Source organism: Zingiber officinale, chromosome 6A (assembly GCF_018446385.1).
Source record: "Zingiber officinale cultivar Zhangliang chromosome 6A, Zo_v1.1, whole genome shotgun sequence".
Taxonomy (NCBI): domain Eukaryota; kingdom Viridiplantae; phylum Streptophyta; class Magnoliopsida; order Zingiberales; family Zingiberaceae; genus Zingiber; species Zingiber officinale.
Window position 1 is genome coordinate 75,238,997 of NC_055997.1, and position 71,623 is coordinate 75,310,619.

Sequence of the window (71,623 nt, forward strand, 5' to 3'; positions counted from 1 at the left end):
CAACTATGCAGTTTATATTTGAAAACCACCTACTCCACTACATCGATGGAAAACTTAAAACCACAAGAGAAAAAAAAACGCAGCAGAAAATAAATACAGTAGACCAACTCGATAAACATCCTCGAGTACAATCCTACATCACAAGTATATAAAAAATATATATATAACAAGGAACCAAGAAAGCCAAAATAAGTGAACCCGTCGCGATGCAAAGTGGGGACTAGCGACTGGAACCTCCTGACAGCATCAACCTGAAATGGTAATATCAACGGGGTGAGTCAAATCCTCAACGGATACTAGGGTGACATGCATAGTAAGTAATACCCAACAGTAATAAATATGTGCACAGTCTCCTGAAGTAATGAAAAGTGTAAGGCTGAAAGGAAAGGAAAAGCTGTACTAACATGGACCCCTATCAGGATAATAAGGTCATCAAACCGAAAAGTATTATCATATCTCCTGTATGCATGTCAATCATATGCATCCATCCAATATGCAACAAACAAAGTGCAGCAAACACAAGCAATAAATGCAAGTATGCATATGATGCAAATGACATGTCCTGGTCACGTCTGACGTCAGTCAGCCATCTCACACACGATGGTGAGAACGAGTGGGTAGGACTGTGACAACTGTGCACTCTGCCATCACTACTCCTGATGAGTGACCGAGTAGACAGGATGTTGTCAGAGTACACTTATCCTCCTACCCTAAATCATAAGTGGGGGAGCTCAATGCTCTCATCTCCCTAAGCCAGTCCAAAGGAGGGATCTCTAACGTGCTACCACATTGTAGTCACACTACCCATGAGCGGACCAGCAGAGCACTGACAGAGCAACTTACTGCAACACACCCTGTCTGAATAAAAATCACTAACCCATGAGTGGTTGTGTGTGTAGATCCATGTAACTAGCAATGTATCAAAAGAGATAAGTCAAGGTACTCACCTCCAATATAGCGCATGCCAAAGGTATCCACGTAAGGCAGCTCGTCGTAAATCAGAGTCATGTATCAACACCTTTAATTTAGCTATAACACAAATATCAAATGGCTAAATTAAATTCTTGTTTACTAGGAACCCTAATTCATTTATTAAATCTCTAAATAAATGTTATTGATCATGTATGCACTCATCTCGGTTCACCTTAAGCTACTGATCTGACAAATTTTATGATCATGAACTGAATTAACCCATGCCAATTAAGCTACTAGCATCAATACAAATTTTTAAGATAAAACAAGAATCGTATTTTCATCATCTTACCCTATCACCAAATCTCCCTTGCTGCCCCACAACCAATAGGGGTGGTTGTCAGAATAATGCCAGAGATCCGAGGCTGAAACTACAACGAAACACTGTCATAATCATTTATCTCAGTTAGCAACATCCATAAGCCCAAAGCTCTACGAATCTAGATCTCAAGCCCGAAATAACTTACCCAATCTTAGTACCAGCCAATTTCTTCTCCGATAGAGACACCGTCAACTACTGTTGATATCAACAAGGAAGGAAATCAATAGTTGTAGTTCGGTATCAAGGTATAGGAGCAAGAAGTAACCGTCTGTTAGGCTAACCTCAACCAAACACAACAGAACTAGTGCGCTGCAAAGAAGAACCGTCGGTGTTTTGCAAGATCGGGACTGCGCGCAAGTGCCGGCGCTGGAGAAACTCGATGCTAGGGCTAGAACAGTCGTTGTCGATGCTCAGTGTCTGCTAATCGGCGTGATGGGAGGGGGCTGAGAGCAAAGGTGGTCGGCGCTGCTCCGTTCGACGGCGGCGGACTACAAAGAGGCTAGGGCACGGCGTCACTGAAGTAGCCCGGTCCGGTGGTCGGATGCGATGACGCCGATTACGTCTAGGGCAGAGGTAAGGCGGCCGGTGCTAGGGCAGAGGGAAGGCGTGAGGAAGAGGAAAGGGTTCGGAACTTTGGGGGAGATGAAGAGGAGGAGAGGGATCGACACGAGAAGAGGAGAAGAGAAGAGAAGAGTCGGGCACGGGTTCGGCAAGTAAGGAAGAAAAGAGAAATAGCCACGCGGGGGGAAAAGAAAATAAAGAAAATCAAAAACAAATGAAAAATCAAACTTTCCTCACTTAAATAGGGTAGCTTAAACAGATTTTCCCGGGGTCCAATATTTAATCTCCTTAAACTCGTCATATGAGCTCCGAAAAATCCCTAGAAAATTTCTAAAAATTTCCTTATGGTTATTCGCCCTTTTTCGATATTTTACACTGGGTCACACTCACTTTAGGCTTATTTCAAGAATGAATCAAAATGAGTTAGTTAAAGGTTTGCCAAAATTAAAATACTTGGAAAATATAATTTATAATGCTGGTCAATAAGGAAAATAAATCAAATCAACTCACAAGCTAACTAACTTAAATCGAACCAACTCTATAGTCGAACTCCTTCGCTTAGACCTGCTTAATTCACATGGGGCTAAGTCACTAGGCAGAAACCAGTATTACTTAGTAATAATTGATGACCACTTAAGATATACCTAAGTAAAATTCTTAGACACTAAAGATGAAAGATTTGAAAAGTTTAATATTTTTTGTAAATTAATAGAAAATAAAAAAGATATTAAAATTAAAAGAATAAGAAGTGACCATGGTGGAGAATTTGAAAATGATAAATTTATTGAATTTTGTCAAATAAATGGGTATCATCATGATTCTTTATGCTCCAAAATTCCTCAACAAAATGGCTTAATTGAAATAAAAAATATGACCTTACAAGAAGCAGCTAGATCAATGTTAAATGAATACAACCTACTTAACCAATTTTGGACTAAAGCCATAAATACTGCATATTACATTCAAAATAGAATTTTAATCAATAAATTTTATAATAAAACTTTCTATGAAATTTATTATAATAAAATCTCAAATTTAAATTACCTAAAAGTATTCGGATGTAAAGTTCATATATTAAATAATAAAGACTGTTAAGGAAAATTTACATCTAAATCAATAATTAGAATTTTCCCAAGCTATTTCTCATCTAGTAGAGCTTATAGAGTCTATAATAACAACGCTCAAAAAGTCAAAGAAACAACTAATATTATCTTTGACGAAGAAAATAATCAACCTAACAATATTAACCATGAACAAATTGTTATAAATTTGGAAGATGATGAACCTAGACCTTAATCTAACATAAGTGAAACAAAAGAACCAATTATTAATCCTGAAGTAAGAACAACTAGATTAAAATCTAATCACCTAGTTGATCAAATTTTGGATGATCCAACTCTAGGAATCAGAAATCAATCATCATATAGAAATCTAAGTCAAATAGCTCTAATATCCAAAATTGAACCTAAATATATAGAAGAAGTCTTACCTAACCTCAATTGGATTATAGCAATGCAGGAAGAACTATCCCAATTTGACAAAAATTAAGTGTGGAACTTAGTACCTAAACTAGATAATAAATCAATTATTGACATAAAATGGGTCTTTAGGAACAAATTAGATGATAAAGGAGAAATTATTAGAAATAAAGCCCGATTGGTAGCTAGAGGATTTAGTCAAGTTGAAGAACTTAATTATGATGAAATATATACCTCAGTAGCTTGACTTGAATACATTAGGATGTTGCTAGGCTATGCAGCACATAAGGGTTTTAAATTATATCAAATGGATGTAAAATCTATATTTCTTAATGGATTCATAAAAGAAGAAGTCTATGTAGATCAACCTCCTAGGTTTGAGGATCTAGATCACCCAAACCATATTTTTAAACTAAAAAAGGTCTTGTGTGATTTAAAATATGGTGGCAGAAAGGAGAATACACTCGCCCCCAGCGCCCCCGCCAACCCGTCCCAGGGCCAATACGGAGGAGGTAAATCATGGACGGCTACTAGCCTTTGGAATAGTGACTAGCACATAAGGGAGGCATTTACCTCGGCTTTGTCGAGATTCGAACCCCAAACCTCATGGTTGTATGATTTAAAACATGCACCTAGAGTCTGGTATGAGTGACTATCAACCTATATAATTTCTAAAGGATTCAACTAAGGACAAATTGACTCTACCTTATTTGTTAAATCCTTAGAAAAAAAACAACTTCATAACTCAAGTGTACGTAGATGATATAATTTTTGGTTCAACTAATATAAGTTTTTTAAAAGAATTTATCAAGTTAATGGAAAATGAGTTTGAAATAAGCCTAGTAGGTGAACTGAACTTCTTTTTAGGATTACAAATAAAACAAACCAAAGATGGAAATTATATTTTTCAAAGTAAATATACTAAGGAATTAATTAGGAAATTTAGAATGAAAAACTCTAAGGAGATTAATACCCCAATAGCAACAAATGTAAAAATAAACACTGACCCAGAAGGTAAACCAGTTGACTTAAAACACTTTAAAAGTGCAATAGGAAGTCTACTCTACCTAACTGTAAGTCGATTTGATATTTTATTTGCAGTATGTATGTGTGCTAGGTATCAAGTATGTGCAAAAGAATCACATTTAAGTATTGTAAAGAGGATACTTAGATATATTAAAGGCACACTAAATATAGGAATTTGGTATCCTAGAACTTCTAATTTTGAACTAACATGATATTCTGACTCAGACTATACTGGATTTAAGTTAGACAAGAAAAGTATAAGTGATAGTTGTCAATTATTAGGTCAAAGTCTAGTCAACTGGTATAGTAGAAAGCAATAATAAATTTTATTATCCACTACTAAAGCTAAATATATAGTTATGGGAAAGTGTGTAGCTCAACTACTATAGATGATGCATACACTTAAGGACTTTCAACTAAATTATACCAACACAAAAGTACTATTTGATAATGTTAGTTCTATTAACTTAAAAAAAAAATCTAATACAAAAATCTAGAATTAAACATATTGAAATAAAATATCATTTTGTAAGAGATCATGTAGCTAGGGGCAATATTGTAATAAACTATGTTGAATCCAAGTCTAACCTAGCAGACATTTTTGTTGGGGCAATCTTACTCCAAACATTATTTACTTTTGATGTTTGGTTAAATAAATTTAAGTTAAGCAATGTTGGTGATCTAGCATAAATGTTGAGTAAGCAGGTACAAAGGAAAGCTCAAGTGTGAAGACTTGGCAAGGAAAGTCCAAGAAGATAGTCTTGGCGGATGAAGTCCCAGAGCATGACTCTTGGCGGTGAAGTCTTGGAGGTGCGACCTCTTGGCAAAAGAAGACTTAGCATGATGTAGCTAAAGGAAGCACTTGAAAGCAAATGCAAGGATGAGGAGCCGTGGGCTCGGAAGCATCCTAAGGGCGTGAGACTGGCGGAAGATGCTTGAAAGTATAAGTCTATGCTAAGGGTATGGTTCGAGTATGAAAGGATCATGCTTAATTTGTTGAACTCTCATATTAAGAAGTATCAGTTGTCAAGTGCTTGTACCAGTCGACCAATACTCGATCCTAAAAAGAACAGAGAGTTAAGGCTGACTGTCAGTCGACTGGTACTGAGCATCAATCAATTGGTAAGTGACTGTTACATGCTGACGGCAGAAAATCTCCCAAAATCTAAGTGTCATTGAATCCCATCAGTCAACTAATGTGGACATCAGTCGACTCATGTCAAGAAAAATATAAAAGCTATTTTTGGAGCTTAAAAGGAAATATACTTTCTATTCTAACCTTTAATGCTCTCCAAGTGATCTCCAAGTCTACAATTTCTCAATCTCTTCCTCTCAAATTCATTCTTTCACCTTGAAAGTGGAAGAGATCACTTTTTTAAGGGTTTCTTCACCTTCGTGCTTGATTCAAAAAGGATAAGAGCACAGTGAAGCTTGATCGTGTGTGTGTGTATGTGTGTGAACGCTTGGATTAATCCTCTCTTCTCAAATTTATTCTTGAAATATGTCAAACGGGGAGAGAAATATTAAACATTAAGTTAGTGTGAAATGTTAAAAGTTAAGTTAATATTTTTTTCAAAGTTAAATGCTATCTTTCAAAATCTCGGGGGGAAGAATGTCAAATTAAGGGGAGCAAAATTTTAGAAAATTATTACTTTAAAATTTTAAAAGCTTCTCTAAAATCACTTTCTTTTGTGTTAAATTTCTTTAAGTATTATGTTTTTACTTAACTTTGAACCAGATTTTGCCATAAATCAAAAAAGGGAAAATTGTTGATGCTGAAAGTGTTAGATTTTGAGGGATGTCCTAAAGGCAATCGTCTTATGATTTTTACTATTTATTTGATAAATATAGATTCACTATTTGAGTGCATATTATATGTTTGAATAGTCTTAAACTTATTTACTGAATGTCCACAATATAATTTATAGCATGAAAAAATTTGTTATTCGATCACAACTTGTGATTATCTTTACATGTACAATTATAAACATATTAGAATTTCCCTAGTTGTCGAATTGGTGTATTCAGACATCATCAATTCTATAAGACTAGCATGGGTTATACTCCTTAATTTGGCCAAGCAACTATTTCTCACTAGCTAAAGACATTGGGATGTCAAGAATTAAACATGGATACTTGTTATGGTTACTAGTTTATTAAAGTGATCTGCTGTAAGACTTCATATGGTTCTCTATGTATATGGATATGTCTGTGAAGTCTCTATTACAACTCGAGTGCAAGTTTTCTTAGACTTGAGGTATACAAGTCACCTTGGTCATGGAGGCTTGACATCTTAAGGAAGCATCTTCTTGGAGGTGTGGATCCAAGATACTTGGGTATAAGTTGAAGTACCCGAATGTGTTTGGATAGCCTACAAAAAATTCACTGCTCCTTACGAGGAGACGTATACCATATGACCACTCACTAGGATTATTACTCAAAGTCTTTGACCAAAACATCACATGTTAAGAGTATGAGAATCTTGTACACATGTACGAGTAATTTGAATCCATAGAACAAGGAAATTTTACTTGGGATAAGTGTGACGTGGTCAGCCTAGTGGGGGCAAACATATAGACCATATCCTGAACTAAGTGGATATAAAACAATTGAAAGGAATGAGGCACGACTCACTGTAACTGCTGAAGGGTTCAGAATTAGCTCTGAGATCAACTTGATTTTCCTATTAATTGGAGATCATGATGCACTACTAGGTGTCACTCATGATTATTACATAATTAAGTAGTTAATTTTGGATGACTAAGATAAATCGGAACCTATTAGGTCACACGCACTACGAGTATCTAAAAGACATAAAACAAGTTAAAGAATAAATTAAATTCTCATATCAAGAAATAAATGTGTGGTTGGAGCATACATGAGACATATATGGAAATATTTATCAGAACGGAAGCATGAATGAACCACATCTCCTATGAAAGAATTGGACCTTATTGGTTTAGTCATGAACCAATTTAGTTTAGCTATGAACCAATTTGATTTAATTGTGAACCAAACCAAGGGTCAATGAACTAATTTTTGATTAAGGCATAATGGATTGGATTTGGTCTTTCTAATCCAACTCATTAAAGAGGACAATATATTGATATGGTTAAGAGATAATTAATATACAATTTATTATTAACTTGATTAGGTTTTTGGAAAACCTAATCCCAATACTCCTTTCCTCCTCTCCCTCTCTCTTGTCGCCGACCACAACAAGAGGTCCTCCTCTCTTGTTGCCATGAGCCATCAAAGAAGGAAAAGTTCTTCTTTGTGTTTCTTCTTCTTAATCCTTCTCCTTCACTCGTGGCTAGTACCTTCAGAAGATGAAGCTTGTTCTCTTGGAGTTGTCTTGAAGAGTTCGGTATGGATTCGAATAGAGGCGAGGTTCGATAAAGTCGCAAAAGATTGATGTCCTTCTCGTTACAGGTCATCCATAAGGTATCAATAGAATAATTGTCAATCAATTTCATTTTGTTTTATGATCTTGTCTGCGCGATTATATCTTGCATTCATGTGACGTGTGTGATATAATAAATTAGTTTATTTATCGTTTAGTCTTCTGCTGTGCATGTTTATGAAACGTGTTTTTAGCACACACCGCATCAGGCATATCCCAACAGGAAGTACCAGCTAATCAGACTTAGTTTTGATAATGACAAAGGGTGGGTTCAAAGTTAAGTTATATTGTGATCTAACAAGTTTACCTGAATATGTAGGCAAGTTCTAGTTGAGGCTAAGCAACGAAGTCCTGGTCAAGGGATTGAGCACGAAGTCCTGGTCAAGGAACTGGGCACAAAGTCCTAATCAAGGGATTGAGCATTTTGCAAATCAAGACATCAGGAGGAAGTCCTAGGGGTAGCAAACACTAGGCGGAAGTCTAGGCAAGTAGAGGATCGGACATCTAGCGAAAGTCCCGGAAGTCAAGTCAGATGCTAAGCAAAAGTCCAAACGAATGTTTGGCAAAAGGTAACTCTCCTGAGAGGAGTAGGTGAAGATGCGTTCCCCGTTGAAAGAACAGTAAACGCCAGTTCGTCATAGGATTTCACTGAAAATTTGAAAGTCAGAACTGGACAGTTAACTCTGTTTTGTATGATATCTTTTTGTATTTGGACTAACATGTTTTGCAGGAGTAAAAATGCATAAGTTAGCCTTGGGTGAACAATACTCGATGCGCCTTAGAGATGTATGGCGGAGCCTCAGAGTTGCGCAAAGGCACCCTGGATAGGGCGGAGGCTCCCCCGAGAAGATGAACTTTGGGGAAAAAGTTTTCGTTGCAGAGAAGCGCCTTGGAGTGCATGGAAGGTGTCTTGGAGGGCGGCGGAGGTGCCTGTAAGCGCCTGGAAGGCACCCTGAGGTAGATAATGGTCACAATCCGTGCAACTTATCGCGACTGAAGTTTAAGGGATCCGATTTCCTCTTGGAGGCGCCTCAGACAAGGCTAAAGGTGTCTTCAACGCTCCATAAAAATCTTGTTTGACTAACCCTTTGTATAAAACTTCAATACAAACGACAACTCTCTACATATTCCGTTCTTACACATTGCTCTGAAAAGCTCTCCTCGACTCCTGAACATTACCTCGACAATGACTACGCACGAGCTTCCATTTCAAAGTCGTCGGTATAATTAATTTTAATTTACTTATATTTTCATTTCAAACTAATTATATAAACATTCAAAATTTTAATAAATTATCCAAAATAAATTCACAGCAAATATAAATTTTAAAGTAAAAATCACTCCGAACGTAAAAATATAATCTTCTTTTATTTCTTTATTTCTCTTACAGTTTGTTTATTACTTTTCGAAAAACATAAAAAAAAATCACGAACACAGTCCATCCACTCCAGCACGCTTTTCAATTCAACATAAAATTAGTTTGGTAAAGGAACCAGTGAAATTCGACCACGTCATTTTATTCGATCCAAGCTCGAGAAATCTCTCATTTTATATTTAAAAAAAATACCTTCGAATATTTTAAAATAATCAATATTAATGATTCCATTTTCCCACTGATCTGATCTATTCTATTATGAAGAATCTTCCTAATATCTTAAATCTTATACAAATTTGGTACGCTTAACTACAAACAGAAATGAAAAAACAGACCACTTCAAAAAAAAAAAAAAAGTCACAGGAGTGCTCATGCATAAAATAAAGTGTTCGAATGATTCATGGTTTGGGAAGAGATCATGGCCTTTCGTTCTCTTCAAGAGGCTTCTCTGACTTCTACAACAAGGTCAATCTTGAGAGGTGAGTTGACTTTTATGTGCTCTATCTTGGCCTGAGGAGTGTTGACTACAGTGCTTGGTTGGCATTTGGGACGAAGCGCCAGAGATCTACTGCAATATCCACCTCTTTCTTTTTGTGAAATTTGTAAAGTTGTGGCACATCATACCGCAGCTACAATACCAACAAACATAATTACTTGTCCCTAAAAAAGTATATTAATGCGGAGGACAGGAGCATGCACAAAGATCGATCTCCATTACTTGGATCGAAGATGCGAGGAGAGGGAAAGATCACAAAAGTATATTATTAACTCAATCATTCGTGTTCATCTTTTAGTTACTTTCCCTCTTCTTCCTCGTATTTTCCATCCATGTAATCAGACCAACCATTCAAGAACTGAAAACCTTTGGTAATGAACTTAGCCAAGGTTATATGTCACAAGAATATTCACTAAATAGAATACCTCACATAAAACTTCCGCAGTTCTGGCGTTGAAATCTCGAACGGCAATTTTCTTTATAAACTATTCACCACAAATAAATGAGACCATTTTAGGAGGGATAGCCAAAACAACTATAATGCATGGGAATAGCTATTTTATTCTAGACAGAAGTACTCCTGTATTTGTTTGTAAAGATGAATACCAAATTTTATGGACTTGAGATTTCTCATATTCCTCAGAATTTTATTTTTCAATCTAATTCTGTGAATAATTTTGCCTTATTTTTCAAGAATACACGTTCTAACTCTCTCTCTCTCTCTATATATATATATCTTAAGAATGAGTACAGAAGAGTGCACGATTCGATCCACTAGCACAAAAAGAGTCAATTGGGCTTATTGGAGTGAAAGCCAAATGAGCAGTGGTGCTTGTTGGACTAATGAATGAGTTCACTCTATTGCAGGAATAGTTTTGCCTTATTTTTCAAGAATATATACTCTTACTTATTTAACTCTCTAAAAAACATATATGAACAAATAAGGTATAACACACGGTTGGATCAAGTTGGGAAAAACAGTGAATTGGGCTTATTGAACCGATGAGAGTAAGTAGGGTGGCCAATTAAGCTGGTTTGGCAGGTGAGCTAGGCAGGTTGAGTGGGTCTCAATTAAATTGGAGGACTCAGACCGGAGGGTAATGAGCCGGTTGCGCCTACAGGCAAAATATACCAATTGGACTAGATTGTGTTACCTAAACGAATGAAGAAAATATTTCACATAGAAATTTTAGCATTGTTAAAATTATTATAACATTCCCACAAGCCAAACACGAATAATTCTAAGTTTATTACATTTCATAAACCAAACCAAGGATAACTCATTCCTAATAAATCTATCGTCTATTTCATTCCCTAGGAATAGGTATTCCATTCCTTATTCATTCAATTCCAAAATCCAAACACACTATCACAGTAAAAACTCGTTATAAAGCATCAGATGATAATGTGTATGACAATTTTAGATCCATTGAAGGAATCTCTCAACTAGGAGAAGAGAAAGTACTATTGACATAAGAAGCAGCATATTTAATTTTAGCAAGCCCAAAAGAATGCAAAAGAAAGCAACTTACATCTCTGGTGGTAGTTTTATGCAAAGAGTAGACTGCACAGGAAGCAACCTGTGGAGAATCAGCAAGGAACTTGAGGAACCAAATCATTGCTAACTAAACCATGCATGCAAGAAGAACAGTCTTTACCTTCAAAGCTTTTGCAAGAAACTCGATGTCAGATCCTTTCCTTCGAGTTCCAAAAGGAGGATTCATGACAACAGTGTGCACCAAATGATCTGCAACAGTAATTTAAGATGTCTATTGCCTCGATTTCTCCAATAAGAAAAGAAAGAAATAATTTCAACAAACAAACTTTTCTTCACACTGTTTTCATGTAGCGATGTACCAAATGATCCAAACTATGTTTCAACATGGTTTTAAATGGGAGACTTCTGACCAACTCATGACTTTCTGCTCGATTTGGGCTGAAGTGGATTGTAGCATGGCCAGGAGTCAATCCCACCTGCCAATTGCTTTGGTTCCTCTGTTTCTGAATAAGGAAATGGAGGAAAGAGTCTCACTTTTTTTTTATGTAGGCTAATTTATAACTTTAGATGTGGACTTAAGCCTTTCGGATCCTGGTCGAGTCTGACGAGTTGACAGATCAATTCTCTCATCCAAGCAAACCATCTCTATTGTTATTAGAATGGACCTACCTTAGGAATGTTGAGGTTGGAAAGGGCTTATGTGATAGTGTTATCTCACCACTAGGCTTCAAAAGCATTTTCTGCAAATAGGTCCACAAAACCTAGTGGTGATCTAATGAAGAAATATAACCTTAGATGAATGGCTAATATGGACATGGATTTATGCATTCATTGAATATTTGTCATAGTTTTGACGTTGGCTGGCAACCTAACGCAACCCTCCTCCTTTATCCGGGCTTGGGACCGGCCATTACCGGTCGTCATGGGCGGAATTTCACGGATTTATGCATTCTGGGATAAAAACTGGTTGGCTGACAAGTTAATGAATTGATCCTCTCACCTGAGTGAATCATTTCAGATGCATCTCATAATTTCAAATATTTACAACATAGTAAAGTTCCACAAATATATACTCAGAAACAAAAGAATATAAAGTCTATTTGGTGTCTTGATAATGAAAACATTGCGTCTTTGCACATAGAAAATGAGATCTTGGGTTCGAATTACCTCTCCATCTTAAGTTGTTAATGTCACACTGCATGAAATCCATTTCCAGCTGCATCAACATATATTAACCAAAAGGTTCGAGTTAGCCTTTTTCTTCACATGTGATGTGTAAAACCATGAAAAACAAAAATGGGTAAAATAAGGAATTGATAGTGACAATTAGAAAGGAAAAAATTCATAATGGAAAGTATTCTGAATCAATTAGTACAGAATATCCCAAATCAGTTTCTTAAAATCTCCAACATTGAAAATTTAGAACTTATATCACATTCAATATACACTTTAGCTAGTCACATCTAAAATTAGTAGGCATTCTTTTATTTGTTTAGAATTCAGACAGCACAAACCATGAAACCAAGTACCAAAATGTCGTCGCAAGGAGTGATGACATATTACAACTTTAGAATATAAATAAAGTTACCTCCAGATCTACAGCATTTTCTGAAGCAACCTCTAGAGATTGGGGATCGATGTCAATGCCAATGACCTGCCTGTGCATGTAACAGAAGTCACATTATCAAATAGATATATCAATCAGAACCACCAAACTATATTCTATCAACATATTTCAATATATAATGAAAATTTTTTTTAACAATGTAAGTCATTAAAAGCTTGCACCAAATTAAAAGGTTGAATTCAGTGTGAGAGATTAGCAAACATGTGAGAAGTGATGCTTACTCTGCATCCAAAAGTGCACTTGCTAATCCTAATGTACCACAACCACAACCAAAATCAGCTACAATCTTGCCACTTATATCTCCATATGTATTTTCTGCCTGTTAAAAATAATGAAAAAAAGGAAATATAGAAACATTGTTCTTAGAAGTAGTTCTGGATAATTTGATTAGCAACGAATTGAAGTAATAGATCGTAAGGGGATTTAATGGAATTCACCATCAACAAAATATAAAAAGAAAAAAGTAACCCAAAAGCAAGATATATCAACAAAACTTGCACGGACTGAACTTCTTAGGGGTTAAGTGCTTTAAATATTAAAACTATCATCTTAACATACAAAAGGATCCTCCCAAATTAATGCACATTACTTAGAAATTAAATAAAACACTTAGCTTATGAAAGCAAGATATCCAACCTGTATTTTGAATCAATGAGCCAATCAGAATGAATTATAGAAGCTAACAACCAAACTATCTCCTCATTACCCATATTCATCCATCAAAACATCTAAAGGGTATGTTTGCTCAAGTGTAGAAAATACAACAGAGGATAAAGAAGAAAGTAGGGATTTAAAATTTTAAGTAAAAAAAAATGAAATTTATGTTGTGTGTTTGGGTTGGAGGGAAGGGAAGTAAGAAGGAAAAACTAATTTTCTATAATAACCTCATCTTCTACCAAAGGTGTACATGGGTGCAAAAGACTAAAGAGATATCAGGAGGGCCCTTAGAGGCAGAGGAGACTGGAAGCAAAAACAAGGAGTTGCAAGGATAATTCTACCAGATCTGGATGGATAAATTTGAAGAGAAAGAAAAACATTTATCCCATAACCTTCAGCTACCTAGCTTTGTAGTTTCTACAAGGAAATAATCAATTTTCCCACTCTTAATTGTTTCCTTCCTTCTCTTGTTTGTTTCTCTTATAGAGACACAGCCTAAAGGATTTTCAGAGTATTTTAAAATTTTAAAGACCAAACCAACATTCAAACTGTAGGTGTGACAATTAAGTATAAGAAATCAGAGTATTAGAAATAAAAATAGAGAAATTTTATTATTTTGATGCCGGAATTGCCAAGTGTTTGTTTTCCAAAGCTTAACAGTTAACATTTAACAAATCTGCACCAAAATGGAATATTGAGGAAGCAAAATCTCTGCAAAGATAAAAGGCAAAACAACGACGGAATTACTAGAGGATCACTGTTCCAAATTCATTGTGAGACTGAAATACATTAGAAGAATTTTAAAAAGCAATCCTTTTTTAATTGAACAGACTAAATGACATGGCAAGTTGAAACAGAAGCAATGAAGTTTGTGAGTGATAAGCTCTAATTTCTTAAGTAGATTCGAAAAACAAACTGAGCTGTAAAATGCACTGCCATAATGGGCAAGATGCACAACCAAATGGTGCAAGCCTTTGATAGATAAAGAAAAAAAGAAGATGAGGAAATTGATATCCTATACGATTGCCATTATCAATTTCAAGTTCTTTTCGCAATAAACTAATTCGGAAACCAACAAGAACAGATGAATACCGTATAAAGCAACCGAGACGCAATATGTGGTCCTGTGGGATATTGTTCCAATTCTATCTGCGCAGCCAGAAACAAAGATCATCTCCCAATAAATCAACAAAGAAAGGTAATATCTTTCCCATTTCTATACCAAAGAAATCCATCAAAGGAGCACAAATCAGTACACGAGTGATGGAATCACTCAATTGCCAGGAATAAAGTAAAGTGGGAGTGAAAAGAGAACATATTCGACGACAAGAGGAACAACAGAGAACCTTTGGGTGGGAGAACTGCTGAAGAGTGCCAAGGAGGCCCTCGAGCTGCTTCAGCTTCATCTCGAAGCGGATCAACAGAACCCTAATGCGATGCGACAGGTTGTTAAAGACTCAAAGCCGCTAAAACGTTATATCACAATACAACGTTAGATTGCATATATCAGTGTTCAGGGACGATATATTTCCAAAATAACTTGACTATATTATTATTTCTTATTTAATAATGCGTTGAATATGTAATAATACGTGTACATATATTACATATGTAATATAATATATGAATAATAAGAGCTGCTAATCCTAACTAAAGAAATTATTAATAAATTTTTAAACTATTTTCAATATAAAAAGAAAAGAAAAAAATATTAACTTAATTCAATAATTTAAAATTAGTATGAAATTACAATCGTAATTCTTATAAATTATTGATTAAAAAAATCGGAACCAAAATGTGGATGCGCTCTCTAAAGATTTGTTAACTTAATGAAAATAACTAAAAATAAAATGTTTCCTTTATTTTTATATATATGAAAAATTATTCTATATGTCTTTTCGATATCTTTCTGAAAAATAATTATCTTTCCTTTAATTATGATTTTTTTTTACTTCTATGGACAATTCTGCTATTTTGCAAAAACGTCCTCCTTTATTTCCTTTTATTTTTAAATATTACCATATTATTATGTTGAAACGGGAATATTTTTTTCCATAAAAAATTGAGGGTATCTTTATTATTGGAAAACCTATGAAGGAAGGGGGTGAATTGAAAGTTTCCCGTCATTTTATAAGGAGAAGAAGCTACATCATCTTCTACCTCAACTATTCCGCACAGAGAGATGGCTTCGATCGTCGTCGGCGATGTCCTCCCGGATGGAGAATTGGCTTGGTTCGATGAGAGCGACCAATTGCATATGATCCCCGTACACTTGCTTGCCGCCGGCAAGAAGGTCGTCCTCTTCGGAGTCCCCGGAGCTTTCACACCTATTTGCAGGTAAACTTCTCTCACTCTTATTCTCTCCTCGAGCCGCCCAAATCGATGTCATTAATCCCCTTTGTATCTCTCTTTCTCCCGCAAGAATATTGTTTTCTCGCCTTTTTGGATTGCTCACTTTCGGATTCTGATTGAAACTCCTAAATTTTTCTAGATTTTTTTGTATCTTGCGATCAGATCGGTCACAAACGTCGTTAATGCTACTTTTTTATCGCACTTTTTAAAAGTTTTATGCGAATTCCTTTTTCTCTCTCTACGACAATGATATGATTTTCTGTCCTTTTAGATCTCACATTTGGGTGTTCTACTTGAATAATACCCAAACTTTTCAAGTTTTTTTTTCTCGAATCTCGTTACCATATCGTTCACATAAAGGAAAGATCCTTTGAGATCAATAACGTTGCTTCGTGTTGAGCTCCTTTCCTTTTTGTTTTATGCGAATGTAAAACTTTGTTTGGTGTTTTTAAATCTACTCGTCGGATCATTGAAAATAGTGTTGGCTAATCAAGATCTCGCACTAGCACTTGCGTTTACGACGCTTGATTCTTAATTATGCTTAATCTCCTTTTTGTCCTGTTCATTGGTGCTTCCTCATTGGTTATGAGATGATTTTACCCCCTTTCGGCTTTCGCAGCATGAAACATGCCCCTGGTTTCATTGAGAGTGCGGAGGAACTCAAATCCAAAGGCGTTGACGAGATCCTCCTCATCGGCGGTAATTTCCCCCTCTTTTGTGTATATTTTTGTTCTTCAAATGGCTTTCGACTTCTAAAAATCTTCTTATTTAAGTTTTTTTTCAATTTCCAATTTATCAATTTCAGTATCTTTCTGGCTTGTATTCTCATATGTGTAACTCTTGAAAAACATTACAAACTATGAATTCTTGCCTTGGATGATAAATTTAAAACCAAAACAATAATTTTTTTATATTTAATATATGAAATTATAAAACAATGAATCCTTGCTATATTTTAGAAAACTATAGTAAAATCCATAAACTCCTGTATTTCTTGCTATGCAGTTAATGATCCATTTGTGATGAGGGCATGGGCTAAGTGGTATCCTGAGAACAGGCATGTGAAATTCCTAGCTGATGGTTCTGGCACTTACACTCACGCCCTTGGGCTGGAATTGGATCTCTCTGATCTGGGTCTGGGCGTTCGATCGCGAAGGTTTGCTCTCCTTGTCGATAACCTAGTGGTGACAGTTGCAAACATTGCAGAAGGGCGAGAAATCACTATATCCGGTGCGGAAGATATCCTGAAGGTCCTCTAGAAATCACTATGTTTATTTATTAAGTTGTTAGTTATGTTAGTTTACTTTTAGGTTAGCTACTAGTTAAGTGACTATACAACTATTTGATTGAATAAAGTATCAGTTCTTAGAATAATTATTTGGCGCCGTCAGATGACATTATTCAAATTATAAATAATAAAGTTATTGATTTATTTCAATAATATTGTTTATCAATATTTAAAGAGCAGTTCGTTGACTTGGTAATTTTATTCTAATTTTATTCTTCGAGAATCAATATATTCGTTATAATATTTATAGTTGTTATAATATAATATTATTAAGATAATCAAAATTGAGTTATTTATACGGTAGCAGAATAAAATATTATTTTAATGATAAATAAAAAAACCTTTTTATTTTTTTACCCTTAAAAATCTTGAAAAAAATATAAAATTCTTTTCTTTATCTTCTAAAATGCAAAAAATCATTAGTATTATGGTCATAATTTATTTCTTGATTTTGTTTTTAATTCCCTTGTTTTCGAGACCTTACAATTTAGAGGGATTTTAAAAAAAGGGTATAATTTTCAAGGTGCGAAACAAAATATCATGTGAATATTTATATTTATAAATCTATTTTTAAGAATCCTATCCTTCCATTTCGAAGTCCCTTCGTCGCTGCATGGCTTCGTTGCAAAGCGACTTCCTCATTTCTTCCTTCTCCATGGAAATCTGCACTCCACCATCTCGATTCCCCTTCAAAGCTCGTTTCTTTCCCCGCTTCCTCTTCCTCCACTTGTCGCCCCCCTTCACACCCATCGTCGTCAACGCCTTCTCCGATCTCTCTTCCAGTGCCACAGCTAGCTCATGGAACCCACACCGAGCATCGAGCACTTCACAGAGAACCTCCGACCCAGAAGAAGATTCTTGTGGAGCATGCAATCCCTAAACCTAGGAAGGGTAATTTGTGGCCGAGAGGTGAAAAGGCGGAACCTTTGGATGAAGGAGGGCGGCAAGATATCCGAGGCTAGGGTTTCTGGAAAGGAGATGAAAATTAAGCTGGATTCCTGTGGGATATTGTTCCAATTCTATCTGCGCAGCCAGAAACAAAGATCATCTCCCAATAAATCAACAAAGAAAGGTATTACCTTTCCCATTTCTATTCCAAAGAAATCCATCAAAGGAGCACAAATCAGTACACGAGTGATGGAATCACTCAATTGCTAGGAATAACACAGAAGAACCTTTGGGTGGGAGAACTGCTGAAGAGTGCCAAGGAGGCCCCCGAGCTGCTTCAGCTTCATCTCGAAGCGGATCAAAGGAACCCTAATGCGATGCGACACTTTGTCAAAGCCGCTAAAACGTTATATCACAATACAACGTTAGATTGCGGAAAAACGGAATCGGTGTTAATGGCATATATCAGTGTTCAGGGACGATATATTTCCAAAATGACTTGACTATATTATTATTTCTTATTTAATAATACGTTGAATATGTAATAATGTGTACACATATTATATGTATAATATAATATATGAATAATCATCGGTAAGAGTGTTATTAATTCTAATTAAAGAAAATTATTAATAAATTTTAAAATTATTTTAAGTGAAAAAAAAGAAAAAAATATTAACTTAATTTAATTTGCGATACTAAGATAATTCAATAATTTAAAATTAGTATGAAATTACAAAAATAATTCTTATAAATTATTAATTCGAATTATGAAAAAAAATCGGAATAAAAATGGATGCTCTCTCTAAAGATTTGTTAACTTGAATAAAAATAAGTAAAAATAAAATGTTTCCTTTATTTTTATATATATCTTTTTCACTTGAAAAATTATTCCATATGTTTTTCTCGATACCTTTCTTAAGAAAAATAGTTTTCTTTCCTTTAATGCCATATATCAGTGTTTAGGGACAATATATTTCCAAAATAACTTGACTATATTATTATTTCTTATTTAATAATACGTTGAATATGTAATAATGTGTACACATATATATGTATAATATAATATATGAATAATCATCGGTAAGAGTGTTGTTAATTCTAATTAAAGAAAATTATTAATAAATTTTAAAATTATTTTAAGTGAAAAAAAAGAAAAAAAATATTAACTTAATTTAATTTGCGATATAAGATAATTCAATAATTTAAAATTAGTATGAAATTACAAAAGTAATTCTTATAAATTATTAATTCGAATTATGAAAAAAAATCGGAATAAAAATGGATTGCTCTCTCTAAAGATTTGTTAACTTGAATAAAAATAAGTAAAAATAAAATGTTTCCTTTATTTTTATATATATCTTTTTCACCTGAAAATTTATTCCATATGTTTTTCTCAATACCTTTCTTAAGAAAAATAATTTTCTTTCCTTTAATGCCATATATCAGTGTTATATATTTCCAAAATAACTTGACTATATTATTATTTCTTATTTAATAATGCGTTGAATATATAATAATGTGTACACATATTAATATAATATATGAATAATCATCGGTAAGAGTGTTGTTAATTCTAACTAAAGAAACTTATTAATAAATTTTAAAATTATTAATAAATTTTAAAATTATTTTAAATGAAAAAGGAAAAAAAATATTAACTTAATTTAATTTGCGATACTAAGATAATTCAATAATTTAAAATTAGTATGAAATTACAAAGGTAATTCTTATAAATTATTAATTCAAATTATGAAAAAAAAGGGAACAAAAATGGATGCTCTCTCTAAAAATTTGTTAACTTGAATAAAAATAAGTAAAATTAAAATATTTCCTTTATTTTTATATATATCTTTTTCACTTAAAAAATTAATCCATATGTTTTTTCGATATCTTTCTTAATAAAAATAATTTTCTTTTCTTTAATTATGATTTTTTGACTTATATGGACAATTTTGCTATTTTGCAAAAAAGTCTTCCTTTATTTCCTTTTATTTTTAAATGTTACCATATTATTATGTTGAAACGGAAAGATTTTTTTTCCATAAAAACTTGAGGGTATTTTTATTGTTGAAAAATCTATTAAGGAAAGGGGGGGGATTGAAAGTTTCCCATCACTTTATAAGGAGATGATGCTACATCATCTTTTACCTCCATTACTCCGCAGACAGAGATGGCTTCGATCGTTGTCGGCGATGTGCTCCCGGACGGAGAATTGGCTTGGTTCGATGAGAGCAACCAATTGCAGATGATCTCCGTACACTGGCTTGCCGCTGGCAAGAAGGTCGTCCTCTTCGCAGTCCTCGGAGCTTTCACACCCATTTGCAGGTATATTTCTCTCACTCTTCTTCTCTCCTCGAGCCGCCCAAATCGATGCCATTAATCCCCGTTGTCTCTCGCTTTCTCCAGCAAGAATATTGTTTTCCCGCCCTTTTGGATCTCTTACTTTCGGGTTCTCATTGAAACCCTTATATTTTTCTAGATTTTTTCGAATCTTACGATCAGATCGGTCACAAACATCGTTAATGCTGCTTTTATATTGCACTTTTTAAAAGTTTTATGTGAGTCCCTTTTTCTCTCTCTACGGCAATGATCTGCTTTTCTGCCCTTTTGGATCGCATATTTGGGTGTTCTCCTTTCCTTTTCGTTTTATGCGAATGCAAAACTTTGTTTGGTGTTTTTGAATCTACTCGTCGGATCACTGAAAATAGTGTCAGCTAATCAAGATCTCGCACTAGCACTAGCACTTGCGTTTACGACGCTTGATTCTGAATTATGCTTAATCTCCTTTTTTATCATGTTCATTGGTGCTTCCTCATTGGTTCTGAGATGATTTTACCCCCTTTTGGCTTTCGTAGCATGATACATCTCCCCGGTTTCATTGAAAGTGCGGAGGAACTCAAATCCAAAGGCATCGACGAGATCCTCCTCATCAGCGGTAATTTCCCCCTCTTTTTTGTGTTTTTGTTTTCTCATCGGCCTTCGACTTCTAAAAATCTTCTTATTTGAGTTTTTTTTTTTCAATTTCCAATTTATCAATTTGCTCGTTACTACAAAATTTTTGTGGCAAAACTTTTCAGTATCTTTCTGGCTTGTATTCCCAGATGTGTCAACTCTTGAAAAAACATTACAAACTATGAATTCTTGTCTTGGATGATAAATTTAAAATCCAAAAAATAAAATTTTTTATATTTAATATCTGAAACTGTAAAACAATGAATTTCTGTTATATTTTAAAAAACTATAGCAAAATCTATGAACTCCTCTATCTCTTGCTATGCAGTTAATGATCCATTTGTGATGAAGGCATGGGCTATGACGTATCCTGAGAACAGGCATGTCAAATTCCTAGCTGATGGTTCAGGCACTTACACTCGTGCCCTTGGGTTAGAATTGGACCTCTCCGATGAGGGTTTGGGCACTCGATCGCGAAGGTTTGCTCTTCTCGTCGACAACCTTGTGGTGACAGTTGCGAACATTGAAGAAGGGGGAGAATTCACTATATCTGGTGCGGAAGAGATCCTGAAGGTCCTTTAGTAATCACTATGTTTATTTGTTAAGTTGTTAGTTATGTTAGTTTACTTTTGGACTAGCTATTAGTTAAGTGACTATGTAACTATTTGATTAAATAAAATATTCATTTTTAGAATGATTATTTAGCGTCATCATATAACATTGTTTGAATTATAAATAATAAAGTTATTGATTTATTCCAATAATATTGTTTATCAATATTTAAAGAAGAATTTGTGTATTGACTCGTAACTTTATCGTTCAAGAATCAAGATATTCGTTATAATATTTATAGTTGTTATAATATGATATTATTAATATAATCAAAATTGAGTTATTTATATGATAGCAGAATAAAATATTATTTTAATTATAAATAAAAAAAAACCTTTTTATTTTTTTACCCTTAAAAATCTGGGAAAAAAACATAAAATTCCTTTGTTTACCTTCTAAAACGCAAAAATATCATTAGTATTATGGTCATAATTTATTTCTGATTTTTTTTTAATTCCTTTGTTTTCGAGACCTTCCAATTTAGAGGGGATTTTTAAAAAGGTATCATTTTCAAGGGTGAAACAAAATATTATGTGAATATTTATATTTATAAATCTGTTTTAAGAATCTTATCCTTTTTGAAGTCTCTCCGTCGCTGCATGGCTTCCGTGCATAGCGACTTCCTCATTTCTTCCTTCTCTGTGGAATTCTGCACTTCACCGTCTCGATTCCCTCTCAAAGCTCGTTTCTTTCCCCGCTTCCTCTTCCTCCACTTGTCGTCCCCCTTCACCCCCACCGTCGTCCACGCCTTCTCCGATCTCTCTTCCTGCGGCAACGCTCATGGAGCCCACACCGAGCATCGAGCACTTCACAGAGAACGGCCGCCCCAGGAGAAGATTCTTGTGGAGTATGCAATCCCTAAACCTAGGAAGGGTAATTTGTGGCCGAGAGGTGAAAAGGCGGAACCTTTGGCGAGAAGCGTGAGTGAAAATGGAGTCGACAGGTGGATGAAGAAGGACGGCAAGATATCCGAGGCTAGGGTTTCTGGAAAGCAGATGAAAATTAAGCTGGATTCCTGCTCCAAAACTGGTGATGTCATGGAAGCCATTGCCGTCTACGACTCCGCGGTCGGCCAAGGAATAAAATTGCAGCAGTACCACTACAATGTGCTGCTTTACCTTTGCTCTTCTGCGGCGGTTGGCATCGTTCATCCTGCTAAAAGTGGTAGTGTTAATTCTAAATCCGATCCAGATTGGCATATTGATGGAGATTTGGTTGCAGATGCAGACCAAGGAAGTAGAAGAGCTTCTGTTCCGATTCTAGTAAGCGATGACATCAGAGACTATGCTCGAACCAGAGGACTTGAGATATATGAAAAAATGTGCTTGGAGAAGATTGCCATGAGCGAAGCAGCTCTAACATCTGTGGCTCGAATAGCAATGTCCATGGACGATGGTGACATGGCCTTTGATTGTGTTAAGCGAATGAAGCTTTTGGGTATAACTGCAAGGGTGCGGTCGTATGGTCCTGCATTGTTCACCTTCTGCAACAAAGGCGACATTGATAAGGCATTCGAAGTTGAAGCTCACATGTCGGAAAATGGCATCCAACCTGAAGAACCAGAGTTGGAAGCACTTCTAAGAATTAGCATTGCGGCTCGCAGAGGTGACAAGGTGTCTGCTACACAAGCTTAGAACCAATGTGAGACAGGTCTCTGCATCCACAGCAGAGCTGATTGAGGCTTGGTTCAAGAGTTCGACTGCATCAAGACTGGGGAAAAGGAAATGGGATGTGAAAAAATTAGCAGAGGCAGTTGAGAATGGTGGAGGGGGGTGGCATGGGCTTGGTTGGCTCGGTAAAGGGAAATGGAGTGTGGCACACACATCAGTAGATCCAGATGGTGTCTGCATGTCTTGTGGTCACAAATTGGCAACCATCGATCTTGATCCAGTTGAGACAGAAAGCTTTGCCAAGTCTGTTGCATCACTGGCCAACAAGAGAGAAAGGAATTCAAATTTTCAGAAGTTTCAAGTATGATCTTCCTCCTGAAATCACTGTCCAGTAATGCGGAGAGAGTATTTAGTTCATTCATTTCAAACATGTAAAATGTTGACTATAATGTTCAGTCAATTGCAATTTTCGAAATTATGTCTAATTGTTTTCACCAGCAATTTGCATGATTTTGTTTTGTTACTAACAACTCGATTTCTGATTACAGAAATGGTTGGACTACTATGGCCCTTTTGAAGCTGTTGTAGATGCAGCAAATGTTGCTCTCTATAGTCAGAAGCGGTTCTCAGTTAATAAGGTGTGCATCAAGAAAATGTTGACAAATATACTTTGAACTTTTGCTTTTATTTAGTGTTCCTGTTGTATTAATCTTCCTCTTGAGTTTTTTTCCCCCTTTAGGTCAGTGCTGTTGTTAATGCCATACGGCAGAAACTACCTATGAAGAGATGCCCACTTATTATTGTACATAATAAACGACTCATTGGAAACAAGATGAAAGATCCTATGAACATGAAGTATTTGGAGAAATGGAAGAATGCAGATGCGCTTTATGAAACTCCTACTGGATCTAATGATGATTGGTGCGGGCTTTACTCTTTTCTTGGTTTTTTTAAAGTTCACTGTTAAAGAACATGGAATTCTATCTGATTAATACAGAATACACACTGTTTCAACATATTTAAAAGTTGTGTATGTCATGCATTAAAATAACGAATTAGAGAAAGAACAAGGGCACTGCCTGACATAACTCAGTATTGTTGGAGAAAAGCAAATTATTTCAACATATTTACTAGCACTGACATGGAGAATATGGAGTCGAAAAGTTTTCTTTCTCAATGTTTCTATCTTCTTTTAAGATATTATCCTTTCTTGAGATATTATCTGATATTCCTTAAAAGTATGTTATCATGGATAATAACATATTGTCCAGGTACTGGTTATATGCAGCTATAAAATTTAAATGTCTTATTGTGACAAATGACGAGATGAGAGACCACACATTCCAGGTCTTAGGCAATAACTTCATTCCAAGATGGAAAGAAAGACATCAGGTAAATATAAATACTCCTGAACTATTTGAATTCTGATATTCTTTAATAAATGTTATTGACATATCATGAAATCTTAAAAGGAAAAGAAACCTCAATACATGGGTTACAAGTTGTTCCTAGTTGTACATTTGCAATCGACGTTGCATAATTTTGTGGATGTGAAATCTTATATATTGTGAAATTTTCATGCATACATCCTTTTAGCCTTTTCTTTTCACTTTTCCACTCTTGTAATATGACAAGACAGGGTATGCTATTTCTTATTCAAATTTCTGATACATCTCCAAGATAACCTAGCAGGGAACTATATTATTGATAATAGAAACAATTTTAAATCTCATTGTGAAGGTGCCACTCATGACTTGCCCCTATGACAGGTGCATTTCACTTTCCATAATGGAAGTTTGGAGTTTCATATGCCACCTCCATGTTCTATTATTATTCAGGTATGCTTCAGTAACTGAGTTAATAGTTAGAAATTTTCAAGAAAAGGTAATAACAGAGTTAAAGAATCTTTAACTAGCATGTTTTATTGCTTAATTAATTGAGAAGTTGTAGGTGCATTCATTTTCAATGATGAACATTATTGAAACACAATGATGTGGTAGTATTGTCCACATCATTTGTAGGATCTGTCTTCTAATACGCTACCTATGCACACATGATATTGGAAGGTAAATATGATCTTAATATGCAAGCATCATGGGATGAAATTAAAGACTAGGATAAGGATTCAAAAGTTAAGATGTGATTGGAGTACACTCGCCTAGCAATTAAGTCATTATTTACTATGATTATGATTAAAAATGAAGGGTAGCCTTAGTGCAACGGTAAAGTTGTTGCCATGTGACCAAAAGGTCACTGGTTCGAATCTTGGAAACAACCTCTTGCAAAAAAGCAGGGTAAAGCTGCGTACAATGGATCCTTCCCCGGGACCTCGCATGACGGGAGCTTCGTGCACCGGCCTGCCTTTTTTTAATTGCGATTAAAAATAAACATTCCTAAAGATATGTAGCCATAATAGGCAAGGTTGCTTTTCTGGAACTATCAGGAAAATGAGAGAGGTCATTGGCATATTCCAATCTCAATAAAAGAAGAGCATGAGAGGAAACACTCCTGGCTATGTGTGACACGCAACAACCTACACAATGTAAAAGAAGCAACATCAAGTACTCTTAGAGGTAATATGGCTTTTTTATTATTATTCTCGACACTCAATTTTATGAATGTTTTGGTCTTTATTGCACATAGCATTAGTAATCTATTCAATGCCTGAACTTTGTCAGTTTGTGTATATATATTACTGTAGTATGATATGCATGTGTACTTATAGCTTGTTTATGATTCTTAGTTATTTATTTACTTATCAATGACAATTGATAGATTCAAACTTTTAGCCAATGGTTTTGTAAAAATTTGTAGTATAGCTCATGCTGCAGTATTGGACTATCAACAAAAAGTTGAGCCTCAAAACTATCAAGGAAAATATTGCATAAAAGCATGAAACTTGCCAAGGAATTAAAAAACTGAGTCCGTAAGATCCTGCATATTGATGTGAAAAAACGATCAATGTTAATGGTTCATTGTCTGGAGAAGTTAAGCAATTTAGCAAAGTGAGTAACAGGAATCAGGATATTGAAAGATCATGAACAAAGTAAGATCCTTTCTCTATAGAGCAAGTGAAGGATAAACCTACCCAAGTCATTAAGGTGGAATTTGATCCCAAAACCCTAAACAGCAGCAACAATATCATTAGCTAGTTGGGTTTGTGAACAAGAAATGGTTGAAATGTGTTTTTTTTTAAAATTTATTTGTGGTCCCAATGCATCAGTTGCGATGGTTCAATCTTCATTGGTAGAACTTATGCAAAGAAAGAAGGCAAATAAGATATAACCAAAAGGCCTGCTACTATGCATGGAAGATCCTGTTTTGGTCTATGAAATTCTAATTATACTTAGAGAAATTAGTTTTCAGCAACTAATGCTTGTTTTACAAATTCATATCCAACTTAGTCATCTATTGTCCTCTCAAACAGATTTGACGAGCAGTCCTGCACCATATGCTGTAGCAAAGAATCATGTCCCACACAAAGGAATCTTTAAGGAGAATACCCTTACAAAATCTCACAAATGTTTAGCTAATGGCAAAACTAAAGAACCATATGGTATATTACGCACCATTGAAGCATCTGAGAAGCTCTATGATTGTGTGATTGATTTCCAAATATAAGAAGGAAGATTCTAGGCTTAGTATTGAATGCCAGATGCAAGTCACCCTACAAAGGTATAGCCAAGTGTTTTCCATTGGTTTTATATTAATTGGCTCTGCAGTCAAGTTTTTTCCATTGGCGATATTATTTGACTCTTGATTGTGTCTGAACCTGACTTAAATCCTTGAATCCTAAATATTCGGTCAGGTTAGTTCTGATTTCAGTTCTTGTTTTTCCATGGTTTATGAATCTTCTTTGGGTTTTTAATCTTGCCAAGTTAGTTATTCAAAAACTTAGCCATTTTATAATGTGGGGAAAATACAATCAATTTTTATTTTTGCGACTCTTTGCCACTGTATAAATAATAACTATATAGTATATAATTGTTTATAACTATAGATTTATATAATTAATTTCGGTTTTATATAAAAAAAATCATCTCTAAAATCCAACCTGAAATCTAGGAAATCAATTTTTCAGATGGACTTGATTCAATTTATTATTTGAATTCGGTTCTTGACATCCCTAATCAACTCACAGAAGAACTTGGGACTATCTTCTGCTCTACAAGCATGAAGATATCCTTTTGTAGCTTTCCTGTGTTTTGTGTTCAAACTCTAATTTCTTGCAAACTCTTTGTCTCATGTATTTACTCCGATATGAGTGCGATATCCAATATCAAACACTCCAGTACAGAGGAGCTAGATATTAAAGTTTGTCTCTGATTACTGCATTGTTATATTCTTTTGTTAGATAACTTGTACTCTAAAGCAAATACATATCAAGTTAGAGGAGATGTTAGTATTCTTCATACAAATATCAATATCATGTTTGCAAGCAAATTTCCTGTAACTTGTGCTGATGCTGTGAGTTTCTTCTCTGTTGATTAAATTTTCAGAAACACAAGCATCGACGTGGAACTCTCCCCATGGATCTCATCCTCTTCTCTTTCTCCAACACCACCAGCTCATCATTTCTCTTCCTTTCCTCCATAATGGCTTTTGCTTCCTCAGCAAATTTGTCGATCCTCAGTACCTCATCACGGTATTCACTCAATGCTCTTGCTTGTCTGCGTTCCAGAATCTGGATCCCCCTACAAAATTCAGACCAAGAAGCCAACTGATGACACGACCTGATGATGATGACAATGATGGTAAAGAAAAGTAAGTAATTGCTAACCTGTTTTCGCTCCAAATGCTGTTTGGCTTTGGACTTCTTATTGCTCTCCCATTCAAGAATAGTAATCTTCATCTTTTCATACCTGCAAAGCAGTTCTGATAAACGTTTTTTTTAATTGATAATAAAGTTCTAATAACCTACCTTTTTCTTATTTTATCCAATTTAGCCATCTCCCATGCATCAACTTTTCCTTGCAATCTCATGGAATCAATTGTTCTTCCTCTAGAATCTGTAGTTTGTCTCCCTGAGATTTGCCTCCTGCTGCCTGCATGCAATCATTTAGATACTTCTCAGACAAAGTTAGTAACATTGCTGTTCAAAATCAGAGATTGGACTTTAGAATTTGTAGGCTTTAAATTTTTACAAGTTTGTTAAATTTTTAGAAGTTGTCTCAAGTTTTTCGGAAAAAAACATTATATCTTTCACAGGAATTGGCCTTGATTTTTGGTCTATAAGAAGGTTTGAGTCCTCCATATATTCTTTGATTTCATGAATTTTGTTTGCTTTGTGAGTTTCTATGTGGGATTACTTTTAGTTGTTATTTCCTCACCGGATATGGCTCTTGTTAACTAAGAATTCAGAGTTGGATCCTCGTATTATAAAAAGAAACCCAATTCAGGTGTTGTCTCACATATTATACTAAATAACTTTTTTCTACTATTCATTTGACAAATTTTTGTGTCAAAATTGTGCCAAATTCGACTTACATGCCAATTAGTTGTTAAATAGCATTTATGTAACAAAATTGCGTGTAGTGGTGAGTTTTCGCATAATTTTGATACAAGTTACCAACTGTTCTTGTGAAATAGCTTGCGAAAAAGTACTACCTGGTTGTGACCTTTCATCTGTTGCTTCCTTGCAGCTAAGCCATCTGGATATTTTGCTATATCTAGTTGCTTTGTCCATGCTATCTCCTCCTCTTGTACTTTTGTTTACAGATATTGGTTGCGTCATTGATCGGTTACTCAGCTCATTCTTGTTTTGCAACTCTTCTTCTATCAAACTAATAGCATATATATGCAGACGTCACGACCGCCATCACGAACACAATGTTAGCTTTTGCCTTGCTCATTTGTTCTCTAGATTGTTGCATTTGGAACAAGTCATCATCAGTTCAACTCTGTTCGACAAAAGAAGGTTAGTGTTTGATAATTAAGCTTGTATGAACAATGTATCATTTGACGACAAATGACGAGGGCGCAGATGAGGACGATGACAAAAGAGAAGGTGAGAGCCAATGCGTACCGTAATTGTTTGAACAGATTGTACATTAAGCTTTCATTTGCTGAATCTCCATTCATATTTGTAATGAAGAATAAGCTTCAAAATGAAGTTATGGATGAACAATTATTTAAGGGCTTGTTTCCTACAACGGAAAGACAAGCATTTGGGGGAAACATTTTTCTCATGGCCCTTCTGCTAAGAAAAATGCTTTAAGTGTAATTTCATGTTTTCCAATTTTTAAAAATATTTTTAACATTCAATTTTATAAATTCAAAATTTTATCCTCTTTCTTTCCTATCAAGGAATCATAGTCTAGATAATTTTTGGGGTGTTTTTGAAAAATGAGTGAGGGTTAGTTTTCTTAAAAACTAAATTTTAGAAAAAATTACATTTTTAAAATTACAGATATTGAATGTTAGCTACAACTCATTATTTTTAAAATAAATATTTAATTAATTTTAGATAGTGTGTATTAAATCAAAGAATGTAGGGACAAGAAAGGTATTGCCTAAGGATGTATCTATAAAGTTATTTAACGAAGAAAAGTATCAATTTATTTGTGGCAAAAAAAGAAAAAGGTTAAATCTTACATAAACATTCATTTAATGTCATAAAATTTATACATTAAACTCAACGTGTTAATTTGTATTTTCTTATTAATTTTGTATATATTATGGTTTATTTTTTAGCTCTATTTTTTTTAAGGTTGATACATGTTGTAACGAATGAACCTAGAAGATGATATGATAGTCCTAATAAGATGATGTGACGGTTAAAGTTAATGAAAGAGAATATTCCTTACTTGGTCTGGGTAGTCACCTAGCGCTAAAGTTATTGGGTCTAGTGCGATCGGACTACAGACCACTCGGGCTAAGATCGGTCGGGCCTCAAGCTGGTCGAACCTAAGGGGTTAGACCGACCGACTCTCAAGTCGATCAAACTTAAGGGGTTTAATGCTTTACTTTTGAACCGATAAGTACTACAAAAAATTAGAAAAATAGTGACGAATTATTAGCAACAAAATAGAATATCGTAGCTAAATAACGATATTTGCGACTAAATATAGTACCGACACAAACTTTTTCCTTTTTTTAAAAAATATATGTTTGTGACGAAACTAGCGGCGAATTAATTCGCCACTAAAATATTTGCAACGAAACTGTTTATTTCGTGACTAAGTATTTTTTTTAGCGACGAATTTAATGGTTTCGCCGCTAAGATGTTTGCGGCGAAAACAGTTTATTCGTCGCTAAAAAACACTTAGCAACGAATTTAATTTTTTCGCCGCTAAGATGTTTGCAGCGAAAGTGTTTTTTTCGTCGCTAAACAATACTTAGCAATGAATTTAGGAATTTCGCCGATAATATCCGTTATAAGCCCTAATTCTGCCCCGACCCTTTCTTTCTCCCGACGCGCGCGATTCTTCCTCCCTCATTCGGCGATTCCGGGATTCTTCCTCGCTCATTCCTACGCCATCCCTCCTCCGGCGAGACTCCCCCAACGTTGCACCGACCCTTTCTTCCTCCCGATGCACGTGATTCCGCGATTCTTCCTCCCTCATTTGGCGATTCCGCGATTCTTCTTCCCTCATTCCTGCGCCCTCCCTCCTCTTGCGAGACTCCCCTGATGCTGCACCGAACGCCCCGACTCTTCCTTCCTTCCGGCGAGGCAACTCTTCCCTCCTTCCTGCTCCTATTATTGTCTGTTATTGCTGTGAATTTGTGTTCTTCCACTTGAACGTGCTTCACATCAGTTCTTTCCACGAAATAGGTTCGTAATGTAGTGTTTATTATACTCGTACCTCTTTGCGTCAAAGTTTACTCTTTTTCATTCAAATCTGCACTGTTCTGCTTCTTGTTCCTTTAGTTTTTGATTTAATTCAAAAGTACATAGTAGACATGAAATATCTCGGTTCATCTGGTTTCACAGAAGGAGTACATAGTATAGAAGATAATGTTAATTTCGCAGGAGTGAGCATTAATTGAAACTCGAAACCTTCTGTTAGTTGTGTTTTCCATTTTTATTCATCTTTATGTGCTTCTGTCTAGTTTAGTTCTTTAGCCCTTGGTGATCTCTTACCTACATTTTTGCTATCCCCGTCCACTCCTCATGTTTGTGTCAAATCTTAGCTTGGTAATTAAAATTAATCTTAGCTTTGTGTTAAATCTTGCCTACCTAGTTTAGAATTGTAATATTTTTTGGTAATATAGTCATTTATAGTATAGATGATAATGTCTAGTTTAGTTCTTTATAGTATAGATGATAATGATAATGATAGATGATAATATAGTCATTTTAGGCCACATGTGTAGAAAATTTCTTAGTCATCCAGCCTATTTTTAGATGATAATGATAATTTTTTATTTTAATACTTAGATGATAATTTTAGGTTTCTTTTGATGCTATTAATTAATTTTTGGATTATTTTATTGAATAATATGATTTTTTTTATATTATTAATCAGGTTATAAATATGGATAAAAGTTGGATAATGATTGAGAATCGGATTGAGCCTGAATATATAAATGGACTAAATCAATTTTTAAAGGTAACAGAGAATTATATGATAAGTTTGAATTTATCTAAAATTCATTGCTCATGTTGAAAGTGGGACAATTTGTTTAAATATGAGTTGGATTATATTAGAGGACATCTTTATAGGTGGAGATTTGATAAATTATACAAAGTTGGAAACTTTCACGGAGAAGCTACTACATCATCTATTAATATAAATATTGTCAATGAAGAGGAACATGATCAAGAAGATGATTTTGAAGATATGATTACTGATTTAAGAAATGCAAAAAATATCAATACCAGTGGACCTCAATTAGATGATATTAATGTAGATGATATTAGAGGAAGTTATACCTCAATGTTTGAAGAAGCACAAAAAGAGTTGTATCACACTTGTATTAATTTTTCTGCATTCAGTTTTTTTGTCAAGTTAATGCATGTTAATGTGTTAAATGGGTGGAGCAATAAATCTTTTGATATGTTACTTCAGTTATTGCAAGAGGCATTTCCAAAACCGAATGTGATTCCAAACTCTCATTATGAAGCAAAAAAAATGTTAAAAGAGTTAGGATTGACATATGAGAAGATACATGCATGTAAGAATGATTGTATATTATTTTGGGGTGAGCACGAGAATAAAGATATATGTCCAGTGTGCAAGGAGCCCAGATACAAGTATGATGGGATGAATAAGAAAAAGAATGCTCAAAAAATTCTTCGATATTTTCCTTTGAAGGTCAGACTTAAGCGGTTGTTTATTGCCAAACATACAGCAAAAGATATAAGATGACATAAAGAAAAATGGGTTGAAATAGATGGTGTATTAAGGCATTCAACAGATAGTGAATCATGGAATGAATTTGACACATCACACGAAGTATTCACTTAGGGTTGGCTATTGATGGTTTTAATCCATTTGGAAACATGTCAAATGCTTATAGTATGTGGCCTGTTATACTTGTAAATTATAATTTACCACCATGGGAAATGATGAAGCCATCATATTTGATAATGTCTCTTTTAATTATTGGTCCTAAATCACCTGAGAAAGAGATAGATGTGTACTTATGGCCTTTGATCAACGAACTGAAGAAGCTATGGGATGATGGGGTGGAAACATATGATGCATCGACTGAACAAGTATTTCAATTACATGTTGCTGTGATATGGACCATTCATGACTTTCCAGCATATGGAACAGTGTCTGGATGGAGCACAAAGGGTTATAAAGCATGTCCAGTATGTCTTGATGAAACTAAATCCCAAAGATTACGGAGTAAAATATATTATACATGTCACCGTCGATTCTTGAATGTGCAACACCCATGGCGTAGAAATAAGAATTTCAATGGAAAGGTTGAACAAGAAGGACCACCACGAAGACTTAATGGTTATGAGATTTTAGCACAGTTAAATGCATTACCCCAAGTAACATTCAGTAAGGATCCTACATTAAGTAAAAAAGCGGCAGCGTTCTTTGGATGAAACCAATTGGGTAAAAAAGTCTATATTTTTTGAGTTAAAGTATTGGTCAGATTTAAAGTTGAGACACAATTGAGATGTGATGCACATAGAAAAAAACATCTGCGACGCTTTAGTTGGCACATTATTTAATATAGATGAAAAGTCAAAGGATACATTTAAAGCAAGGTTAGACTTGTAGGATATGAGAATTAGAAGTGAATTGCATTTAAAGAAAGTTGGAAACAAATTTAGTAACTATATGCAAGTTACACATTGACATTAGAAGAAAGATGTGAATTTTGTCAATTTTTAAAATCCGTGAAGTTTCCTGATGGATATGCTACTAATATATCTAGAAATGTGAATGCAAATGATGGAAAGTTACATGGACTAAAATCACATGATTGTCATGTTTTGTTGCAAAGAATACTTACAGTGGCCGTACGAAAATTCTTTTCAAAAGATATATGCGACACACTAATTGAGTTATCTGATTTTTTCAAAAAGCTAACTACAAGATCTTTACACTTAGCGGACTTATGTAAAATGGAGGAGGAAATAATCTTCATATTATGTAAGATGGAACAAATATTTCCTCCAGCATTTTTTGACATTATGGTTCATTTGGCAATTCATTTACCTTGTGAAGCCATGTGAGCTAGACCTGTTTCTTCACGATGGATGTATCCTTTTGAACGATATTTGGGCAGACTAAAAAAGTATGTTCGTAATAAAGCAAGGCCTGAAGGATCTATTGCAGAAGGTGTTGGGTTTTTCGGGCCGCGAAAATCGCGTTTTCGCGTCGCGAAAACCCCGAATCACCCTAGCCAACGGATCTCGTGCGAAGAAAAGATTTCAAAAACAAAATTACGAGTACGAGTTTCTACTTAGATCTACTCCTAGATCTACATGAAAAGAGTTATACCTTCGGCGCGTGCCTTTTGCGTATCCCGCTCGTTCAAAATGCCGGATCTCAAGAGTATCAAGATAGATACTCCTCTAGAAGTATCCACACGGACTCGTAGGTGGAGAAAAACACACAAAGAGGTGTGCTAGCACCTATGTGTGGTTCGGCCAAGTTGAGGAGGAGAGGGAGAGGAAGAGAGCTCCAAGAGGAAGAAGAAGGAATAATGCACTTGAATGAGGAAAATCAATTCCATTCCCATTCAAAAGTGGTCGGCCAATTCAAAGTGTAACTCCCAAAAATTGCATTAAGTGCAATTAATGTGAAGCTATTAAAGAAAATGGCTTTGTAACTTCCATGAGGTGGCACCCATGATGATGTGGAGTAACATCATTGGTCCACATCAATGCCAACTCACCAATGAGGTGGCATAAAGTCAAGTCAAACTTGACTTTTAATCTTCCTCTCAAGTCAAGTCAAACTTGACCAAATCTCTTCCATGGTTGATCTAATCTAACCATTTGATTCAAGCCAACTTAATATAATGAATCTAATTCATTAAATTAAGTTAATTTAATGAGTCATAATCTAAATTAGACTCATTGAATACATGAATCCACTTGAGTCCAACTCAAGTTAGCCCAATTAAGATTACTCTTAATCCAATTTGATTCATCAAATGAATCTAATCCTCTTGGTTCATCATATGAACCTAATCTCCATCTAATTGTCCTTAGTGTGTGACCCTATAGGTTCTTGTAACGTTGGCAATGCCCCTAAACCCATTTAGGAACATAAGTAATGAGCGGTATCTAGCAACACATCATTACTACCCAATGTTACAAGAATGTTGAGATCCAACATCACCTTGTGACTACTAATTGTGACTCCTCACAATATATGACAAGTGTCCTTCTATCCTAGACATCTAGATTGATCAATGTGAGGCATAGACCGTGTCATCCTCTGATCAATCTAAATCTTGAACTCCAAGTAGACTCACTAAATCAAATGAGCTCAATATCTTATATTGACTCATTTGGGCATGACCATGCACTTCGTGGTCTCACTCTATCAAGAATATCGATGTCACTCCCATCATATAGGAGGGATAGATCTCATCTACATCACTCACATCCCTCTGCATAATTCATTACATACCCAGTAATCGCCTTTATAGTCCACCCAGTTACGGGTGACGTTTGACGAAACCAAAGTACATAACTCCTTATGTAGGGATCCATGGTGACTTCAGGTCTAAGGACTAGTAGTCATACTAATAGCCACATGAGAAAGTATATGACACTCATATAACGATCCATGATACTTTCTCATGGCGGGTCATTCAGTATACATTCTCTAATGTATACCCATGTGTCAACTTGATATCTCTATATCCATGACTTGTGAGATCAAGTCATCGAGTTGACCTACATGTTAGTCTTATTGCATTAACATTGTCCCTAAATGTTAATACTCGACTAGGAATGATTAAGAGTAGTGTTCCCTATATCATCTCACTATCGGTTCAACTAACCGATTGATATAGGTGATAACCGTCTACTCAAGGACATTATTATACTTAGTTTATTTGGCACCAATACAAGTAAGTATAATAACCAAAATCCAAATGCCTTTATTTATATAGAATATGATACAATAAGTCCAAAATACAATCATCAAATGATTGGCTCTAGGGCTCTAGCTAACAGAAGGGTATATTGTAAATGAGGCATTGACTTTCAGTTCCTTATATATGAGTCAAATTGAGACAAGATTTAGTAGGCTAGAACGAAACCAAGATGTTCAACCAGTAACATGCAATTTAAGTGTTTTCTCACAACAAACAAGAGTATTTGGCAATCCACATAATCTAAAATTGCCTTTGACTTTGTATAAGAAAGCACATTGGTATATTCTCAACAATTGTAAGGAAGTTGACCAATATAGGAAGTAAGTTTTTATCTTATGTAATTTTATTGTTTATATTTCATTATACAATTGTAAAATAATTATTTGTTTCTGCAGTGAACATCTATAACTTCTATCACATAAAGTTTATTCAAATCAACTTCTCCAATACCACGAGCAAGATTTTCCACAATGGTTTAGGGATAGAATGATAAAGTTAAAGAATTTAACAAATTCAGAAATCACAAACGAGTTATATTATTTAGCAATGAGACCTGATGTTGAAGTTCAACTATATGATGCATGTATTGTAAATGGTATTCGATACCATACAAAATCTCATGATGTTCGCAGAACTACTCAGAATAGCGGGGTTAGCGTACCATCATCCGATGATGGTGACAATTTAGATTTTTTTGGAGTGTTGAAGGATGTTGTTCAACTATTTTACTCTTTCAGATATAAAGTACAATTATTTTGGTGTGAATGGTTCCAATGTAATCCGAAAAAAAAAATCAATAGTTGAAGAGTTTGGTCTGTTATCTATTGACACTTCTAAAACATGGTACGTTGATGTCCCATTCATTTTGGCCAACCAAGCAAACCAAGTTTATTATTTAAATGATATAAAGCGTGGAGGCCATTGGAAGGTAGTGCAAAAGGTTCAACACCGAGAAATATATGAAGTAACTAAAGTTGATGAAGTATCAGAAGAAATTGAATCCGAAAATAATTTCAATATTGAGACTAACCAAGATAATTCTTGTAATGAAGCAACTTTAGTAGTTGGTGAAGAATTAGAGATATCCCAACTTTGTAGATTAGATGTTGAGCATCAACATATAAATATGCCAAATGCACAAGTGGAGCTAGTTAGGGATGCTCAAAGTTTTCTTAACGATGAGGATGAAGATATTGAAATTGATAGTATTAGTGACACAGATGATCAATTATCTCTTTCAGATGATAGTGGTGATTAATTTTTATGAACATGGTAAATATGCTTTCCTTTATTTTTAATTCATTACTTGTAGATATCTATATATGTTGATACATATTTGTTGATCTATATATGATGAATATGTGATAGCCATGCCGCCTAAGAGGATTGAACATTTACCAGTTTTGGAGACACCTGTAGATGATAGTTCTTCCAGTGGTTAGTTGTTTTGTATTTAATTTAGAAAAATTTTATTTAGATATTTCATCTGTTGATTGTTAACATTATTGCATTTACAGGCCGACCGCTATGTAGGGAGACACGTGGCACACATTTTGATCGGCTGCGACGTCAGATCAGTGATCGGGGTAGATTGCCTGTTACTTTCCGTCAGAGTGATGGACATTCCATTGGCCCTAATGCAGCTTCATTTATGACCGAGTTAGGCCTCTCAGTAAAGAAGTTTGCTCCCTTACAAGTTAAGAGTTGAAAGCACATTCCCGTTGAGAATAAAAGGATGATATATGATCGAATATCAATAAGTAAAGTAATTCAACATATTTATAACCACTCCTTTATTACTAACCATGTGCAAAATAAATGTATTTTTTTAGTCTGGTTTTGATATAAGTTTTCAGGAGGGTTCATCGTCGGTCATGAAGGAGACCGACCGATTGATGAGTGCACGATATAGAGACAATAGATCTAAAATGCATAACTATTATAAGAAGCTATCGTACCTTCCTCCTGTTGAGCGCCGACAACATATTCCGATTGAGTTCTGTAAGACTCAAGATGATTGGGACTATATGTGTGCTCTGTTTGAATCTGAGGCATTTCAGGTAACTCATTCTATAACAAATGTCTTATTTATATAAAAATTTAATTATTTGTTCTATAACTTTTGTTTTGTTTATACAAAATCTGTGTTGTAGAAACAATTTGCAATAAATGTTGAAAATCGAGGGAAACTCCCATATAACCATCGCGGAGGTTCTATATTATTCATCCAGTATAATTACAATAGTGTAAGTGTTAATTTTATAGTTATCTTATATTGTTTGTTGATTAAAATATTAACACATTATTTTTTTTAGACCGATCAGTTACAAAGAAAAGATCGGATTACTGTCTTTAATGAAACTCATTACAGCTCGAAGAAAGGGTGGATCGGGGACACGACAAAAACTGTATATGTATATTATGACCTTATTTAGTAAATTTATTCTTAACTGTGCATAATTATTTTTTACAATATTTTTAACATGTTTGTTTTTTCCAGGATGATATGGCGAGACTACGTGATGAGTACATTCTATCACAAAATCCAGAACATGGCATCGATGTAGTCCAAATTATAGATACAGTTTGTGATCAGGTTCGTGAGAATATTATTTAATAACATGCTCAAATTTTCATTTTTCAAAATATATATGACATGTCTCGATAGAAGAGTTGAGAATAAGCTAGTGAATTTAATTAGACAAATTAACACATGGAGATACATATATATGCTAAAAAGCATCACAGATAAGGATGATTTGGGATGCCAATTCACTAAAAATTTGTGCATTATGACTGGACTAGGGTAAGTCTCAATGTAAGAGTGTCTCAATGTATAATCCAAATCCAAAGGATTGTCTCAATGTGTCTCAATGTATGCCAACTATAACAACAGGTTTTAGCCAAATCCAAAAATATGCCAAGTTTGTAAGAGTGTTTCAATGTATAATCGTTGTTCATGTTTTTCTAAAGGCCAAAACATAAAGCAAATGTAAAGGCCTAAAATACTAAAGTGTTTATTCAAAAGCAAGATTTCATGAACCATATGGTCTGGATACATATGTTATAAATCTTCATATGCTCAATATATCATCATATCATATGTTTTATTATCTTCACAATTTTATATTAGGTCCTCGGCACTCGGTCTGGATACATCAGAGGACTTGGAAGTGGGTCAAAGCCAGTTAGGTCCACTTCTTCAGATGTCACATCCTCATCCATATCAACTAATGTTGCATTGCGTGAAAGACTTGAATCGACCCAAGATGAGTTAGCGAACACCAAAATTTAGCTAGCAAACACCCAAGAAGAGTTAGCATCAATTAAATCAAGACAAGATATGTTTGAACAAATATTTAACCGATTGGCACCTGGAGTATTAGATTCCTTTATCCATGATTCATCTTTAGCTCCACCTCCTCCTCCTTCGTCTTAGGCTTTGATGTTGTGCACTTTTGGATTGAAACATGATGGTATGGACTTGTTTTAAACTGGTTTGGATTTTTGGTTGTGAACTTGGTTGGATTGTTGGTTGTGAACATGGTTTGAACTTAGTTTGCGAATGTTGTGATTATATTTGTGTTAAAGTATGAGCTAATTGTTAGAGTTTTTGTGAATTTGTTGTTATAGTTGTGATGATTGTGAGAGTGTTTGTGAATCTGTTTGCTGTTATACAGAATACGAACTATTTTTTTTAAAACCACTGTTAATTCGTCGCTAACCGATGATATTAGCGACGAATTAAGATAAATTCGTCGCTAACATTAGCGACGAATTATAAATAATTCGTCGCTAAGTTGTCTACTTATCACAACTTATCATAACTTGTGCGACGAACTTCGATTAATTAGCGACGTCAAAATCATAGCAAAGAAGGGAATATGTTAGCGACGAAAAATATAAAATCATCGTTAACATTATAGCAACGATACTATTGAAATCGTTGTGAAATATTTTACGGTGAATTAATTTATTTTAGCGATGAGTATTGTAACATCGCTAAGATGTTAGCGACAATTTTATATTTTTCGTCGCTAAGATAGATTTATGACGGTGATTCTAGCGACGAAATTTTATCGTCTCGAATATTTTTTAGCGACAATAAAGTATTATTAGCGACGATTAAAATTGTTGCAAAGTATCTAATTTCTTGTAGTGAAGATAATACGTATGGTCATTCAATAGCTGAGGATAGATCAATCGGAATGTCTGATTCATCTCATAATCGGCTAGTCATACAGCCGGGCGAGGGAAGGGTCAAACTCCTTACTCTGTACAAACCTCTCTATACATCCCGATCGAGCATATTACTAATTGTCCCTATTGGTTTCTGCACGACAATACGTCGTATCCAGTCGATAATAAAATCAGATGGGTGTATAGAGTTCTATGCCCACCCCTTATATGAACAAAGGTAAGATAGTTTCCATTACAAATTTGACCAAAATTTCAAGTACATTTTTACCTCCAAATTATTATACACCCAACATGCACACAGATGAATTTCCAAAGCACCTAGAACATAACTAAGCAGCTTAATGTGAGGACAGACATAAAGACAGACGACTTTTATAGGCTAGCTGGGATATACTCAGACAGTAATATGCATGAGTAGAGAATCCTAACAACTTATCATAGAATATTTTGTTGAAACCTTTTTCAAGGATTATTGTGTCTTCTATCAGCCGACCACTTATGACAGCATATTATTTTAACAACCTCAGTAAAGACATAAGCTATAAATGACAAAAGAGACATATGTATGGGTGAACGGAAGATACTTCGGACAATTATTGCATATTGTCCAAATTATATATTTTCCTTTATCTAACAACCTCTGACATAGTTTGCCACCTTATGATTGTGAAAATTATAAGAGATGGTATATAAAGGGGCTTCTTCGTTGACAGGATACATTCTCTGAACATCTGAACTCTACTCTCAAACGTATATTCCTTACTGTTCTTCATTCACCCATCCGGACTGATACTAACTTAAGCGTCAGAGGGCTTTCGTCAGGGACTCTTCCTAGTTTCTAGACATTGATATTTTGTTAGCTTATTTCTATATGCACAGAATTAAAAAGGAACCTCTCCGTAGAATAAAGAATCTTCTCTAAATCAACTATTGATCTATCATATCTAGCATGTCATCTTTATCATTTTTAGAGGCGATCAAAGACTATTATATTTTGTCATTTATTGTCTGGTGTCCTAAAATATACCTTTAAGAAATAAATTTATCAAAATTATCAATAAAATTTTAATTAAAAATATATGAACATTTATATTATATTATATATTTATTAAAGACTTATAGAATTAAAATATAAAGCTAATATATTAGTTGCTAATTATAATTCAATATATCTTATTTATTTGATATGTGAGATATCACTATAATCTTTTAAAATTATTATTATAATATATAAATATAAATTGTTCAATATATTTTTTTTAGAAAAAATAATTACGTGATATTAAAATTTGTGACAATAACATTAAGTAAAACGAGTATTTAATTTTTTGATTAATTAATTTTCCACTGGATGAAGTGACTTGAAGTCTCCACTAAATGGGCCGTGGCCCAATAAAATCCAAAGCAAAAGCTGTGTGCGAAGCCGAGGAATCCCACCGCCCGTGACTTCCCCTGCTCCGCCGAACGACTGCGTCGACTCATCGCCGGAGTGCCCGCCGATCCCGCGGCCTCCGCGATGGCCCCATCCGTTTCTGAGCGACCACGTTGCGGAGATTCTCCTCCTTTCTTTACCTCAGCGCACTCCCTCGCCGCCAGCGTCCTCTCCCTCCTCCCCTTCTCCCCCTTCAACGCTACCCCGGCAGCGAAGGCAGCGACGGCCCCCGTTTCGTGTCGGACGAACGGATCTCGCTCCATGACCTTGCCCTTTCTCCTCCCGGCTTCCGGATCTTCTTCTCACGGAACCATGAACCAGGGGACAACGTCGCCGTCGGGCTCGGCTATTAGGAGCTTTGCTTCCGGGGTGAGGATTGAGGGGTTGGTGTCGAGCTCCAAGGGTGGAGGCGGGCCGGCTTTCGTGGGACAGGTCTTTAGCATGCTTGATCCCTCCGGCAATGGCCTCATGGCGGTCACCACTCGGTTCGACATCCCTTTCCTCACAAACAGGTCAAACACTTTCCCTTTCCTCTATCCCTTCACGACTTTGGGATTTATGGTCAGGAAGCAATTTTGATCCTCGAAGTCATTTTTACCAATTATCATCGAACAATTCTACTCTTTTGGTGATAAAATAATGGTATATATTTAATTCATGAAAGAATAATTCTACTTTTCGCACTATCATGAAGGAAAAATGTGTCATCATTTGGTATATTTTAATCGTCATGTCAATTATCATTTTCTGTGCAGAGCTCCTGCGTGGATCAAAAAAATGCTAGAGTCGATTACTGGCTCAGATAAAAAAGGTCCCGTTTTCCGATTTTTCATGGATTTAGGTGATGCAGGTAAGGGAAGAAACTGGAACAAGTGACTAAAAGTATGCACATGCCGATATTCTCCTCCACCGTTTGAAGGACCATCTGACGTACTTCTCTCTTTTTTCTAGTTTCGTATGTTAAACACCTCAATGTTCCAACTGGTATGGTGGGTGCTTGCCGCCTTGATGTAGCATATGAGCATTTCAAGGTATGTTCTACTAAATCAAAATACATAGATACTGAAATTTTCTCTTTATGATTCCATTCCTAGAGTAGGCTAAGACTGTCCCGTGACTGATCATTGAGCCAGTAGAATAATTGTGCTGTAAGTGCTATTGACAGAAAACCTACGTTTAACCTTGGTTTATGAAGGTGAGGATTTCAATTAATTCATAAAATCAGCTTCACACTTTTGCCTCTGTGATGCACAAGTCTAAACCTTTATTAGTTTTTGTTATTTTCATTGTATTCTGAATTGGTTCAAATGTACCATTTTACATAATTCTGCTGATACAAATGTTGTCTGCATATCTTACTTGCTTGCTGACATTTGAATCTAAGTCCATGTTTATATACAGTAGACAGGATGCACATTCTACTAAATCTGAATTAGCTGTATCGAATCTGAATTCAGATCTATTCATTTTCAGAACTGGATTAACTGGTGCTACCTATTTCTCATTTAATGCAATAGTTATTATATTATAAGCTGAAAAATGTTGTTGGTTGTATTTAATCCCCCTCAGAACTCTGGCCTAAATTGTTTATATATTCTTCAGTCTTATGTTAATCATTGAGTGTTTAGTATTTCTGTCAGATTTAACTGCAAATAGCTGCTCTTTGATGAAATTTGGAGCTGCATTGATGTGAAAATCATTTTTAATTGTATATAGCATACACATCATGCCTTTACTCTGACCTACTTCAGAATACAATTCTTTTGTCATATATTCTAATTTTGTTTTCCTATTCTACTATTTGAGATGTTATTTTGTTTTTTTTTTTATTTGTATTTGAGGTTTTAGCATCCATTTGCAGGAAAAACCACATATGTTCCAGTTTGTTCCTAACCAGAAACAGGTAACAGATATATTTATTTATTTTTCTTAAAGATTATGCATAATCAGTTAGCAATCTGCGTTTTTCTCAGGTAAAGGCAGCTAATGAGCTGCTTAAGCAAATTCCTAGAAAACATGGCAGAAGAAAGGTTGATGGCGTTCCTGTTTTTACAGCCCATAATTTAAATATTGCTATAGCAACAAATGATGGACTAAAGTGGTAAGAAGCACATAGAGCTTGTTGAGATTGTGATTAGTCATATTTTCAATTTTTTTTGTTTTAGCTTAATTCTATTCTTTCATTTTAAAAGCCAATTTTACATTAGATTAGTGAATTGCTACATAAGCTTACAGCAGCATAATCTGCTTCCTAATTTTTTTAGCATGTACGGAGATTTGCTTAATATTCTAGTTTAAGATATTCCAGTATGCTTAAATCTGATTCTGGCCCAGTAATCCTCTCGATAATTGGCAATTAGGGAAACAAAGTAAGGGCTTTAATACCTATTGGTTAATAATTGATTTTGTTACCAAATATATCCTCTCTATTTTATTGAAGCAATATATGTATTCAATCATAATCATCATTCTTATTGAGAATAATGACACCGAGTAACATAGATTGGCAGTTGTTTCTTGTATTATGTAATTCTACTTTGAGTCCAGCTCGTGCAATTGTAGCTTTACATGACTCATGTTTACTAAATGCACTTAAATTATTTACTCTTGTTAAGATTTGTGAGGTTCTCCTTTCTGCAGATGATAAGTGTGTCTTTACTCTATTGACTGTTATTACACCATAAGCCATAAGCTTAGACATGGATTAGAATATTACATAATTGGAATACTAAACAATCCTTTGGTTTTTGGAGCTTCACTAGGTTATAGCTCACCTGATCTTATTCTAGTTGGCTTAACTGGATATGTTCATGGAAACTTCTTTGTAAGGGAAAAAGAAATGGTTGGTTAGGAATCTATAATAAAAGGTAACTCTTGAACTTGTTCAATAATCGTGCTACTGCTTCACAAACTCTGATGACAGATCTATGAACCTTATGTGTCAATGTTAATTCGTTTCAGGTGTCACCTAGGTTTATTGACTTCCACATATTTTTCTTACTGTTAACATTTTCTTCTACATGGATTCAATATCTGATTTGACTCTGCGTGCTCATAATTCCAGGTACATCCCATATTTTTTCGACAAAAATTTACTAGATAATATTCTTGAAGCTTCAATTGATCAACACTTCCATACTATGATCCAAAATCGCCACAAGAAACGACGCCGAGATGCTGTTGATGATAATTTGACAGCAGATGCAATTGAGGAATACAGTGATAGCTTATTTGAGCCTCCAGAGGTGCTTCCGTTGTTGATTAATTTGTATTTATTTAAATAAGGAACTCTTGAATTGATGCTCAAATATATGAAATCTGTACCTTTCCTTTTATAGGTTCAAGAAATGATGGATGAAATGGGGCAATATGGAATACCACTAAGTGTCATATCAAAAGCTGCGGAGATTCAACTTCTTGATGTTGTTGATAAAGTGCTTTTAGGAAACAGGTGGTTGAGGAAAGCCACTGGTATTCAGCCAAAGTTCCCTTACTTGGTGGACTCATTTGAAGAAAGGTTTGTAGATTTGGTATTTAGTATTTAAACAACATATAAGACATCAATGCCATGAAAGTTTAAGGCACAATTATTTTCATTTGAAATGGTAATTTATGTCCTTTACCAAAATAAGTTTTACTAAATGAAAACAACAGACATTAGACCATCTCCCTATCCTTGTTTTGTAGCTCGGTTACAGTTTTTGTTTCTATATTCCGTCATCAATTGGTTTAATCATTTGTGTATGAAACAGTAAATTCATTATACTTTTGTACAGATAGCTAGTGGATCACATTTTGAGACAATTTAATTTTTAAATTGAAGGACAAGAAATATGTTTATGCTGATTTATGGTAAAATTTTACAGCTACCAATTTTCCTGAGATTTCCCAACTGACTTACCGTGTTTGCTGGAGTTGACTTTTTCCATATTATTGGTTTTTTATTATTTGATTTTAGTCATAAGGTTGAGATTTTCCAACTCATCAGATGGTGGATGAAGATTAATGAGTCAATTGTCGATGAGCATTAGTTTTTGAGTTCCAACCATGGTTTAAAAAACTGTTTCCTGCCCTGCAAAATGGACAACTTTCTGTTCTGCCCACAGACCGAAATCGGCAACGACACTCCAGAGGTTTCGAGGCCCACGGCTGGCCTCAGAGGCATCGCATGAGCCCCGCACTGGCGGAGGTGTTGCGTGAGCCCCATGGTGGCAGAGGACTTGTCGCGCTAGCCTTGTGGCCGCGGTGGACTTGTCGCACAAGCCCCTCAGCCGTGGCGCCGCGAGCGGCGGTCGCCCGAGCCCCGCGGCGGTCGCCCGAGCCCCGCGGCGGTCGCCCGAGCCCCGCGGCGGTCGCCCGAGCCCCGCGGCGGTCGCCCGAGCCCCGCGGCGGTCGCCCGAGCCCCGCGGCGGTCGCCTGAACCCCGCAACTGCGATGGACTCATCGTGCGAGCCTCGCAGCTGTGGCAGACTCGTCTCGCGAGCGCAACTGTTCAAATAGTAAAATTATATATATTTCATTTTTGTATTTTAAATATTTAGATTAGTTTTTATTCTTAATTAATATATTTTATATTTAAAAAAATATCAAAATCATATCGGCACGATACGAAATCGAAATTGTATCATTCCGGTCCAGAACCAAAATTTCAATATAGGTCGAGTATTTAAACCTTGGTTCTAACAAGGATTGCTTTTATTCATCAAGCATTGATTTTGGTTGTGTGTCAAGTTGTTCAGGAATGCTTGTGGTTTAATTGACAATTCAGCCAGGCGATGTAAATTATTCGTAGGCTAACCGTTATGCCATCTAGATGGATAGTAGTGGTTCTTGATCTGCTCTTAGTTTCCTAACAAATGATTATGTGGTATCCTAAGTGGGAGTTGTTTTCATTATTCTGTCAATTTTTTTATACATTATGTTGCACCCAAATGTGGAATTGTTTTTAATACAATTTTTAGGTATGCTTAATGATGATGTTGATAGAGAAATGAAGTAGCCCCGTGTTCCTGTTTTAACACTAATTATGTGGTTTTTTTATATCTATACTAGTGTTGAAATGTTCGGTACAAAAGGTAATGGTGAATTTAATGTGATTATTTTAGTCGCCTGAAAACTCTCATGCTGATTCATGAGATTTTTGTGGATTTTAATTGTCTTCTTTTAGGACTAATTTAACTTGGGAAAACAAATTGCTGGGTTGAAACTCTGATTAGTTATAACTTAGGCTACCTACGAACTCTTCTTTGTTACATTCATCTGATCTTGGTAATTCTCATATTTACATCTAGAGTTCTTGGTGATCTTAGCTACTATACCGCAGCATATATTAATTTTTAATTTTTATGACTGTTTATATTTTCAGGAGTGCCACTTCATCTGCTAGGTCCTCTAAGCGGATTGAAGGTTCTGATAAGAAGCAACCTGACCGGCAGTTTGGTGCTCCAGATCCTGTTTTACATAATGATCCTGGTTTACATAATGACCTACAAGGAGGAACGCATGATCAATCGTCAAATCAAAGTAATTTTAAATTTCCATTCCATGGATTGTTTCAAAATCCCTGGACAAGACAACATCAGGAACAGAAAAATCTCGATGAGCATGTGAACTTGAATCCAAGGTTAGACATTGTTCTTGTTTCTTTTCTGCGTTTTTGGTCCCCATCTTTGTCAAATCTTTGATCATGAATTCAACTCTGCCTAGGTCGGAAATGGATGCTACGAGCAAACCACCACAGAATCCCCTTCTTCCAAAGATCACAATGGTCGGCATTTCCATGTCTGAAGGGCACATGGACAGAACGCACTTGAAGAAGACTATGGAAGACCTAACAAATGAGCTGGAGCAAGCGAGCAATCAGTCCAAACCCGTGGAGGAGATGGACCCCCTTTTCATCGCTAATGTGGGTGATTACTCTAGCCTTACAAGGCTGAACTCATCCTGATCCACCAACAAAAGCAACCTTCTTCAATCCTCGCAATGCTTCATCCTTTGTATATAATTTCATCGACGGGATTCTTTCATATGGCACAGCCATATCGCAAGGCAAGATTCTAAACTGATCCTATCCCATTCTCTCAACTATGGATTTGGTTTAAGTCCTATTTATCTCTGATACCCGGATAACATATTTACCTGTCACTTAAGGTCTCACATTGGCACCAACCAACTTACATTACTTCGAAGTATTCTGTACCGATGGATCTCCGGGCGGCCCATCTCAAGAATTATGATACTTTTGCCCATTAGTGCCGTTCTTCCAGAATCTGAGCCTTTGGAAGTAATCTTTTTTTGTTACTTCACACCCATAAATTGTGTTGTAATGTTTTTGTTTCCAAGGTGACTTATTCTTCACAGTAGGGTTATGCTCTTGCTTGTTATTCAGCGTCTCAAATGCCTGCGTTTGCTTATTCTTTCAGGTGAATATTTTTATAAAAAGTTTTTATTATAATTTATAGTATGCTTGTATATTCTTTTAATTGTATTATTATTATTATTTGCCGTAGAACTTCTCTAACCTTTGAATTGAGCTCTAGCGAGACATCAAGACATGAGCTAAGACAATGTTAATGAGTTAGTTTCGACCCATATCTAACGTCCAACCAAATTCCGGAGCTAAATCGAACTGGCCGCAGACCAGACAGGGTGGTTCAAAATCACCTACCTTCTCTTCTCTGCTTTCGTTTCGATTTTCCACGCAGCCGACGTCGTGCGCCTGCGGACGCCACGCGTCTTCATTCGGGGGCCCTGGTTCCTTCTCCCGCTCCATCTGGCATTTGAATGAACTATTACAAAACTAAACCCGCGGACTCTTCTTATCACTCGGCGAAGAAGGACAAAGAGATCGAGTTGTGAGAGAGAGGAACTCATCGTTCATGGCGGAGCACGAGGAGCCGAGTGAGGCGGAGCAAATCGAGGTGAAGCCGCGAGATTCGCCTTCCTCCTTAGAGATCGATTCGGGGACGGAGGAGGAGAGGCCAGAGCCGTCGCCGTCCGCTGAGAAAGCCAAGGTCTTCCGCCTCTTCGGCAGGGAGAAGCCCGTTCACCACGTTCAAGGTACCTTTCGATCCAACTCATTTTGGTATCCTCATCGTACTTTTTCCTTCGAAAATCTAGTTTCTTTGTCTTCTTTTGGGCGAGAATTCGTCGATGTTTGGATTTTTTTGGCAGAAATTTTGTTTGAAATCGTGTAGATCGGATCTGCACTTGATTCGTAATTGTTTATTTGCTCCGAGGGGCAGCGCTATGCTCGTTGCTAGTATAATAATGGCTGGGTTTCCAGTTGCGGAAAGTTTGTAGGGTTTATATGATATGTGGGGAGCGCATCAGAGAACGACGCCATGCCAATTCGAGGACTTGTGTACTTTTCTACTTCGACCGTGAATTCTCAATCGTATTTTGCATCGTTCAAGGCAAAACAGTTTAAAATTTTCATCGATAGTGTAAACATTAGGTCATTTCATTGTCCTAAGTAAACAATTGTTTCTTTGCTTCATCAACTTGATTTATAGCGTTCCATTTTAGCTGCTAATTTGATTCTATGGAGGGACAAGAAGATCTCAGCTGGAATACTCGTTGGTGCCACTGCTATTTGGGATCTGTTCGAGTTCGTCGGCTACCATCTACTTCCTTTAATTTCCCATGGCCTCGTCATCTTTTTGCTCATGCTCTTCTTGTGGTCGAAGGCCTTGCCGTTTATTAACAAGTAGAAGAACTCTTTTGCTGCACTTGGAGCTCTCCTCTGGTCTCAGTTCACCAGCGAACTGTTTGCTTATTTCCCTTTTTATTTTCAGACACATTCCAGAGGCGAGGATACCTGAGGACCAAACTGTGAGAGTCGCGCTCGCCGTGAGGAACGAGATCAACAGAGCTTTCGCTGTTCTCAGGGAGATTGCGCTTGGGCGGGGTCTAAAGAAGTTTATCATTGTAAGTTCTCCTCTTTGATGATAACTTCCCAAGGCATTTTGTAGTAACAAAAAACCGTTCACTGCAGGTGATCGCCGGACTCTACTTGCTGTCGATCGTTGGCACCTCGTTGAACTTCTTGACACTGCTCTACCTACGTAAGTGCTCCATGTTCAATCTGTTTCGTCTACTAGCACTCTACATCTGATCCTTCAATTCACATCAATCAGTATTCTTGGCACTCCACACTGTGCCAGTTCTCTACGAGAAGTACGAAGACAAGCTCGACGCGTACGCCGAAAAAGGCATGCTTGAACTAAAGAAGCGGTATGCTTTGTTCGATGCCAAGGTCATGAGCAAGATCCCTAGACTTCCATTGAAGGAGAAGAAGATGCACTAGACTTGCAAGGTACGTACGCTGTGTTAATTTTCAAGTGTTCTACTCTGTTGTTGATTTATGCATGTTAATGAGGAACTAGAAAGTGTTTACGTTTTGTTAATTGGATGGCGTCTGGTTTGTCTACTAGTTGTAAGTTGCATCTCTATAGATTTTTACATGAAAAGGATGGTTTGTGAGTCGAGATGAAAAGGATGTCTGTGGATTCTGCCGTCCTGTTTGCATATAAGAAAGATATTTAAAGTTTATTAATTAATTTAAGATCTTTCTGGTACATTTGTGATTAATAAAACGCGACAGGCATTTATCATGCGTTATGGATTTTATCAAACTGGAATGCGGAATTTTCAAAGGATATATTTAACTTTAAGATTGGCGCATTTATTTTTCATTTTACTTTTTCCGTCCATCATTATCGTCACTGTTACAGTGCTGCATTGAAAAAATATTGGGTAATTTATCATAAGGTATATTTAAGTTTTGAATTTATCAAAAAAAAAAAAAAACGTATGTTACTTATGAGGTATTTAATGACGTATTTTTTTTAATAGTCGTTTTCTTATTCTATCTTCATGATAAATTTGATTTTTTTATCATTTTTTTCTTCTTTTTTCTCACATCTTCGAGAAATTAAAATAAATAATGAATAATATATTTGAACTCCTTGCAATCCTATAAATCCAAAATGAGTGCAATCGGAATTCTCTAGATTTATTAATGGATTTGGGTATGATATGATTCCATATCAGACACAAACGATTCTTCATTATTACATTATATTTTAACACCTCTGCAAACAATTACCTCTGCGAAGTTGAAATAAATAATGAATAGTATATTTGAACTCCTTACAACTCCAGAAATATATAGAAATTAAAATGGATGCAATCGAAGTTCTCTGAGTCTAACAGTAGATTTCAGTTATTTCAATTCCTATGGATTTTTGGAGTTGCAAGGAGTTCAAATATATTATTCACTGTTTATTTTAGCTTCTCTAGGGGTGCTAAAATGTAATAAGCAAGAATCATCCAAAATTTTCATGTTGGACTTGATATGCATCATATCATATCTGTGGACCTGATATGGAATCATATCAGACCCAATGTTGGAATATCAGCTCCAATGTGGAGAATTTTGCGACTTTCTTTTTATATTTTAACTTCTCTAAGAAGTCAAAATAAACAATGGATAAAATATTTGAATTCCTTGCAACTCCAGAAATCCACAGGAACTAAAATGAGTGCAATCAGAGCTTTCTATATCTATTAGTAGATTTTGGTCAGGAACTGAAATGGATGTAATATGAGATATCTAGGTCCATTAGTGAATTTTGACCAAAATCCACTAATGGACCTAGAGAGCTTCAATTGCACCCATTTTAGTTCTTGTGGATTTATGGAGTTGCAAAGGAATTTAAATATACTATCCATTATTTATTTTAGTTTCTTGAGGGTGTTAAAATATTTTTAGAAGAATCAACGTGCAAAAGAGAGGAAAGAAAAAAGAGGAGAGGAAAAAGAATAGATGTTCCATACATGGGAGAAAAGAAAAGAGAGATAAATGATATAAAAATAAAAAGAAAAGCAGTCAAATTTGTGAGGAGGGTAAAATGGGAAAAGCATTATAAAAAAATGTGTCATTTTGTAAATAACAAAATAACATTCATTTTTGGTAAATTCAAAAACCTAAATACATCTTTTGGTAAATTACCGAAACATTTTAACACCTTTGAGAAGTCAAAATAAACAATGGATAACATATTTGAACTCCTTGTAAATCCATAAATCTACAGAAATTAAAATGGGTGCAATCGGAGCTCTTTAGGTTTATCAGTGAGTTTTGATCAAAACTTACTAATGGACCTAGAGAACTCCGATTGCACTCATTTCAGTTCCTGTGGATTTCTAGGATTGTAAGGTATTCAAATATGTTATCCATTATTTATTTCGACTTCTCGAGGGTATTAAAATATAATATGAAAGAATCGTCAAAATTCTCCACGTTATCATACCCAAACGATTCTTCCTTATTACATTATATTTTAACACCTCTGTGAAGTCGAAATAAATAATATATAGCATATTTGATCTTCTTACAATCCCAGAAATTTACAGGAACTGAAATAGATGCAATCGGAGCTCTCTAAGTCTAATAGTGGGTTTTGATCAAAATCCACTGATTGACCTAGAGATCTCAGATTACATCCATTTCAGTTCCTGTGGATTTCTGGAATTGCAAGAAGTTTAAATATACTATTTATTGTTTATTTTGGTTTCTCAAAGGTGTTAAAATATAATAAAGAAGAATTGCTAAAATTCTCCACGTTGGGCCTGATATGATTCCATATCAGGCCCAACGTGAGCCTGATATTTGAGCCTAATATGATTCGGGCCTGATATGGAATCATATTAGGCCAACGTTGGGTCTGATATGATACATATGTTGGATTTTGAGGGATGTCCTAAGGCAATCGCCTTATGATTTTTTACTATTTATTTGATAAATATAGATTCACTATTTGGGTGCACATTCTCTATGTGTATGATTGAATCTTAAATTCATGTACTAAATGTCCGCGATACAATTCATAGCATGAGAGAATTTGTAATTGGATCACAACTTGTGAGTATCTCTACATGTGCAATTATGAATGTATTGGAATATTCCCTAATCGATGAATTGATGAGTTTGGACATCATCGATTTTGATAAACTAGCACAGGTTATACTACTTGGTTCGACCAAGTAGGTATTTTCTCACAGGCTAGAGACATTGAGATGTCGAGAGTTAAATGTGGATGTTAGTTATGACAACTAGTTTATTGGAGTGACCTGCTATAAGACTTCATATGATTCTCTACATATATAGATGTATCAATGAAACTTTTACTGCAGCTCGAGTGCAAGTTTCCTTCGACTTGAGGTATACAAGTCACCTTGGTCATGGAGGCTTATACTTTGACATTTTAAGTAAGCATCTTATTGAGGTGTGGACCCCGGATGATTGAGTATAAGTCAAAGTATCCGAAAGTGTTTGGATAGTCCACAGAGAATTCACCGCTCCTTGCGAGGAGACGTATATCCTATGATCACTCATTAGGATTATCACTCAAAGTCTTTTTTAAATTGTTAGGAAATTAATTTAAAATTTTATTTCTAAAATAATTAAAGATTCTTGATTGGTAGAAAAATTCTAAATAAGATATATTAATTAAATTTAGAAATTAGTTTCTTAATTTAATTAGATAAATCTTAATTTATTAAAATCAGATTTATAATATATTTTTATTTCTAAAATAAAATTACAACATATGTAAATTTTGTTGGTGCGGTTAGCACTAACGGTCTAACTCAGGTTTTGATGAATGACAAATCAGGTTAAGTTAGGTTTGTTGTGATCTAACACTCTGACTGAGTGTGCAGACGAAGTCCAGACAGGTCGATGGGATGACCGGATGTCTGGCACGAAGTCCAAGCGGGTCACGGGCTGACCGGACGCTTGGCGAGAAGTCCAGCTAGGTCGACGGGCTGACTGGATAGCTGGCGAGAAGTCTAAGCGGGTCGACGGGCTGACCGAACGCTTGGCGAGAAGTCCAGACGGGTCGAAGGGATGACCGGGCGTCTGGCAGGTAAGTAAAGGTAAGTCATTGGAAGGAAGTGACTGTGAGGACGCGTTCCCGGGAAGGGAAAATTAGGCGTCGATCCGGCTTAGATCCATTTTGGATATCTAAGTCGAGATTGTGACTAGATTCCGGTCTCGGAAAGATGGAATCTAAGTCATACCTTTTATATTGAACTTATAAACTGTTCTAACACTTTGTTTTGCAGGATATACATTATCTATTTACCTTAGACTACCTTGTTTTGCAGGAAAAGTGTTCCCTGGAAAAAGGTGGTCCGAGCGCCCGGAGGGGATCCGGGCGCCCGGGAGGCAACTTTATCCTGATCGCGAAGTCGCAACGTGGAGCTCGCTGGTTGGACCTACCACGTCTCACCAGGGCGCCCGAAAGGGATCCGGGGCGCCCCGAGCCTCATATAAAAGAAGGGGCAGGGGTAGAGCTTCAACAACATCTCAGAATCCAAGATCCGCTCCTCTGTTTTCTCACGACGCCACGAAAAGCTTTCCGACTTAGTGCTAGTTTTGTTTTCATTCTGTTGTCGGTATTTTCTTTCTCTATTAATTCTTGTACTTAAACTCTATAATATTCGAATTGATAGTGATTGCCCACCGAAAGCGGTCAATGACCGCGGGCCTTGGAGTAGGAGTCGACACAGGCTCCGAACCAAATAAAGTGAATCGTGTTAGCATTGTTTTACTTTTCCGCTGCGTTTACTCCTGTTCGAACGCTTTTCGATATTTACCTCCCCCCTTTATCGAACGTCTATGATCCAACAAGTGGTATCAGAGCAGGTATCGCTATGATTTGGTGCAACCACCAATCAGACAAGGGGGTGATTTGCTTTTTAATTTTTTTTTCGAATTTCAGTTGTTCGTAAAGATCCAAACTGGTATTATTACCTTTTGGAAGTTTCTCTCCGTCGTAATTAAATCTAAATTGGTGCAACACCAATTTAGTTATTTTTATTTAATACTTCCCGCACTACTAATCCAAGACCAAGTCTTGGAACCTTTCTATATATTTTTTTGTGTGTGCAGATTAAAAATGTGGCAGATCGAGGGCTTCAGCACAGTGCGACTTCCCCTTTTCAAAGGGGATGATTTCCCGTACTGGAAGAAGCGAATGGAAGTGTATCTCAAGACAGACTTTGACTAGTGGCTGAGCATCACAAGACCCCTACAAAATACCAGTAGACAGTTCCGGGAATCTACTGGATCCAGAAGATTGGACAACAGACTTAAAGAAGAAGGCATCAACAGAGAACAAGGCAATCAACACCTTACAGTGCGGATTAACTAGAGAAGAACTGAACCGGGTCGGACCACATAAGAACGCTAAAGAGCTGTGGGACAAACTGATCGAGCTGCACGAAGGAACGAGCGACGCTAAGGTAACAAAGTGAGACTTGCTTCTAAATAGAATATTTAACATAAAAATGCAGGAAGGAGAAACGGCCAGCCAACTTCACGCAAGAGTCAAAGATATTCTCAACGGACTCCACGCAATAGGACACCAAATGGAGAACCGGGACTTAATAAGGTATGCCTTAAACGCTTTTCCACGCAACAGCTTGTGGGCATCTATTGTATATGCCTACAAGATCTCTAAAAACTTATCAAAATTAAAACTAGATGAGCTTTTCTGTGAATTAGAACTGCATGAGCAAACTAACGTCGGGGTCAAGAAAGGTGTAGCCTTACTTGCAGGTCCCTCAAAAGAAAAGAAGAACAAGTCTGAACCTGAAAAAGATTCTGACCAGAACTCTGAAGATGAAGAACACCTGGTGAATCTTGTAAGGAAGATGTTCACCAGGAGGAAAAGAAGCTTCAGCAAGAAGGACCTTCAAAAGATCAATTCTCCAACCGAATCAAGGAGTGTGGCATGCTTCAGATGCAACAAGAAGGGCCACTACAAGAACGAGTGCCTGAGATTAAAGATCGACAAACATAAGTCGACCAAAAAGAAGGCCCTTAAGGCGACGTGGGACGACTCCTCTTCGGAAGAATCGGAAGCAGAAGATCAGAAGCACCAGAGCCACCTCTTCGGAAGATGAATCGGAAGACGGGTCCGAACCCGAATCGAGCCACGAGTCCGTACTCGTTTCTAAAGGTTCCGAAGAGGTATTCCTAACCTTAAACCAGAAATTTTTTAAAATTATTTCATGCTTAAATAATAAATTAGTTAAATCAGAAAAAGAAAACAAATTGCTCCTCGAGGAAAGTCAAATCCTCAAGGAATAAGTTGTAAATAATAAACCAACTCAAGATCTAACACTTGAGGAGGAAAATTCATCATTAAAATTATAAATTAATAATTTAAAAAATATGTTAGAAAAATTTACTACCAGATCAAAGAATTTAGACTTAATTCTAAATAATCAAAAAGCATGTTATAATAAAACCGGACTCGGATATAAATCGAACTCAAATAAAACTTTTAAATCATTAATAACCCAATACAAACCAACAAATAAAGCCTGGGTTCCGAAAGTGTATTTAACCATGCAAATAGGACCTAACCAATATTATATTCCTAAAGATAACATATATTACGTAAAGTCTCAAACCAAATCAAAAACCAGAGCACAAACCCAAACCAAAAAATTTAAAATCTAAACATATTAGAACTCAACAAAATTTTCACCAAGTAAAATATAATTATAAAAGAAATAGACATAAACTGAAAACTAAAAATTAAATTAATGGTCATTAATTCAGGGGAGGCTCCAGAATAGCTGGCACCTCCAAAACTAACCTACCCGGTAGGATAACTCTAACCAACCTACCCGACAGGGTAATTAGGATTAGTTAAACAAGGTTCAAGTTTAACTTGAAAAATAGTACTGATGAAATTTTGGATGATAGTACGTTAGGGAAGCTTAGTCTATGCATGTCTAGGAAGATATGGCTTCGACCTGGTGCATTTGGTTAAGTGGAACTGACCGAAGCTACACTTTATGGATCCTAACCAGTTAGGTCAAGGTTTTGTACTAAGTCCAGTGGATATGACTATTTGGAAAACCTCAAAGGCATGGTTACTTTAATGATGTCCAAGTGACTCACCATAGCCCAGAAGTTTATCCAGAGAACGCCTATTTGTTGAACCCAAAGCTAAACCTGAATCTAACACAAGTTAAAAATAAACCCTAAAATTGAATCTAATTCATCTCACAAAATTATAGGATTCCCTGATTGAAAACATAGATCGGGTGAGATGACTAAGGACTTTAAATTAAAATTAAATTAAATTAAAATTAAATATAAATATAAATTAAATATAAATTAAATTAAACTAAAATTAAATTAAAACTTAAAATTTTTTAACTTAAAAATTTATTTTAAAAATTAAAACTTAAATTTCTTTTAACTTAAAAATTTATTTTAAAAATTAAAACTTATTTTTTTTAACTTAAAATTTTATTTTAAAAATTAAAACTTAAATTTTTTTAACTTAAAATTTTATTTTAAAAATTAAAACTTTAATTTTTTTAACTTAAAAAAATTATTTTAAAAATTAAAACTTAATTTTTTTAACTTAAAAATTTATTTTAAAAACTAAAACTTAAATGTTTTTTTTAACTTAAAATTTTATTTTAAAAATTAAAACTTAATTTTTTTTTACTTAATAATTTATTTTAAAAATTAAAATTTAATTTTTTTTACTTAAAAATTTATTTTAAAAATTAAAACTTAAATTTTTTTAGCTTAAAAATTTATTTTAAAAATTAAAACTTAATTTTTTTTACTTAAAAATTTATTTTAAAAATTAAAACTTAAATTTCTTTTAACTTAAAAATTTATTTTAAAAATTAAAACTTTTTTTTTAACTTAAAAATTTATTTTAAAAATTAAAACTTAAATTTTTTTAACTTAAAAATTTATTTTAAAAATTAAAACTTAATTTTGTTTAACTTAAAAATTGATTTAAAAATTAAAACTTAAATGTTTTTTTTAACTTAAAAATTTATTTTAAAAATTAAAACTTAATTTTTTTAACTTAAAATTTTATTTTAAAACTTAATCTTATTTTTTTAAAAAAAAACTTAAAAATTTATTTTAAAACTTAATTTTTTTTTAAAAAAATTACTTTAAAATTTTTATTTATTTTAAAAATTAAAACTTAATTGTTTTTAACTTAAAAATTTATTTTAAAACTTAATTTCTTTAAACTTAAAAATTATCCTAAAAATTATACTTAAATTCTTTTTCTAACTCTCAAATTTCTATTTTTAAAATAAAAAAAAAATCAAAACCGGAGTAAAAAACCAGGGGCAGGTGCCCATGGTATATGGACCCGGGCCACCCCGCCCAACTTAACCCCGGGCGCCTGGAATAGGTCCGGGCGCCCGGAGTCCCCTATATATAGGTAGGGGTGTCAAAAATGAACCTGACCCGACGACCCAACCCGAATCGACCCGAAAAAAATCAGGTTCGGGTTGGACATTTTCGGGTTCGGGTCGGGTTCGGGTTGGAGGGTATTCGGGTTGAAGATTTTCGGGTTGGGTCGGGTCGGGTTCGGGTTGACCCGGGTTGACCCGGGTTCGGGTTGACCCGGGTTGACCCGGGTTGACCCAAATATAGGGTTTAGTGGGGTTTTTTTAGGGTTAAATCAAATTTTATTTTGAAAATTAAGATGTTTTATGTATATTAATATCAAGTTAGTATGATAATGATGAAATATTGAGATAAAAGTGAAGAATTATAGGGAAAATAGCTCCAAAAAGTCATTTTGAATCGAATTTTCGGGTTACACGGGTTGGGTTCGGGTTGGGCGGGTTCGGGTTCGGGTTTAGGAGTTTCGGGTTGAATTCGGGTTCGGGTCGGGTTCGGGTTGGGTTATAAAAAAAAAAAAAATTTAACCCGACCCAACCCGACCCGACCCACCCGAATTGACACCCTTATATATAGGGGGGCAAGGGCGCCCCCTACACTTGCACCTCCTCTATTCACTTTTGTTCAAGCTTTTTCCAAGCTTTACTACGAAAGCATTCAAAATTAAATTTTTCCTTGTTCTACGGTTAATACGTGGTCGCGAATCAACCGAGGTCGTCAGTTCTAAAAATATTTTAGCAATGACTCCTCGGTAAAATTCTTGTCTTCTGGTTAAAGTTTTAGAATATTGTTGCATGTTTGTTTTCTTTAATCAGTATAATTTTGTTTTATAATTTAGGAAACGTTCTAAATCTGGTGATGGGCCCTCTACTCCCAATGTTGACCCTAGGTTTCCCACTGATGAGCTTAGGATTAAGTTTGAGTCAACTATCTATATGGCCATTAGGACCAAATGCATAGATAGAGCATTCTTTTTACGCTCTTGTGTTCCAGCTATAGAGGCTATAAACCACTATAACCTTCAGAACCTTGTTGAATGTACTAGCCCAATAAACATAAGTTTGTGTGCAGAATTTTATAACAACCTAGTGAAAGTAAACGACTTTACCTATACTACTAGGGCAGCTGGCACTGATATCACGCTGTCTCCTACTACCATCCATGACTTTTTGGAGTTACGGGAGTCTACCTGTCCCTTTCAGTGCTATCCTCCGAGGGAGCTACCATTTGGAGATCCCTACTCGCATATTTCTCTTGATACGATCTATTCGTATTTTTTTTGGAGGCAAGCGAGTACCCACTATGACCTAGTTTAGGTCAGTTACCCTTCGAGTCCAGGACTACGCTCTCTATAGGGTCTTAGTCTTTTGCATTCTACCACTAACCACTCACGACATCGCGATGATGCACCCATTCCACTCCTTTCTCCTCTATGCCCTGTGTCATAGATTAGATATTGACATTAACCTACATATCTTTTCCACCATTATCTACTCGACCGGATACGTGACTAGTGGGCGAGTTCATATGCCCTACTGTCACATTCTGACATCATATATGTCCTCTTTGGGCATTGATGTCACCAGAGGTGACATCCGCTATATGACCGAGTTTGACGTTATAGGAGCTAGGAACTTTTCCCTAGCTAATATTCATATAGATGGTGAGGGTATCATGACTTGGCAGAGGGGGGCACAGCACCAGCCTGACCCAGATGCCCAGCAGGAGGAGGCAGAGCAGGATGAGTTCTTTCTCGCACTGTTTCCTAACTAGGCCGCTCCTGCCCTAGCACCAGCTCGAGCCCCACGTCCCGCTCCTCGCACTCTAGTCGATCGAGTATCCAGACTAGAGAGAGCTATGTCGAGCCTCCAGCAGGAGTCCTCCGAGTTTCACCGAGACATACGGCGAGAGGTCTCCGATCTCCGACGAGAGGTGTGACAGGAGGTCTTCGATTTGCGACGAGATGTGCGGCAGGAGATCTCCGACCTACGAGAGGACGACCGGACTCGTCACACTGAGCTATTGGCATTGCTTCAGTCGTTGGGTTCCGAACCACCTCCTTCATCGTCTCAGTAGTCGTGATTGTTACATAGCACTGTTATGACACTATTACAACTTTTGTAGTACATATTGTTCTATTGATTTTCATTTCAGATCTGATTGGTTATACTCTAATTTAATAGACTAGGACTTTTCAAAATTCAAAAACTATTTTCAAAAATAATTGTTTTAAATTCTAGATTAAAATTGTTTTATTTTTTTAAAGCCTTCCTATACTTTTAGAATTTCAAAACAATTTTAGCCTTAGACTAGAAAAATCCCTTTAGAAATAATGTTCCCCCAGGACTAGTATTTGAGCATCTCACCAACACCCTAGGTTCACTTTGCTTGTGATCGACATACATAGAAAGAGGTGAGATGTATAGGCCAATTGCCTGTGACTTAAGATGCTTATGTCAGTGCATCAATATAATTATGAGCATTAAATACCAAACATATATTAATCAAGTTAAGTTAATTAGTTTAGTCAACCGCTAACTGATTACAATGAACTTAACTTGACTAACCAAGTGAAAGCTGCCATCTTCTGATAGTCAGTAAGTACCTAATTGGTTAGACAACTATTTTAGATGTCAGGTTTAGGGGGAGGATTAAATCAACACTTAACACCAAAATTATTTTCTCCACCTTAAACATAATATCTTTTCTAATTTTTTTTCTTCAGTTTTCAGATTGAATTTCGGTTTTCAAATTTAAATTTTTTTACAAACTTAATCAGTATTGAAAAGAAGTTTTTTTTTTATTTTTGAAATCCTTAATCTTGAAAACTTATGTTTCAAATTTTTTAAAAACCTTTTTTAAACTAGCTTTTATAAAACTAAATTCTTTAATTAGATTTTATAAACTAAGATTTTGAATCTATTACAAACTTAGTTTTAATCAGTTTTGAAAAGTAAATATCTTTAAAAGCTCAGCTTTGAAATCTTTGATTTTTCAGGTTTGAAAAGTGTTTCAAAATTAAAACTTGTGTTTGGAAATTTTCTTGATAAATCTAGTTTTTGAAAACTTAGCCTTAAAATTTTGATTTTGAAAACTTATGTTTGAAAAATACTTCAAAATTGAAATGTACTTTGAAAATTTAAAACTTGATCCTAAAATTTGAAACTTATACACTTATACTGGAAAATTAGCTTTTCAAATTTCTGATTGAAAAATTTTCTTTGAGTTTGCAAAGTCATTTTTGAAAATTAAATTAATTTTGCAAAAATGATCTTTAAAAATTAGCTACTTTTTCAAAACTTAGCTATTTTCTAAAAGCTAAAGCTAATGTTTTAAACGAGTCTTCAAAACTCCCCCAAGTTAACTTGACATCATTTCTTACATTTTAACTTTGACAGTATTCTGTATTTTTGAATGTTTAACTTATGTCCTTGTTTGATGAATGCCAAAGGGGGAGGGATAGGTGTTAAGTTAGAGAAACAAAATATTTAAAAACTAACTTAAACCTTATAAATCATGTTATTTTTTTTACTAGCATATTTTTCACTAACTTAACTAGGTTGTCATTCCATCAAAAAGGGGGAGATTGTTGGTGCGGTTAGCACTAACGGTCTAACTCAGGTTTTGATGAATGACAAATCAGGTTAACTTAGGTTTGTCGTGATCTAACACTCTGACCGAGTGTGTAGACGAAGTCCAGACAGGTCGACGGACTGACCGGATGTCTGGCACGAAGTCCAAGCAGGTCGACGGGCTGACCGAACGCTTGTCGAGAAATCCAGCTAGATCGATGGGCTGACCGGATAGCTGGCGAGAAGTCCAAGCGGGTCGACGGGCTGACCGGACGCTTGGCGAGAAGTCCAGACGGGTCAAAGGGCTAACCGAACGTCTGGCAGATGAGTAAAGGTAAGTCACTGGAAGGGAGTGACTGTGAGGACGCGTTCCCTGGAAGGGAACATTAGGCGTCGATCCGGCTTAGATCCATTTCGGATATCTAAGTCGAGATCGTGACTAGATTCCGATCTCGGAAAGACGGAATCTAAGTCATACCTTTTATATTGAACTTATAAACTGTTCCAACACTTTGTTTTGCATGATATACATTATCTATTTGCCTCGGACTAACTTTGTTTTGCAGGAAAGGTGTTCCCTGGAAAAAGGTGGTCTGGTCGCCTAGAGGGGATCCAGGCGCCTGGAGGTCCGGGCGCCCGGGAGGCAACTTTATCATGATCGCATCGTCGCCACGTGGAGCTCGCTAGTTGGACCTGCCACATCTCACCAAGGCGTTCGGAAGGGATCCGGGGCGCCCCGAGGCTCATATAAAAGAAGGGGCAAGGGTAGAGCTTCAACAACATCTCAGAATCCAAGATCTGCTCCTCTGTGCTCTCGCGACACCACGAAAAGCTTTCCGACTCAGTGTTGGTTTTGTTTTCATTTTGTTGTCGGTATTTTCTTTCTCTATTAATTCTTGTACTTAAACTCTGTAATATTCGAATTGATAGTGATTGTCCACCGAAAGCGGTCAACGACCGCGGGCCTTGGAGTAGGAGTTGACACAGGTTCCGAACCAAGTAAAGTCAATTGTGTTAGCATTGTTTTACTTTTCCACTGCGTTTACTCCTGTTCGAACGCTTTTCGATATTCACCCCCCCCACCCCGCCCTCTATCGAACGTCTACGATCCAACAAATTTATGTCATGTTCATGTCATATTTTATGCATGCATTAATTATGATATGATTAGATTTTGTCATGTGTGCGATGTGATTAGATCTTGTTATATGTGTAATGTGTCATGCTATGTCATACGTGCGATGTGTCATGTCATCATTTATGTCATTCGTGTGATGTCATGTAGTTAGTAGATTTGCATGATGATGATGAGACCTAAATCTCTTATATCAAAATATTAAAACCTACACCTTCCGTTAATATAGTAAGAATCAGAGTTTAAGTTCTTGTTTGAGTTGTTAGTCAAACTCAAGCTCAACCTGAAATTAAATATGTTCAAATCATAGAGATACATTCTCATAATTAATGGGTCAGTTTTAAACTTGAAGCGTTGATTTGCTGTGTCAAAGACATGATCAATGTAGATAAAAGTGAAGTTGGGTGATATGCATTTGATGTATACTTGTTAATGTGTTAACAATATGATGTTTATGCGAAAATCAATCGGTTGCAAGCATAATGTGATAGTTACATATAAGTGATATGCAATCGGTAAACTTGTTACCTACCGCTATAACTAAGAATGACTTGTTGGCCAAAGTCAAGGTTATTCTTATCTATAGTGGATATCAACCACTTGGAGAAACCCTTCTATCTCCTGAATACATAGTAAGGGTTGCTGAATTCGAAAAGTAAGTCGATTTTGTATTTATATGTAAATTGTTTACATTTACGAAATAAATTCATCTTTCTTAAACATGATCGATTATATATTTCTAGATTATTAGAGTTAGAATGTTTTCTTTGATTTTGTGCTCAACTATGGAAACAAACAAACTGACCTAGCTAACTCTAAAGGACTCATATTACTTTTGTGGTAAGATGTGACATTGGAGAAGAAATGACAAGATTTATTTAGAGTCCATGAAGAAGAGAAAAAGACATCCGAGCACTTGTAGACTCTAATTAGGGTTAACCACCACTAATTTTGTCAAACATGCCCCCGAGCTCTCTTTAATAGAGCTCGGAAGGAAAGTACTAAGCTGTTTTCCTGCCACTAGTCGACTGATAAAAATACCAATCGACTAGTCGTAAGTGGAATTCAAGCATTACAGGCCAACTACTCAATACCCGTCGACTGATGAAAACACCAATTGACTGAACCACATTTGTTGAGCGAACAGAGGCATTCTGTTCGCTACTAGTTGACTGATGAAAATACCAATCAATTGCTACAGTACTATTGCAGTAACTGCTCCAGTAAAATCCTAAACCTAGGATTTTACCCTGAGTACAATCTCTCATACACTCATCTTTTGCCCGCACAACCTAAATCTAGCATTCTAGCCTCCTTCATTAGCCTCGCGTCCCTCGGAGCTTCTATTGGCCTTGTAATTGTTGTCGGGTCTTCCTTTGCCAAGAGGTCGTGCCTCTGGGATCGACTTCATCCATTGGCAAGTCACACTTGGACTTACGTTGCCAAGACTACATGCTTGAACTTACACCGCCAAGACTCACCCTTGGGCTTTTCTCCTTTGTCAAGATCACACTTGGACTTTCCTTATTGTACTTGTATCCTGCACACTCACAATTTATATTAAATACAACAATAAACCTAACTTAAACCTTTACCTAAACATTAAAACCTAGGATACACAGATTCCTTCAATAGTAAGGAGTTCAAATATACTATCTATTGTTTATTTTACCTTCTCGAGAGGTGTTAAAATATTTTTAGAAGAATCCACGTGCAAAAGAGTGTAAAGAAAAAAAAAAGAGAGGAAAGAGAATAAATATTGCATGCATAGGAGGAAAGAGAAGAGATGACAGAAAAAATAAAAAGAAAAACAGTCAAATTTATAAGGAGGATAGAATGGGAAGAACACTATAAAAAGGTACATCTTTTGAGAAATAACAAAATAGCATATATCTTTTGATAAATTCAAAAATCTAAATACATCTTTTGATAAATTGTCATTGAAAAAGAACATCATCATTAGTAGTATTTTACTATTTTATTAAAAATATGAATTCTATATTAATAATTAGTTAATTTTGATGGAATTTAAATTAAAATTATGGTAAACTATAGAAAAATCCCCGTTCATAAATATCTCTTTATGTCCACTCCCCCTATAAAAAAACTTATTTTACACTCCCAAAATTTTCTTTTTACTCCCTAATACATCAATTTACAAATTTACCCCTTCATTAATTCCTTTCCCTCTCCCCCATTTCTTTCCCACCACATCCATCAAACATAAATGTGAAAGAAAAGCCCTAACCCTAACCATGCATGTCAATCCTCACCTCTCCCCCATTTCTTTCACAGCCACATCCATCAATCCATCCCTACGAAGGAAAAGCTCTAACCGTAACCAAATAAAGCCATTTGTCCACTAATCCCCACCGATGACAATGTAAAGCTCTTATCGTCGAGATCCACTGACCGACCAAACCCATTGATGAGGAGACTAAAGCAAACGATGAAAGAAACAGAGTTGAAGTCACCGGTCACCTCAAATAATAGTAAGTTTCTTCGCTATTTGCAGTTTTGATCGATTAGTCCCATTTTGTTCGATTTTCACATTACATTATTTGTTTGCTGTTGGTTATTGTTCGAATTTTTTGGCTTCTCGATTTTCAACAGGTCATTGTATGATTTGTGCAATATTTTGTGCTATTTGGTGGTGATTTTTTTACATTTTAGTATCCTTTTTATAAATAAATGGAGTATCTAATTATTATAAACCTATGAATTCTTCAACTGAATAATAAATGTTTTAAGATAGATTAGTCTAGATTAATGTGAGAAATGAGTTCCATTAGTATAGTATCAATCGTCAAGAAGTGGGGGAGTTAAAGTTCTTCAATTGGTAAATTGTTCATGTTTAGATATTTAATTTTTTATATTAAATTGAATGTTTATTTTTTGTAAGTATGCAAATGTTTACTTTATGATCTGAATGCTAAATTTGTGTTAGATATTTGTTTTATGTTTTTGGTGTAGAAATGGTATAAAAATTTAAGAAATTTAAGAAATGATAGTTTGAGGTTGGAAAGAAGGTTAAGGGTTGTAAAGAAGCAAGAAGCAAAGATGGTTAAGATTAGCAAAGAAGCAAAGGAGGTTAAGAGTAGCAAAGAAGTTAAGGAGGTTAAGTGCGCTAAAAAAGCTCTATTGCGTTGTTCACCAACTTTTTTCAGAGCGTAATGGCTAAAGTCGACCCAAAAATGAGTGATACGTAAAAAAAAAAGAGTATTGAAAACACCTCACTTGGTACATAGCTGAAGATGCCCAAATTGCCCATCAACAATTCTAGAGTTGATCTAATTTTAAAAAGATTCCAGTTGCAATCTCGTTCATTTGTGTTTGGTGAAAATATTGTTGTTCCCTTTACATCGCTAGAGTTTTCCATAGTTTTTGGATTGCGTTATTCAGGGCAACTAGTTGATCTAGATGTCAATCTAGAATTTAAAGTTGTAGCTTGACATTTCTCAGGAAAAGTTGGCAATATTAGCAAAAGTGTGATTTATGAGAGACTTTCCTCCCTAGTTGGATCAGAGAATAACTCAGATGTTGATGATTTTATTAGGATGTTTATTTGTTTTGTGTTTAATTGTATCATTTTTCCTGTTGGTCACTACTCAACACCTCAATTCATTATGTCATACATTGATAACCTGACAACCTTCTTTGATTATTCATGGGGAGATGAGACATATAGATTTTTGAACTACCAAATTTCAAAATATATTGGAAAGGGCGAAGAAAATGTTCCAAGAAAGAAGTATTTAGATGGTTCAACTGTTAGTTTGATGGTGAGTTTTTTAAGTATACTTTTATTATGTTTTGTATTGTTATATTAAAATATTTATTTATTTAGGCATGGCTATATAAAAAAATTCCTTCTTTTAGAGTTTTGCGTTCTCTACGTACTTCTCCCCGATTGTTCCGTTGGTGTGAAAGTAAGATACCTAAAAAAGCTGATTCATCTGAGAAGTTATTGAAATGCATTGACTATACTAAAGTAAATTCATATTTTTTAATAGACATATTCAAATATGATCAGTTGTAGTGACCATTTATATTTAATTGTGAAAAAGTGTTGTTCATCGTGCCATTTTCAGATGAAGATTTTTCATCAAAAGCGAGGATGCTTTTCAGTAATATTATGAATAATTAAATATTTTGTTAAATGAAATTGACAAAACATTTATTTACTACATGAATCAAATTTTTTAAGTCCCAGAATGTGCAAAGTGTGGCAGAATCATTAATGGTACAAGTTGGTGGAATAGTGGATCAATAACAAAATACATTGATGGTGAGCCACAACATGAGCCAGAGATTGAATGTGAAAGTAATACGAGTGAGTGTAAAAGCAACGAGAAAGATGAATCTAGTGAAGATATCAGTTGGAGAATAAAGAACAAGATATTTGAAGTTAAAGTTGATGGTGAAGGTGATATTGATCAGTTTCTTGAAGTGCCTATGGAAAAGAATATTATATTAGCAGAGCATTTTGTGCAGGGACTAATGATGAAAGCGACTCAGGGAGCATTGTTGGTAGTTCACTAGCCACGGGCAAGACCAATCATTTCCCGTTGTCTATTGCAATGACTGTAATGACAAGGGTAGACTGTGCTAAAAAAAAGGCTAAAATGTTTGTTATGCCGTCAAGTACAATGCCAAAACGTAGAAGAAAGGTGGGCAAAGAGGTTTTAGCATAGCTCATTGACACTATAATGGTGGAATCAGTAAAATAGAGTTAATTTTATTTATTTGTTGCTAATTACCATGTTTCTATTTTTTTCTTATGTTCCTAAATCTATCTCCCATGTAGGAAGACACCATCACCTAAAATATGAAGGAATGCTATTGAGGATGTGATGAATGAATTTAGAGAAAAAGCATATTTTTGTGGACGTAAAGAAGCAACGGATGAAGAGCGAAAGATGTTAATAGAGTATCTTTCTCGAGATAAGTTTATGTTAATCTTGTATATGGTTCCTTTTTCTGAAATGTTATTTATTTCTAGTGTAATATAAAATAAATTTTCATATTTTATAGTGCTGTTGTGTGGGAGGAAGATAATGTGGTACTCGGTGGACTCGAATTCTGTGGTTTTTTATTTTGTAATCCAGTTAGAGGGGAAATTATTGATTGTTACATGAGAATAATGAAAAAGTAAAGTCACAAGAAAGGGTTTGAAATTTTCTACATGAAAATGGGTGTTCGGGGTTTGTTATTCTTTGACCTTACAATTGATTTATTAAATTTTTAAGAATTATGACTCTATTTCTACATGTAGAGAGAAGTGCTTGATAAAATGGAACGACACAGGAACAATCGAACGCTACGAAATGGGGAGTATGAGGATTTTGTTGGAAAAATGACTTCTGTAACAAGAAACTAACTACAAGATCTGAATGAAAATTTATTTAAAAGATGCAAATATATTATTTTTCCTTTGAACTAAGGATGACATTGGTTTCTGTTAATATATTCAGCTACAGAAGGTCAATTCAAGAAGATGAACCCAAAGTCTCATCCATCTTCTTTTGGGATAACAAAAATTTATGTGAGTTTCATCAATTGTATTTCAATAATTGATAAAATTTAAATTTTAAAGGATAACCAATATTTACAAGTATGATTTTTAGCTGGATATATGATGCATTTCTCGGGCTTCAACATTGGTGTTCTCACGGTAACTAAGAAAAGTGTCATCATCAAGGTGAGACCCTCGACTATGGTGTTTACACCTATTTGTGGATTGAGTGTCTGGCGCATGATGATGATAAATATGGAATTATGAAAGAGAAGTGAAAATGGATACTTAACGGGCACACATAACAACCATTATTTTGTCGGATGAAAATGAAATTATGAAAAAGTAGTCTTCGTTAATTTATCCCATGTGAATATGGTTGTTCGTGGAAAACATGTTTAGGTTGTGAGTTGGTGTATCTGTAGATATTTTAACTTTGATAAACTTTGTTTACTATTTAAGTGTGTATGCTTAATATTTTGGAAAGTGGATGTTTTTGTTGTTGAAATCTAGAAAATAGGTAATGTTGGTTATATATGATATGTAGTCATGAGTGGTTTTGAATTATTTTGAGTTAATTTAGTTCAAATCCTGGGAAAATACTGATATTGAATATAATTTATTTTTCTTAATAGAAATAGTGCATAACTTACACATGCTGTATTTGAAATGAAACATTTTAGGTGCATACATGCATTATCAAATGAATATATAAGTATAGGGAGACTTATAACCAAGTTATTGATAGATAATCCAATCTTGGGTATAATCGAGCAACCAAGTAGGAAAATAAGTTGCTATCATTACTTTTTTACTATTAAGAAAATGTCAAGAGCAAGCGGATTATTAGTACAAAATAGTAAAATTTTAGTATGCATTATGAAAATTTCAGTGAATTGCTTTAGATTGAGTATTATTTTAAAAAATGTGAGTATAAAGTTCCGACGGCACCTCCTTCATGATCTTGATGCAAACTCACATATAATTTAGCAATCAAGTAGGAAAATAAGTTGCTACTATTACTATTCCACTACTATGAAAATGCCAAGAGCAAGCAGATTAATAGTATAAAATAGTAACATTTCAGTATAGATTGTGAAAACTTAAGTATGAATTATTTTAGATTGAGTATTATTTTAAGAAATTTGAGTATAAAGTTTAATTGGCACCTCCTTCATGATCTTGATGCAAACTCATATATAATTAGTAGCTAAGTAGGAAAACAAGTTGCTACCATTATTATCTCATTATCAAGGAAATACTAAGAGCAAGCGGATTATTAGTACAAAATAGTAAAATTTCAGTATATATTATGAAAATTTCAGTATGAATTACTTTAGATTAAGTACTATTTTAAGAAATTTCAGTATAAAATTCCGGTGACACCTACTTCATTATCTTGATACAAACTCACATGTAATTTAGCAACAAAGTAAAAAAAATAAGTTGCTATCATTACTATTTCACTATAAAAAAATGCCAAGAACAAGCAGATTATTAATATAAAATAATATTATTTTAGTATACATTGTGAATAATTTAAGTATGAATTATTTTAGATCGAGTATTATTTTAAAAAATTTGAGTATAAAGTTTTGGTGGCACCTCCTTCATGATCTTAATGTAAACTCACATATAATTTAGTAACCAAGTAGGAAAATAAGTTGCTACTATTTCTATTCCACTACTATGGAAATGCCAAGAGCAAGCATAGTATAAAATAGTAAAATTTCAGTACATATTGTGAAATTTTAAGTATGAATTGTTTTAGATTGAGTATTATTTTAAGAAATTTGAGTATAAAGTTCAATTGGCACCTCCTTCATGATCTTGATGCAAACTCACATGTAATTAGTAACTAAGTAGGAAAACAAGTTGCTACCATTATTATCTCACTACGAGGGAAATGCCAAGAGCAAGCGGATTATAAGTATAACATAGTAAATTTCAGTATACATTATAAAAATTTAAGTATGAATTACTTTAGATTAAATATTATTTTAAGAAATTTGAGTATATAGTTTCGGTGGCACCTCCTTCATGATCTTAATGCAAACTCATATGTAATCGAGTAACCAAGTAGGAAAATAAGTTGCTACCATTGGGATTGCTCCAACAATCTCCCCCTTTTTGATGTTTGACAATACGTTTAAGTTAGGAAAAACATATAGCAAATAAACATGCTAAAAAAAAAATAGACTTACGTTGCCAAGGCTACACACTTGGACTTACACTGCCGAAACAAAATGCAACATGCATTGGAACCTATCCCAAGGCTCCCCCTACACCTAAGCTCCTCAATGAGCTAGGATTTAAGGATTTTCCTACAGGGATATTTAAGAACCTTTAGGATTTTCCTACAGAGATATTTAAGAACCTATCACAAGGCTCCTCCTATGCAAAGACACTTAAGGTGCGTTTGGTTCAAATTATCACTTATAACCTTAGTTATGTAATTACATTGTAATCACATAACTAAGGTTATAGGGAATAAAACATAACTTAATGTTATTTGGTTCAATTCTAAGTAATGTAACACAAACTTACTTGTTTGGAGATTTTAATATATAACCTAATTTAATATTTACTGTATTATCCTTTGTTCCACCTAAGGTATTTTATAACTAAATCAATTTAATATTTGATTATTTTTTAAAATAATATTAATATTTAATGATATAAATAAATAAAATTAGATAATATTTTTTTTTATTTTATAATCTATTTAAATAATTTATTAAAGTTAATAATGAAGTTTTACTTATAATTTTTTTAATTTAATAAAATTTTAATTAAAATAGTAACATTTAAATTAAAATAGTAAAGTAAAAAAAATGTCGCAAATAATAGTAAAGTTGGTTCTTCTCCCTCGCGTTGCCCACCGCCGCAAGCCGCCTTCGCTGCCCACCGGCCGCCCGTCTCCCGTTGACTGCCGCCCACCGCTGACCTCCGCTCGACCTTTTCCCATCAACCTCCATCTACCGCCACCTATCATTGCCACCATCCAGCGATCTGCTGCCATCTTCGACGACATCTGTTGTTGCCTGTCGACCGCCGCCAGCCGCTTGTTGCCGCCATCCAACGATCTGCTGCCCACCGACCGCCACTCGACGCCTGTTGTTGTAACCTATCGCCACCTTCGTGCTTTGGTCATATCACTTCAAGGATAATTTCGGAAAAAAATTCTTAACCTCAGGAATCAAGAAAAACCAAGGTAGCCGAAGGTATTTCTATTCCAGGTTGGATGCCCCAATTGATGACGTGTGATGACATTTCGGAATCGAAGAAAACTTAGGAATCCAAAAAAACCTCAAACCAAACATGGTTATCGTGAATAACCATAGACAGATAACCAAGGTTATCCATGATAACCCCGAACCAAACACGCCCTTAAGGTTTTCCCAACTAAACCTTACTTCTCCCCCTTTGTCTAACATTTAAAAAGCTCTCCAACAATATCCCAATTGTTGAAAACTTGTTGTCAAAACTGACCCTAAACTCATGTATTTATCCCCCATGGATCCCATACATCTAAACGAGTTGGCATGGTCAAGAACAGCGCTGAAAAATAATATCAGGTTGGTATCAGTCGACTGCCCCTTGGTACCAGTCGATTGCCCCTATTGAAATCAACACACAGAAGCATTCTGTGTTTGAAATCTACTGTTACCAGTCGACTGCCCTCATCAAAATGAGCTTACAGAGATATTCTGTGCTCAAAAATACTGTTACCAGTTGACTGGTATCTGTACCAGTCGACTGGTACAATATTTCTGAAAAAATCAACCTTTTCTAACCAACTTCAGAAATGCACCAGAAATTTCACAGACCTCCAAAGATTCCCAGATTTTATGGAGAGATCTATTTTACTA

The 71,623-nt window shown here is 35.2% G+C and overlaps 6 protein-coding genes and 1 pseudogene across 8 annotated transcripts; 5 read left to right on the forward strand and 2 right to left on the reverse strand.

The window, feature by feature from the left end:
• Positions 1-9,338: 9,338 nt before the first annotated feature.
• On the reverse strand, positions 9,339-18,423 carry LOC121996588 (rRNA N6-adenosine-methyltransferase METTL5-like). 2 transcript variants are annotated; one of them, XM_042550599.1, is made up of 9 exons: positions 18,231-18,423; positions 14,508-14,564; positions 12,980-13,077; positions 12,720-12,789; positions 12,299-12,347; positions 11,292-11,380; positions 11,166-11,213; positions 10,059-10,118; positions 9,339-9,766 (listed from the first exon to the last, which is right to left on the reverse strand). In XM_042550599.1, exons 1-9 carry the CDS (start codon positions 18,288-18,290, stop codon positions 9,662-9,664), a joined length of 636 nt encoding a protein of 211 aa, XP_042406533.1. In that variant the 5' UTR covers positions 18,291-18,423; the 3' UTR covers positions 9,339-9,661. The 2 variants fall into 2 exon arrangements, with proteins under 2 accessions (XP_042406533.1, XP_042406532.1); XM_042550598.1 differs by lacking the exon at positions 18,231-18,423 and adding an exon at positions 14,762-14,912.
• On the forward strand, positions 15,598-17,035 carry LOC121996590 (peroxiredoxin-2C-like). The gene is made up of 3 exons (XM_042550602.1): positions 15,598-15,752; positions 16,387-16,466; positions 16,773-17,035. The coding sequence occupies exons 1-3, from the start codon at positions 15,598-15,600 to the stop codon at positions 17,024-17,026; spliced, it is 489 nt and encodes a 162-aa protein (XP_042406536.1). The 3' UTR covers positions 17,027-17,035.
• A 1,693-nt stretch (positions 18,424-20,116) lies between the features above and the next one.
• Positions 20,117-21,480, forward strand: LOC121996589 (peroxiredoxin-2C-like). The gene is made up of 3 exons (XM_042550600.1): positions 20,117-20,271; positions 20,802-20,881; positions 21,227-21,480. The coding sequence occupies exons 1-3, from the start codon at positions 20,117-20,119 to the stop codon at positions 21,478-21,480; spliced, it is 489 nt and encodes a 162-aa protein (XP_042406534.1).
• Positions 21,481-22,091: 611 nt separating this feature from the next.
• Positions 22,092-29,255, forward strand: LOC121996586 (annotated as a pseudogene).
• On the reverse strand, positions 27,616-28,854 carry LOC121994943 (remorin 1.4-like). Its single transcript, XM_042548818.1, has 4 exons — positions 28,728-28,854; positions 28,042-28,165; positions 27,901-27,982; positions 27,616-27,804 (listed from the first exon to the last, which is right to left on the reverse strand). Exons 1-4 carry the CDS (start codon positions 28,852-28,854, stop codon positions 27,616-27,618), a joined length of 522 nt encoding a protein of 173 aa, XP_042404752.1.
• An 11,997-nt stretch (positions 29,256-41,252) lies between the features above and the next one.
• LOC121996591 lies at positions 41,253-47,757 on the forward strand. 2 transcript variants are annotated; one of them, XR_006116122.1, is made up of 10 exons: positions 41,253-41,786; positions 42,030-42,124; positions 42,226-42,305; positions 43,136-43,177; positions 43,248-43,375; positions 44,339-44,519; positions 44,613-44,791; positions 46,640-46,897; positions 46,981-47,322; positions 47,425-47,657. XR_006116122.1 is itself a non-coding variant. In XM_042550603.1 (9 exons), the coding sequence occupies exons 1-9, from the start codon at positions 41,359-41,361 to the stop codon at positions 47,219-47,221; spliced, it is 1,632 nt and encodes a 543-aa protein (XP_042406537.1). In that variant the 5' UTR covers positions 41,253-41,358; the 3' UTR covers positions 47,222-47,757. The 2 variants fall into 2 exon arrangements, 1 of the variants encoding a protein (XP_042406537.1); XM_042550603.1 differs by having other exon boundaries at positions 46,981-47,757.
• A 155-nt stretch (positions 47,758-47,912) lies between these two features.
• On the forward strand, positions 47,913-49,853 carry LOC121996592 (reticulon-like protein B6). Its single transcript, XM_042550604.1, has 5 exons — positions 47,913-48,333; positions 48,802-48,982; positions 49,071-49,203; positions 49,271-49,340; positions 49,413-49,853. Exons 1-5 carry the CDS (start codon positions 48,153-48,155, stop codon positions 49,580-49,582), a joined length of 735 nt encoding a protein of 244 aa, XP_042406538.1. The 5' UTR covers positions 47,913-48,152; the 3' UTR covers positions 49,583-49,853.
• Positions 49,854-71,623: the final 21,770 nt, after the last annotated feature.

Coding starts and splice junctions, on each gene's coding strand:
- LOC121996590 (XM_042550602.1), top strand. CDS start 15,598: ATGGCTTCGATCGTCGTCGGCGATGTCCTCCCGGATGGAGAATTGGCT. Junction 15,753..16,386: donor GCTTTCACACCTATTTGCAG/GTAAACTTCTCT, acceptor CGGCTTTCGCAG/CATGAAACATGCCCCTGGTT. Junction 16,467..16,772: donor CGAGATCCTCCTCATCGGCG/GTAATTTCCCCC, acceptor CTTGCTATGCAG/TTAATGATCCATTTGTGATG.
- LOC121996588 (XM_042550599.1), bottom strand. CDS start 18,290: ATGAAGCTGAAGCAGCTCGGGGGCCTCCTTGGCACTCTTCAGCAGTTC. Junction 11,214..11,291: donor TTCTTGCAAAAGCTTTGAAG/GTAAAGACTGTT, acceptor GATTCTCCACAG/GTTGCTTCCTGTGCAGTCTA. Junction 10,119..11,165: donor ATAAAACTACCACCAGAGAT/GTAAGTTGCTTT, acceptor TGTGGTGAATAG/TTTATAAAGAAAATTGCCGT.
- LOC121996589 (XM_042550600.1), top strand. CDS start 20,117: ATGGCTTCGATCGTTGTCGGCGATGTGCTCCCGGACGGAGAATTGGCT. Junction 20,272..20,801: donor GCTTTCACACCCATTTGCAG/GTATATTTCTCT, acceptor TGGCTTTCGTAG/CATGATACATCTCCCCGGTT. Junction 20,882..21,226: donor CGAGATCCTCCTCATCAGCG/GTAATTTCCCCC, acceptor CTTGCTATGCAG/TTAATGATCCATTTGTGATG.
- LOC121994943 (XM_042548818.1), bottom strand. CDS start 28,854: ATGACGCAACCAATATCTGTAAACAAAAGTACAAGAGGAGGAGATAGC. Junction 28,166..28,727: donor AGATGAAAGGTCACAACCAG/GTAGTACTTTTT, acceptor GATTGCATGCAG/GCAGCAGGAGGCAAATCTCA. Junction 27,983..28,041: donor TTGGATAAAATAAGAAAAAG/GTAGGTTATTAG, acceptor ACTGCTTTGCAG/GTATGAAAAGATGAAGATTA.
- LOC121996591 (XM_042550603.1), top strand. CDS start 41,359: ATGGCCCCATCCGTTTCTGAGCGACCACGTTGCGGAGATTCTCCTCCT. Junction 43,178..43,247: donor TTGTTCCTAACCAGAAACAG/GTAACAGATATA, acceptor CGTTTTTCTCAG/GTAAAGGCAGCTAATGAGCT. Junction 44,520..44,612: donor GCTTATTTGAGCCTCCAGAG/GTGCTTCCGTTG, acceptor TTCCTTTTATAG/GTTCAAGAAATGATGGATGA.
- LOC121996592 (XM_042550604.1), top strand. CDS start 48,153: ATGGCGGAGCACGAGGAGCCGAGTGAGGCGGAGCAAATCGAGGTGAAG. Junction 49,204..49,270: donor GTCTAAAGAAGTTTATCATT/GTAAGTTCTCCT, acceptor CGTTCACTGCAG/GTGATCGCCGGACTCTACTT. Junction 49,341..49,412: donor CTTGACACTGCTCTACCTAC/GTAAGTGCTCCA, acceptor CACATCAATCAG/TATTCTTGGCACTCCACACT.